This window comes from Perna viridis, chromosome 14 (genome assembly GCF_037379345.1).
Source record: "Perna viridis isolate PV_CMFRI_1.1 ecotype Kerala chromosome 14, ASM3737934v1, whole genome shotgun sequence".
Classification (NCBI taxonomy): domain Eukaryota; kingdom Metazoa; phylum Mollusca; class Bivalvia; order Mytilida; family Mytilidae; genus Perna; species Perna viridis.
This window is the reverse complement of record NC_142458.1, coordinates 28,842,079-28,914,167: the sequence shown is the minus strand read 5'-3', so window position 1 is coordinate 28,914,167 and position 72,089 is coordinate 28,842,079. Positions and strand designations below refer to the sequence as shown.

The 72,089-nt window shown below is 33.6% G+C and overlaps 3 protein-coding genes across 16 annotated transcripts; 2 read left to right on the top strand and 1 right to left on the bottom strand.

Moving 5' to 3' along the window:
- Window positions 1-13,021: 13,021 nt before the first annotated feature.
- LOC148598907 (uncharacterized) lies at window positions 13,022-25,289 on the top strand. Its single transcript, XM_088561962.1, has 4 exons — window positions 13,022-13,206; window positions 16,540-16,654; window positions 21,764-22,045; window positions 24,302-25,289. The coding sequence occupies exons 2-4, from the start codon at window positions 16,591-16,593 to the stop codon at window positions 24,709-24,711; spliced, it is 756 nt and encodes a 251-aa protein (XP_088418088.1). The 5' UTR covers window positions 13,022-13,206; window positions 16,540-16,590; the 3' UTR covers window positions 24,712-25,289.
- A 4,814-nt stretch (window positions 25,290-30,103) lies between these two features.
- Window positions 30,104-50,706, top strand: LOC148598906 (uncharacterized). Of its 3 annotated transcripts, none has more exons than XM_088562194.1 (12): window positions 30,104-30,258; window positions 34,540-34,695; window positions 35,134-35,287; window positions 35,899-36,087; window positions 37,062-37,232; window positions 37,483-37,988; window positions 40,452-40,484; window positions 45,485-45,640; window positions 46,041-46,194; window positions 46,647-46,823; window positions 47,505-47,675; window positions 48,983-50,706. In XM_088562194.1, exons 2-12 carry the CDS (start codon window positions 34,540-34,542, stop codon window positions 49,882-49,884), a joined length of 2,769 nt encoding a protein of 922 aa, XP_088418320.1. In that variant the 5' UTR covers window positions 30,104-30,258; the 3' UTR covers window positions 49,885-50,706. The 3 variants fall into 3 exon arrangements, with proteins under 3 accessions (XP_088418320.1, XP_088418322.1, XP_088418321.1); XM_088562195.1 differs by having other exon boundaries at window positions 30,211-30,301; XM_088562196.1 differs by lacking the exon at window positions 40,452-40,484.
- A 584-nt stretch (window positions 50,707-51,290) lies between these two features.
- On the bottom strand, window positions 51,291-68,700 carry LOC148598905 (MFS-type transporter SLC18B1-like). 12 transcript variants are annotated; one of them, XM_088562201.1, is made up of 15 exons: window positions 68,616-68,654; window positions 68,283-68,391; window positions 64,197-64,759; window positions 63,103-63,198; window positions 62,430-62,503; window positions 61,617-61,773; window positions 60,420-60,488; window positions 59,617-59,707; window positions 59,094-59,239; window positions 58,221-58,319; window positions 57,712-57,815; window positions 56,753-56,848; window positions 55,678-55,752; window positions 53,678-53,771; window positions 51,291-52,530 (listed from the first exon to the last, which is right to left on the bottom strand). In XM_088562201.1, exons 3-15 carry the CDS (start codon window positions 64,722-64,724, stop codon window positions 52,354-52,356), a joined length of 1,806 nt encoding a protein of 601 aa, XP_088418327.1. In that variant the 5' UTR covers window positions 64,725-64,759; window positions 68,283-68,391; window positions 68,616-68,654; the 3' UTR covers window positions 51,291-52,353. The 12 variants fall into 12 exon arrangements, with proteins under 12 accessions (XP_088418327.1, XP_088418324.1, XP_088418325.1 ...); XM_088562198.1 differs by lacking the exon at window positions 68,283-68,391 and having other exon boundaries at window positions 68,616-68,700; XM_088562199.1 differs by lacking the exon at window positions 68,283-68,391 and having other exon boundaries at window positions 68,576-68,687.
- Between the last annotated feature and the right edge of the window lie 3,389 nt (window positions 68,701-72,089).

Below are 72,089 nucleotides of genomic sequence, written 5' to 3'. Positions count from 1 at the left end.
TTTAACCGTTGATGCCCTTTGTTGGCACAATAAAGGCTTCCTGTATTGAAATTTAGTCCTGTACAGAAAGGCGTTTTTTTACTTAAAATGAAACTGTTTGATTTATTTGAATGATCTGCACATTTTGAAATTCGATTTTAAACAAAAACAATCATTATTAAGTACTACAGAATTTTACCGAAGTCATTGGGTAACTTTATGATTAACTGCAATTTTAACAGAAACAGTATAAAACATATTTACATACGATACTTATAACACATATCAGTCTTGTGGTTTGACTAAATAAGATGTAATAATAATTGTCAACTATACAGATTGTTGAACGGATATATAGCGTAGTGCGCTGGTATTTCGAACATCAGTAAGGAGACATTGAAGCCAAATGACTTAAAATAAGCCGTAAATAACAGAGTATCATAAATTTTAATAGCAAAATTACATTTCTATTCAGTAATCTGATAAACTATATGAAGCTGCACACTTTTCCATCATAACAAGGGTAAATGTATACAAAATTTCAATTGCATGGTTACATGTATTTTAAATTGTGTGGTATCTTGAAATCTGGATATGGCAACTAATAGTCAAAACCAATCGACGCTTTTTGTTGACTACCTTCTAAAGGGAGGAAATGATGAGGAACATGAGTAAAACTACAAGACTTACCAATCCTCGTTAAAAGTCACATAAAAACTAGCAACAACGTTGAATTTTATTTTCAGGGCCTTTAACATGATAGGATGTACCTGGTACTTGAGATTTACACGAAGATGATTTTGTTTAAAACAATAGATCCAATCATTGTACTTGCTCTGCTTGATTTGTACTTGCTCTGCTTGAGTTATTACAGATCTGTAGAAGCGAAGGTTGGTAAAGTAATTATTTGAATGTCATTTGACATATTTTTACAGTAATTTAATTTTGCGTTAACCAAAAGGTCGTAGAAATAAATATTGTTAAAAACTCAATTTATCTCTTTCCCGTGATTATATACCTGTTTCTAAATAGTGCTAAGGACAGCAAATTAAGATTCACCTAGATAGGAATACTTGTTATAACTTAATCTCCAGATAGCGTCATGCGATATCTGTGCTTGATTGATTTTTGTATGAAGGGATTTGTTCATTGTTTTTATCTCTTGTTTTCAATTCATCTTTTTTAAGAAGTTTTAATTCTGTCCGTACAAATACTGTTGCAACAAAGTCGAGTCATGTTCGGCTTTTGTTTGTCGTGGTTTAAAATGGTTTGATGGCATCCTCCGTGGAAAAAATCCATCATCCAGAAATATTTTCTAAGTGGTACTAAACATCGGCAAAGAAAACATGTCTAAGCATAAAAAAAAATAGAAAGATAATTCAAGGACATTTTTTTCTCGTAGCGCAGTTTATAATTTCTTTACTGTATAACTCATTGAGTATATTACTGGTCAAATAGTTGTCAGTGATCAAAGTTCGTCAGATTTTATAATATTTAAATATTGTATTTTGAATTTATATTTGAAACTAGTTGCCTTCAAATCTTGAAACGTAGTCCAATAATAAATAACATGGTCGAATATTTTCATATACACGTAACAGAAGACTCATGCCCTAAATTGTTACCTTATTTAAGGAGGTAGGCATAAGGTAAAAGGCACAAATTTGCAAATTATTTCGACCTTTCTATTCAATCTCTTATCAATCTCGTGTAAGCAACAAAGTAACTTTGATTGATTTTATTTTGTTTCAAATGAAAGGCTTTGGTAAAATTGAACATGATTCAAACATACCACTGATTTCGTGAAATGTCTTTTTCCCTATGTCTACCTCCTTAAAAAACAAAATCAAACAAAACAAACAAACAAACAAACAAAAAACAAACAAAAAAAAAAACAAACAAAAATTCTCGTCCATTGGTCTTTACTGTTGAATATGTGTTGCATAGGGCAAATCCATATCCGCAGATTTTCATGTTCGGATCAATCCTGGAGACGTCTAAACTAAGATAATATTGATGAATCGTATATAAACATATCATCAATACCTTTACGATCCATGCCCTCAAATCACAAATATTTGCCATATCTACATACTTATTGGAGTAATAACAACTTATCGATGAATACGTACCAATCGATATAAACAAAAAATATAAACTGCCAATCTTCGAGATGATTTATTGCGTGCAGAAAAAAAGTCAAAAAAGTAACTAAAGGAACCAAGACTCCAGCAGTAATCTAAAGAATATTTTCAAAACATTAAGGACAAGACCAAGAAATTAGATACACACAACAAATAACATGAAATAAATGACATACTGCGTAAAAGGCAACAAAGAAAAATGTTTGTTTGTTTGTTGGGGTAATGTCCGAGCTGCTAATCAAACCGTCAAGATACGGTACAAACCCTAACCAATGCAAAACAATTTACTTTAGTTTTAGACATCATAATCTCAATACAACTTTGTGTTGCCCTAGCAGATATAAAATTGTAATAATGTATGCAAAATTTGGACGAACAAATCATTGGGATCCTATTTGCAAACCTCGGTATAGAAGAACTGTCCCATGTTGTTTGAATGTTGTCAAATTTAGCGATATTGGATGTCAGTCACAGACATTGTGTACACTTAAACCTTCCATTGAAGGACCTTGTTATTGTAACAATTACAGTTTTTGACGCACTGAATATCAGTTTCTTGCTCATTAAAACCATTTCTGATCGGGTTTTCAAATATAATACAAATCATTATTAATTAATTTAATAATTTCAACTTTCTCATTCTTTAGTGACATTCATTAATCCCTTTTTCTATTTCTCACCTCCTCACCTTTTTCCACTCCCATTCTCACCTTCATCACTCTTCTGGTCCGCTGCTCACCTTTATCATTCCCCTGTTACCTCTATCACCGCGACTGTCACTTTTATCACCCCGATTGTCGTTTTTATCACTTCTTTGGTCACATATATCACTCCATTGGTCACCTTTATGACTCATCTTCATCACTCCCCTGGTCAACTTTATTCCTCCCCTAGTCACATTAATTACTCCCCTTGTTACCTAATCAGTCCTCTGGTCACCTTAATTGCTCCCTTGTCACCTTTATTCCTCCCTTGGTCGTCTTTATCATTCCCCTGGTCACATTTATCGCTCCGCTTGTAACCTTTTATCAATAATCTGTTCACCCTAATGCAACTTTATATCTTATTTATCATTACATTTTCTCCATCAACATTCTGCTAATCACCCGAAGTAACCTTGATAAACTTCCCCAATCCTTTTTTCAACCTAATGTCTTGATTACGTCTATCAAAATTTTGCCCATCAAAAGTAATCTTATGAAAAACTTTTCCGATCTTGTTTACCTATTCCCTTCATCACATCTAATAATCCCTTGTTCATGCGTGATCAAGGGAACCAAGATTCTAGCGGAATTTAAAAGAATGCAATTCATGGTCGAAGACCAGACAGGCAAAACAGACACAAAGAACATATAATAACCAAAATAGTGTGAAATGAGCAACTCTGACTCTAGTAACAACTGGAAGCATGGACCGGGGCGCCGGTAGGGTAAGCATCCTCTGCTGTATCATGCATTTTCTAGAAACATCCGCCGAGTTGCATTAAGGACAAGACCAAGAAATTAGACACACACAACAAATAACATGAAATAAATGACATACTGCGTAAAAGGCAACAAAGGAAAATGTTTGTTTGTTTGTTGGGGTAATGTCCGAGCTGCTAATCAAACCGTCAAGATACGGTACAAACCCTAACCAATGCAAAACAATTTACTTTAGTTTTAGACATCATAATCTCAATACAACTTTGTGTTGCCCTAGCGGATATAAAATTGTAATAATGTATGCAAAATTTGGACGAACAAATCATTGGGATCCTATTTGCAAACCTCGGTATAGAAGAACTGTCCCATGTTGTTTGAATGTTGTCAAATTTAGCGATATTGGATGTCAGTCACAGCCAATGTGTACACTTAAACCTTCCATTGAAGGACCTTGTAATTGTAACACAGTTTTTGACGCACTGAATATCAGTTTCTTGCTCATTAAAACCATTTCTGATCGGGTTTTCAAATATAATACAAATCATTATTAATTAATTTAATAATTTCAACTTTCTCATTCTTTAGTGACATTCATTAATCCCTTTTTCTATTTCTCACCTCCTCACCTTTTTCCACTCCCATTCTCACCTTCATCACTCTTCTGGTCCGCTGCTCACTTTATCATTCCCCTGTTACCTCTATCACCGCGACTGTCACTTTTATCACCCCGATTGTCGTTTTTATCACTTCTTTGGTCACATATATCACTCCATTGGTCACCTTTATGACTCATCTTCATCACTCCCCTGGTCAACTTTATTCCTCCCCTAGTCACATTAATTACTCCCCTTGTTACCTAATCAGTCCTCTGGTCACCTTAATTGCTCCCTTGTCACCTTTATTCCTCCCTTGGTCGTCTTTATCATTCCCCTGGTCACATTTATCGCTCCGCTTGTAACCTTTTATCAATAATCTGTTCACCCTAATGCAACTTTATATCTTATTTATCATTACATTTTCTCCATCAACATTCTGCTCATCACCCGAAGTAACCTTGATAAACTTCCCCAATCCTTTTTTCAACCTAATTTCTTGATTACGTCTATCAAAATTTTGCCCATCAAAAGTAATCTTATGAAAAACTTTTCCGATCTTGTTTACCTATTCCCTTCATCACATCTAATAATCCCTTGTTCATGCGGGATCAAGGGAACCAAGATTCTAGCGGAATTTAAAAGAATGCAATTCATGGTCGAAGACCAGACAGGCAAAACAGACACAAAGAACATATACTAACTAAAATAGTGTGAAATGAGCAACTCTGACTCTATTAACAACTAGAAGCATGGACAGGGGCGCCGGTAGGGTAAGCATCCTCTGCTGTATCATGCATTTTCTAGAAACATCCGCCGAGCTGCTCATAAAAAGTCAGGTCAGTGATAAAACAGCTGGGCGCATTGATCATGTGCACTTGTAGGGTAGGAGTAATTAAGGGAACCAAGGTTATAGCGGTAATCAAAAGAATGTAATCCAGGGACATGGACCAGACATGGAAAACAGACATTCACAACAAAGAACATAAAGCAACTAAAAATCATACATACAAAGTAACAAAAGTAAATGAGCAACTCGGACTCCACTAAAAACTGGGAGCATGGACCAGGTGCACCGGTAGGGTAAGCGTCCTCTGCTTTTTTAGAAACACCCGCCGAGTTGCTCAAGTGCGGGGTAGACAAACGAGGAAAGGAAAACCATGACCCGTTGAATACATCAGTTGTCATGGTGCTGATGGATACACCATAATGATCCACGAGTTCATGATGACGACCATAAAACTTCTGTAGTGATGACTTGTAGCAACATAACCCTGTTCCAGAAGCCTATTTGTTAGAGTTCTAGCGCGATACAAAAAGTCTGCGTAGTTTCGGCAAGCTCTGGCATAACGTATGAGTTGTGATATGAACACTCCATACGCAGGAGCCGAAGGGATGTTGCCACAGATGAAAGGAAAGTTAACAATTCTGAATGAAAAGTCATCACGTTTGTCGTAATGTTTGGTCGATAGTTTTCCTTTACCATCGATTTCTAAGTGTAGGTCAAGATATGAGGCTGACTTTACAGTGTCTGTAGTATCCTTTATCTCAAGTTCTTTTGGGTAGATGCAATGTATCAAATCCTCAAAATTAGGATTGTTTAAAGATAATACGTCATCTATATAGCGGAAACTGAGATTGAAGGATCTAGCCAAAGGATATTCTTTCTTCCTGATCAGATCAGCTATAAAGTCAGCCTCATAAGAGTGAAGGAATAGGTCAGCAAGTAAAGGAGCACAATTTATTCCCATTGGAATGCCGACCGTTTGTTGAAAAACACGTCCACCACACTGGACAAATATGTTATCGATTAAACATTCCAGCATTTTGTAAACATCTTCCTCTGTATATTTGGAAGATGATTTGGAATTATTTCTTACAAAGTATGAGTAATCTCTACCAAGAGCTTTATATATGTATCTAGGTGTACCATCTTTTTTGGAAAAAACAACGATGTATAATGTTTTTAAGTCGGGATTTTAACTGAGTATGGGGAATAGAAGTATACAGTGTTGAAAAACCATAGGTTTTAATGCTATTATATTCAGATAATAGTCTTGAACTGATTGTCTCCAAAAGATCTTTCGAATTGTTCAGGATCCACATTGAATTAATACCACTACGGGAGTAACAAGTGTTGTGGTAGGACTGTAGACCCTCTTTGACAGTTGTGAGTATAGAAGTTTAAAGTTTTGAAAGAGGTTTGGTGATACATTTTGCAGATCCAGCTATGAAACGTTGTTTGTATGGATTCTTGTGAAGTTTAGGAATCCAGTACATAGACGGTAAATCACAATCATCGTCCTTGGTAGAGAGACCAAAAGACGATAGCACAGATTTATGGTTTTCCACAATCTCTTCTTTGGACAGAGTGGTAGCAGTGTAGGTCCTATAACTGCTATTATTTTCTACGTCTACCTCTGATAATAAACATTGGATATAAAACGTTTTGCAGACAAAAACAATGTTGTTTTGGGCTTTGTCTGCTGGTACGACACCATACTTGTCATGTATAGTAGACAATGTTTTTGCTACATCGGGATCTTTGAAAACTGATGTAGCCTTGGCACTCATTCACCTACTTAAAACTTTCATTCGTTTCAAAATTAAAGACCTCACGGCCTTTAACCAGTCTGACAGAGAATCAATTGGTAAGCGTTCTCTGTTTTATCGTGCTTATCAACCTTTGTCTTCCCTAACTTATGTATTGCTCATCCTTTTTAATTTCTAACTTTAATTTATTAACCACTAACTTTCGGCATCTAGAAAATACCGATATAAATATGTGATAATCTTTAGTTTTAAAAAATATCAGCGTATACTTTTTGGTATTAAGCTATTAAGCTTACATCTTTTGATCAATTTTCAAACAAGGGTTTCTTTGAAAACACCTTTTCTTGACAAATAAACAATACTGACGATCATGCTATCGACGATTGATATCAAGACAAATCTAAGTAAAAAAATAAAAAAATAACGTGACACTTTAAAATCTTTTTATTGTTTCTTTTATCCAAATGAACCATTTGTACACAGAAAATAACTCCAATTAACAAAGGTTTATTTTTCAATTGTAATAAAAAGAAAACATATATTTTACCACCCTTTAGTATCCATACACAGTATGTTACTCTATTTAAAATGAAAAAACAAACTGATTAAAAAAACCTAAAACAACTATGAGAGATGTTCTGAAATAACAAAGTAGGAAGTAATATGTTTTAATCTTACTATTACTACAGGTACAACTTCTGTAAAGGTACTAGTGGATAGGCAATGTGGGACAATAAAAAGAACGACAGTGACAACAACAACGACGACAACCACAAGAATATCAACCACGATTCCGACAACGACAACTACACCGCAAATAAAGACAAAAAGGAGAAGAAAACTAGACATGTCACAACAAACACTGGACTTTACAACTTTTCCAGGGACGAATAAAAAAGTTGACGGAAAGGCAACAAATAAGTAAAACGTATGAAAATGTCTGCTTCTGCAAAGTCGATTGGATGTATTGTTGTTGCAATCGTCTTATTAATTACAGATGTTTTGAATATATACAGCTTTGAAACAAATCACACCTACTAAAGATCATCCGTTTGAAAGGAACAGAAAAAAAATATAATTACTTATCATTAGGAATCCAATATAGTACAATTATTTCTAATTCAGATTTTCAATTTTTCTGTTGATAAATTGATAAAAGTATTATATATAAAATGTATGTGATATTGTTTATGCTTCAATTTGATTTTTTAAGAACAGTCTTAACAATGATGCATTCCATCTCGAAATATTCCCACCAATAATTTCAAGTTTGCATTCAACGTTTCAGAAAAGTAAATGAGCAACGCAGACTCCACTAAACATTGGAGTATGGACCAGGTGCAACGGTAGGTTAAGCGCCCTCTGCGTTACCAGAAACATCTGTCATTTTCGTAAATTTTTGTTTATGTTGAAATATTCCATATCTTTTAATCATTTTCACTAAATTGTACTTTTCCTGTATAATTTCATTAAATACACAAAAAGGTGACTATATATTTCTTGTCTTTCAAGACAAAATAAAATCGACCTAGATAAATTCGTATGCATGTGACTTCTGGTGACCTTAATCCGCACGTGCTGTAAGAGTCGCTTCTTTAATAACAAATATTATTGCAAACCGCAAGTTGTTCTTCTTTGGCAATAAAAACCAATGGACTGAAGCCGTAAAAGAAAAAAGTTCGAATATAACGCAATGATCCTTTTTGAAATTTACGCATTGTGATATAATGTGCCTCAAACATGGTCATTATTTATTTGAAAACTAATCAAGAAATAGATAAAACGAAAACAAGAAACGTGCTTACGTTTTATATCAGTTATTATTTTTAACCATTTTAAAATATTTTTGACCTAGGTGAATGGTCTGTCGGCAATCTTCGAAAATTGTGGCGAAAAATAATGGAATTAGAGCTATCGATCTTATCTGATAAAAAAAAACAACAAAACGTTGTTTCCACAATATTCTGAAGGTATTACTGACATTTATTGCTTCCATTGCATTATTACAAACTTATTTCATTGAATCAGCAAAAATCAGTAGAATCAAAACTGTACAAATTTTGCAGCTAATGCAGCTTTAAATAAATTCGTACCAATCTTTTTGTTCCTAATTTATACTTCGATTTTTTTTAATTACGAACATAAAGCATTGGAAATATCGATTGTTAAGCACTATATTGAGTTAAATACAATACACAATTAAACAAACAGAATGATGTATGATTACAAATAAAAGGCTGAAATATAGAACTCAAGTTGCAGTAATTTGTTCAACCTTTTCAATTTTTAAAAACATGGCTACATGGTGAATACATTTTGATGTAAGTCTGGATGGTCACGTACGTACGTAGGGCATCGGAATGCGTATTGATTAAAAGAAATAGCTTCCATGTTTTTTTTACTTAATGCCAACTCTTAAGTGAGTACTAAATGTTACACTGCGCATACTAAATGTTCGTTTGACTTGTTGGCCTTAGAAATGACAGGCTAAAACTGAGAGTTGATTTTAATATTATGTTCTATCCTGATATCAGACAGTTTGTTTTAAATATTTCTCTTCCATATATATATTTTATTATATTCCAACGATGGTAGAACTGTCAATTTTTGCGAAGCAAATTTTTCTCGTTCCCTCCGCGGGACTCGAACTCGTACAGCTGTGACATCTATGGCAACACCGCCTCCACTAAATCCAGCGCCCTGGACAACTCATCCAGCTAGGCTATATAAAAATATAGCTTTCGCTGGCCGGGTCATTCCTCCTCGAAGGATTAATCTAGGGTTGTAACTTAGTACACAATGTATGATAGTACGGGACAGTTCATCCAGATGTTATTATGTAGGATAGAGGATCAAATTAATGATGCATGTCACAACAAATCAATATTATACAACGTCTCAGAATGTGACGATTCTATTCGCTACACTGCTCCATCGGATCAAATTATTAGAGGGAAGATAACGTAAACTTATAGAAGGCTCTGAAAAACTCCCAAAGATGTTAGAACTGTTAAAATAAATATATATAAATAAACGTCTAAATATGTTTAGCATCACTAGAAGATGATAAAACTTACATTAAATATTTCGGATAACTGATATCCTTCTTCAGCATAAAACCTCTCATAAAACCTTATGAGCATAAAGTTTGCAAAACCTTATGAGCATAAAACTCACAAAGTTCAAGATCAAAACAGATTCAGAAGCTGCATCACGTTTGTGATTGTACTTGTATCTTTGTTTTTTGTTTGTTGGGGTTTAACGTCAATATTTCAGCTATATTCAGACGATGAACATGAAATGATGATGAAATGAAAAAGAGATGGAACACAAGGACAATGGGGTCGACAAATTTTGATTGCCACAAGATAAAAGGGAGGAATGGGTAGGGTCGGACAATTTAGCCTCCTGTGGCGGAGCCCTATGGTTCCTACTCCGGGAGAATACCACAGTAGAGTTCTTTAACGTGCAAGAAACGTGGCATTTTTCCCAACACGGTGCACCACTATGGTTTTCGGTCAGGTTTTCCGTATTATAGCCTGACAACCCCAGCATATAACACGCCAGGGGTACCCTATTCCACCACCTAGGGCACACATCCCAGTTGCTCTGTGGGCAGAGCGCCCTAGCCCCCGGCTAGGGTTCTGAGCACTATTTAGTCGCCTTTTACGACAAGCTTAGCGCTGCTGCAGGCCTATTCTTGTAACATCCAGAGCTGCACGGGTAAAAAAGGCACACATAAGCAAATGATAAGGAGCCTGAATGAAAAAAGGAGGTCTTTTTATCAAAAATAACTGTGGAAAACAATTAAAAAAAGTCAAAATATAGTAGTACGGCGTATTGGTGTATAGCATGTAGTGCTGTACCAGCCTAAGGCTTTCCCGAGACACTCTTTTACATTTTGACCAGTTTTATCATTTTCTATGAACGTACCAACAATGTTGTGGAGGTACTCCTGGGTGTGTCCGGCGGATCTAAGATGGCGGTTTAAGGGGAAGTCTGGTTTACATTTTTTTTTGTAATTCTCACAAGTTGGAATCCAAATCCGAAGTTTACCATCTGAAGTCGCTTTTATGTTTCTTATATTCACATGCTTGAATCAATATCAATGTAATATATACATAGAACATTTCTATCAAAGCCGAATAATTAAGGTGCATGTTTGATGTTTCCACGCAAATATTTTCTTAATCATTTAATGCAATTTCCTGAATGTTGGTATCCTATTTTGATTCAAAGTTTACCAACTAAAGGCAAATTTATGTTTCTTATATATAGAATACAGAGACTGTTTCAATCAAAACTGAATAATTTAGATACATGTTTGCCGTTTTCACGAACGTACTTTCTTTGTCGTTTTTTTTTAAAATTAGACTTGCAATTGTAAATGCAGTTGACATTTGATATGGCTGTGATTTCCCTTTCTTGTTTAATATTTTCAAAGCATTAACTCTTTAGGTGTATATTTCCTGTAGTAATTACAAATCAGCTTTTGACATACTTTAAAATGAAAACATTAAAGAGACCGTTAAAAGTTTCAATGCACAATATTCATAGACTTAACTGTACATTTGTGTGACATGGAATCAGGTGTATTTAATAGAATTGTCAAAATGTATAATTCTTTGATTTTGAGTGGGTACGCAACAATGTCAAGAAAATTTATATAGGTCATGCATGTGCTTTGCGTTAGTTACTGATGTGACCGTAAACGTATAAATTTTCGCGGTTATGGTTTTCGAGAATTCTGTCAGGTGAACCTATTCGCGGGTATCATCTTTTGCGGTTTCAAAATATGATTATCGTTTTATAGTGTTAAAATCTATTTTGCAGGTACCAGTTTTCGTACATATCTGTCCAGCACGAGACAAAAAGCAAAAAATAATACGTTTACAGTAATCATAATAAGTATATATTATAATAAATTAGTATGTTGTGATATATCATGATACTCACAAAGACGGGAGTATTGTTATCAATTGGATTTCAATACTCTTACTTTAAACAAACAAAAAAAAAACGGCCAAATTTCAGACTTAAACTATTAATGCTGGCCTCTTATGCACAACAAAGTGGTGTATTATCATCCCAAAGTACTTAAACAAGAAAAGAACAAACAAAAACGGTACATTAATTCATAAGAAATAATTATATCGCCAGGATCTAGAGTGAGTTTGCAACGGGAGGCATTCGTAAATTACTACATCATTCTTCTATATATTAACTACGGACTTGGACGGCACAGTTAAGACAAACAAGTTTAGCTAGTATATACATGAAGAACCATGAAAAAGTTATTTTATCATAAAGTGTTAGCTGCGACACTGTCTCGGTGCTTGTCATTTTGCATGTGTTTACATGAAATAGCACTAACGATAGGAATAAAGCAAAATGTGATTCATGGTTGGAAAACCTACATATTGTAATTTTTCATATCTTGTTTAAAATGTTTTAATTATACATGTAATGTACTGTAGAATTCACAATTAAATGAAATTAAAATACTATAGAAACTATTTTCAATATGGATTATTTCCTAAAAGCAGACAGATTGGAATGAATGATAATACATTCGTGACATTCTATCATAAAGATCCACTAAACAAGTTGATAACAAAAGTAAAAATGTGTAGCTTTTTTAGGTATATCACATATTACAGAATTAGCTTGATTCTTAAAAAGACTGCAACTTAATTTTTCAACTGTGCATTATTATGATGATGTCCTCCTTCTGTCGACTGACTCTATTATTAACAACTGTCTACGTCTTCTATCTATGCTTCTTTTCTCCAGTTAAGATTTCATGTTTAACAGAGACGTAGACATGTGGACCTTCATTTTGATTCGGCATGTTTTAAAACATCATATAAACATAGCGTTTAAACCAATATGAATACTAACATATACATGACACTAAAAAAGAATCAACAAAAATAAGTTACCGCAAAAATTATTACGTTAATACTGAAGAGTTTTTTAATTGGTTATGACCTTATACTTAATACTCTTTACCATTTTTGTTCTCATTCTTAAACCGTTTAATTGTTTGATTATTTCTTCTCAGATATTTTATAGAAGTCGCGAATGGTTTATACATTGTTAACACTTGAAATTAAATTATAAATTCAAACACCGTTGTTTGTAACTGCTGTTTTTTAACATGTACACCAATACAGTTTCGTAGAATATTTTCATATACATATAGTTTCAGCCAATTATAATTGTAAGTATATTGTTAGAAATATGTAATGAATGGGCGTTAGAATCAATCGATGAGTGATACACTCCATTTGTCATGACTTCATTATAAATTTTTAATTCGTGAGTTGTAAACAAATTATTTTTTCAGAACAACGAAATTAATTAATTAATTTTTACAAACGACGCAAGACAACCTTTCAAAACAATTGCGTAATTCATTGTGGTATAATGGAATCTACAAGTTAAGGATAAAGCGTGGAATGTAAACGGACAGAGATATATTTAGATTGATAAATTACTTTTATTTTCAAGGTAAGTTTTCAATATATAATCAAGTAGTAGTTGTTCTTTTAAACAAGATGTACAATGGCATTCCATGACGTTGAACCATCTGGAATAATTAGGTAATAGAAAAATGCGTTTTTGAGCATCACACATATAACAGAAAATCGAACGAATTCTTTTCTGTGACGTTCAGAGTATTTGGAAATTTGTTTTAAAATGAACAGACAAGAAAAAACTACACGTCAGAACAAATTTTTGTTTTACATATATATTGTAATAAGTGAAGTCGGACTAATACATTCATTCCCAATAGTATATTTACAAATATATAACAGGACCATTTTTTTAATATGACAAAATTGTTCATCTTACTTGGTTTCACCAGTCTTTTTTATATTCATATGCATATTTCAGTACTATTTGAAACCGTTCTATGTATGGTTAACAATATCACATGCATAGCTTATTTCATACTTTGCCAAATGTAATAGTAATCAAAAGAGTAATCAAGGGAACCACGATTCTCGCAAAAAAAAAATCAGAAGATGTAACCCAGGGATAAGGACCAGACATGGAAAAACAGGCAAGCATAATCTTAGTTCTCTTGACTCCTCTTTCTAGCCCCTGTTTTATATTAAAAGAGAAAATAACCTAAATTCTAAATATCTTTATATGCATTGATACATGGTTCATTGTCACTTAAACTCCGTCAACATTTGACAAAATGTTCAATATCACAAAGTACTTGGGAATGTACAATGTACAAGATATATAGTTTTTTTTTCAGATTAAAAAGGATTAATTAAATACAAATGCAATGAGGTGGTATTGAAGAAAAAAGCGTGATTCTATTTAGATTTCGAAAATTTGCATTCAAAGATAAATTAATTGATTTCATACCAACTGAGAATGGAACTCTGAATAAAAAAAAAACAAACAAAAAAACAAAACAAAAAAACAATGTAGAATGTACAAAATTCACAGCTACCCAATATCATTGTTGTTTTACCTCGGGCTTGCAAAATGTGTTGCCTTATTTTCTCTCAATCGACAGCGCAAGACTGCAAAAAATAACTTAAGAAATGACCAGCCTGTAATTAATAGATAGAATGAGTCTCCGTGAAATAAGCCCAGTAACCAAGACAACATTTCATAAAAATTAGTCGTTATGAACAACATATGACTATTTCATACATTATTCGATTCCGGAATTTATAGAAAATTCCCACCACTAGTTGACCACCAAGCTTGAATAAAAGAATGATCATATGACAAACTACAAGCGCATTTTAAGCTGTATGTTATGAAGTGAAATCAAACTCCGTAAATATGCGGCTTTTTGTAGGTTTGTCACCAGACCACATAGGAATCTATGTTTTGTTCAATGTTTGTACATTGTATGTCGCTGGAAAAAGAAAACAGAAAATAATACGCCACGTCGCTGATGTTTTTTTGAGAATATAGATTTTCCCTGGAATACATGCACATTGAATTGTGAAACATTTTTCTCGCTCAAGATCCTCGGATGAACGACTTTCAGATCCAATATTTTATTCAAGGCTAGAACCATCTACTTCATTTATAATTTATATTTTTATAAAGAAAACTTTGTAATTGCAGTTTTAATCAGGCACACAATTACATTCCTGATCACTTTAGGTTTTGTTTTAGAAATATTGTTTTTGTGTCTATGCGTACAATTGCCAAACAAAATGATTTCATTGAATAATATGCCAAAGAAAATGACTTTACATTGTGACATTCTTGTGTATATAATATGAAGACTAAGGTCACCATGTCAAAATAAAAACGGAGACTAAGTTGTTAAAGAGACAATTCTTATGAAACCGTTAGGTAAATTGAAAAAAAAAGTTCAAAAACTTGATATAAACAGGAGCTTAATCGTGTATAAGGATAAGGCACACCTTTGTAGATTCCCTGCCAAAATCAATCTATTTGACGAGTAATTTTATGAGTATTACATCAAAACTATCGGAATAAATTATAAACACAATTGATAAACGAACATGAATCTCTGGAACATCTTTCGATCTCTTGTAATGGGTCGCTACGAAAAAGCGTGTGACAATATCTATTAAAGACAGATAGAACACAAGGTGACGAATTAAGTGTCAATCCTTGTAAGAATCAGGCAGTAGGTTAAACATGGTTTGAACAAAGCATCATTTTGATAAAGTAATTTGACTACTTGAACCGTCTGAATAAAGGAAAAGAGACAAAATTTTCCATATCCATTGAGTTATAATTTCATTTAATTGCACTGAAAATGCACATTTCAAGGGCAGATAACTCTGTTGAAAACCTCTAAAGATTGAAAGATTCTATTGAAAAAAAGCTTAGCAAAAATCAAATAATGGTCTTTTTTGATTTTTCCTATTTTGCCTGATTCTTACAAATACTTACATTTAATATATCCACTTCTCGGTCGCAGCCGGCTATGATAAACGCATGTGTTATGACACAAATAGTCGTATTTTGATTACATTACAAAAGAATTGTCAATGCTATTGTAACAACTCAATTGTCAATCATTACTAGGTCTGAATGGTCCGATTTGATAAGTAGATATTTACTCTTCACTACATTTACATCCACTTTAAATCCGGATAATGGATGGTTATTTGCATTCGAAAACAGTTTTGATTCGAACAATGCCTAGTAATACACCAGGCAATGAATAACATGCATACGTTAACGATTTTAAAAAAAATAAATTATGTTTCAGTTACAAAATAGTATCTATCTAACATTGAATATCAAGGGTAAGGATTTTAAAATATGTGTTCCTGCGTATTGTGATGAAAACAAAATTACCCTAAAATATAAAGACGCAACACGTCAAGTAAAACAATTCATGGATAAGCGAAAAATAAATCAGATTAATCAATTAGCTCTATTGTATGTTGCCAAGGTCTATAAAGAGTTATGGGATATTTTTGAAAATTATATGACTTGCAGTTAACTTAAAACATATCGCTTACTCGTTTGCTTTGATCTTTATTTATTGATGACAAATATAACATTAAATTCACTGTAAATGAGGCAAAAAGGAAATAAATAAAAGAAGTCGGTTTTCAGGTTCCAGGATAAGTCTATTGATAATTTTACATTATATTTTTACATCATTCATTTATATATATATGGACGTTTCGTTCACTTTCTTGTTATTAGGTAATGTATCTATCATAATATAGCGAATGACATACGAGATGTTGCATCTGTAATTCATTATCAGTTTGAAGCATCAAATATAGTAAAAAGACTAGAAAACACCTTTAAACAACATCATGTTTGTATCTTAGTGATGCAATGATACTTTTATTTTATTTTTATTTTCAGGACTGTTTGACAAAAGGGAACGGTTGCACTTTCGAAACAGTTAATCTGAGGATGGTTTCTTTGATCATTTCTTTGTTTATGCTGTCTTATTTTCTACTTACATGTAGAAGTATAGGTAAGACTTGACTGTAACTGTTATGTAATATTATAAGGATTTGTTCCGTTTAGAAATAAACCTACTGTAAAACACTTGTGTAAGAAATAACCCTCGCCGCTGTGTATTACGTTTATTTTGAGGTTTGCTTTTTTTAGAATGAATTTTTACCGGTTGAAAACAATTTCATGAATGTCGATTTCTTTCGAAACTATCAAATTTCATATTTACAACTATCAAAAAAAAAGGCTTCAGTTTTACCACAGCACTTGTTGTTCCCGTAATTCAATGTTGATGCGACCCGTGCAGGTCCGGATGTCAAACAAATAGGCCTGCAGCAGCGCTAAACTTGTCGTAAAAGGCGACTAAATAGTGCTCAGAACCCTAGCCGGGGCTAAGGCGCTCTGCCCACAGGGCAACTGGGTTGTGTACCCCTGGTGTATTACATACTGGGGTTGTGAGGCTATAATACGGAAAACCTGACCGAAAACCATAGTGGTGCACCGTGTTGGGAAAAATGCCACGTTCCTCGCACATTAAAGAACGCTACAGTGGTATTCTTCCGGAGTAGGAACCATAGGGCTCCGCCACAGGAGGCTATATTGCCCGACCCTACCCATCTCTCCCTATTTACAGTGGCAATCAAAATTTGTCGACCCCATGGTCCTTGTGTCCCATCCCATTTTCATTCCATCATCATTTCATGTTCATTTTATCATCCATTTCATGTTCATCGTCTGAATATAGCTGAAATATTGCTTCTCGGATGTTAAACCCCAACAAACAAACAAACAAACAATGGTTCCTTTGATATTTCTGCCACTAAAACTTTTTCTTGTTCACCTTTGGTGCAGCAGATAATCTATACCCGTTAATTTTAAATTTCTTATGAAAGAGTAATCAAAGTAATCAAGGGAACCAAGGTTATAGCGGTAATCAAAAGAATGTAATCCAGGGACAAAGACCAGATATGGAAAACAGACATACACAACACAGAACATACAGCAACTAAAATCATACATACAAAGTAACAAAAGTAAATGAGCAACTCGGACTCCACTAAAAACTGGGAGCATGGACCAGGTGCACCGGTAGGGTAAGTGTCCTTTACCTTTTCTAGAAACACCCGACGAGTTCCTCATAAAACGTCAAGTCCGGGGTAGACAAACGAGGAAAGAAAAATAAATCAGTTTTCATGATGACGACCATAAAACTTCTGTGGTGATGACTTCAATCTTGTAGCAACATAACCCTGTTCCAGAAGCCTATTTGTTAGAGTTCTAGCGCAATACAAAAGGTCTGCGTAGTTTCGGCAAGCTCTGGCATAACGTATGAGTTGTGATATGAACACTCCATACGCAGGTGCTGAAGGGATATTGCCACTGATGAAAGGAAAGTTAACAATTCTGAATGAAAAGTCATCACGTTTGTCGTAAAGTTTGGTCTATTTTTCCTATTTTTCCTTTACCATCGATTTCTATGTGTAAGTCAAGATATGAGGCTGACTTCACAGTGTCTGTAGTATCCTTTATCTCAAGTTCTTTTGGGTTGATGCGATGTATCAAATTTTCTTTCTGATCAGATCAGCTATAAAGTCATCCTCATAAGAATAAAGGAATAGGTCAGCAAGTAAAGGAGCACAATTTGTTCCCATTGGAATGCTGACCGTTTGTTGAAAAACACGTCAACCACACTGGACAAATATGTTGTGGATTAAAAATTTCAGCATTTTGTAAACGTCTTCCTCTGTATATTTGGAAGATGATTTGGAATTATTTCTTACAAAGTATGAGGAATCTCTACCAAGAACTATATATTTGTATCTACTTTTTTGGAGAAACAACGATGTATAATGTTTTTAAGTCGGGATTTTAACTGAGTATGGGGAATAGCTGTATACAGTGTTGAAAAATCATAGGTTTTAATGCTATTATATTTAGATAATAGTCTTGAACTGATTGTCTCCAAAAGATCTTTCGAATTTTTCAGGATCCACATTGAATTAATACCACTACGGGAGTAACAAGTGTTGTGGTAGGACTGCAGACCCTCTTTGACAGTTGTGAGTATAGAAGTTAAAAGTTTTGAAAGAGGTTTGGTGGTACATTTTGCAGATCCAGCTATGAAACGTTGTTTATATGGATTCTTGTGAAGTTTAGGAATCCAGTACAAATACGGTAAATTACAATCATCGTCCTTGGTAGAGAGACCAAAAGAGGATAGCACAGATTTATGATTTTCCACAATCACGTCTTTGGAGAGTATGGTAGCAGTATAGGTCTTATCACTGCTATTATTTTCTACGTCTACCTCTGATAATATAAAACGTTTTGCAGACAAAAACAATGTTGTTTTGGGGCTTTGTCTGCTGGTACGACAACATATTTGTAATGTATAATAGACAATGTTTTTGCTACATCGGGGTCTTTGAAAACTGATATAGCCTTGGCATTCATTGACCTACTTAAAACTTTCATTCGTTTCAAAATTAAAGACCTCACGACCTTTAACAGCTCTGACAGAGAATCAATGTCTTCTTGTTCTCGTTTTATCCATTTTCTTGCATAGTCCTCGACAGCATCCATAAGAACTTTAAAGTTATAATTCCAATTGATGGAGCGTGGTTCACGGTACTTGGGACCTTTAGAAAGAATATTACGCAGAGATTCGTTTTCGATAATGGTTAAATCTCCCGTAACGACGTGACCAGAAGGACCATATTTAAATGGAGAGGTTTTGCAAGAACAGTCAGGTTGTTTAGCCTTGAAGTCCTCAATCTCCAGGTTCTGCAATAGCCTTTTATAATTGAAAATTTTGGATGCGATCCATGAAGTATAGGAATATGAAATAATTGGTATGGATTTGTCTTTGAGATATGGGGGAATTTTGTTGGTAACGTTTTCGTGATGGAGAATGTTAGCCAAATTAATTGCATCTATACCTTTGTTGACAAACGGTAGTGGAAGAAACGATCGTTTTTCTTCATCTTGACTTTTCACACAAACTAGTTTAAAGAGTCTGTGGAAACCAATATCCAAAATGATGGCAACAAGTCTGTATAATGATGAGGTGGGGTCAGAACCAGAAGTGTCAAGACTTGTTTTGTAAAGGGAGTGTAGTACAGTGAGAGGTATAGAATAAATTTTAGTTCTAATGTCATGAAGTCCAGGACGTTTTTGTATGAAAGGAAAGAGACCATCTATGGAGACATCATGTAACTTAGGTGACGTATAGTGGCGATGGCCATGACTCCTTTCCCGTCTTGCATTTTTGTCAAATAAATTCATCACATTTATGCTATTGTTGTATTGGCTTGAAAGGTTTCCTATACATATGTTGATGTTGTCATTGCATCAGTAAGGTATTGCAGTACCTAGTCTGCGTATCCAATACTCCTCTTTTTCCCTACGATAGTTTTTACTTAGAACGGGACTGATCGTAGGATGGTAATTTTTTTCTATAATGCAAACTTTCATGGAGAGGAGAGGGTTGAATGATCTTGTTGATTAAAGTGTTGATAAACTGTCGGGAATTTGGTGATATTAATTCCGGAACGATGACCGCACACTCTCTTATTTAATCGTTCTTGCGTTCTCGACATATATTAAACCACATAATTTGCATTCTAATCCATATATTAAGTTTGTTGATTTGCATCTTAAGTCATCGTAACTTCTTGTATGGAAGGTTTTGTTTGTAAGGGAACTGGGGAAGTAAGGGTCGGTTGTAAGAATGTTGCATGTTTTGCAATTTTTAATACCACATTTTGATATGGTACAATGTGGTTCGTCATCGTTGTAGTCAAATACATCGTTTAAAGTGATGGAACATGATTTGATAATTTTAAAATAGTCAGAACTTTGGTACTGGAAAAGATGGTCTACAGACTGAACATGTGATTGGGTACTTTTAGTTGAATTTGTCGGGGCACTTTCTATACCAGATGTGAGTGTGCTAAGATTCCCATCTTGGGACATCACATACTTACAAGACAACAGAGTGTCCGATCTGCTGTCAGGTTCGGACCTTTTTATACTGGGCGACGTCCGAGCCAGTTTTTCTTTCAAACCTCTTGTTTAAACCATTGGTTGATGATACCCTCCTGGACAAAATCTACCAGCAGAGGTATCGTCCCAGTGGTGTGAAAGCTGGCTAATGAATAATGTTAAAAAGAATAAGTGTTTTTCTTTTTTTTTTTTTTTTTTAATAAAAATGTAGCATTTTTGTATACAAATATTTGTGTTCGTTACAATTATAAAAATATTAAGGGTATAGATTGCGTATGTGCTTATACTGAACATTAGAATTTCGTCTCCATAAAATGGGCAACTTAGCAAGTGTTCATAGAGAGACGGAGAACTTCCATTTTTTTTTTTTTTTTTTTTTTTTGGTGTCCGTGTTGCTCATTTACTTTTTGTTTCGTGGCGGCGATTTTTCCATGTTCTTTTCTTTATTATATATTCTTTTAATTTAATTACTCCAGAATCAAATAGACACTTATCCTGCATTGTTTAATTTTACTTAAAAATGCATTTATTGCTGGCTAATGTATAATGTTCTATTTAGAATGAAATTTAATATAAAAGCGTGAATCCAATATGCATGCAATGCTACCAAACACTTATTTTATTTAATAAATGAATGATTACAGTAGAAATATCGAGATGAAAAACTGTAGCCGATAATCAAAAGGAATACTTAAAATGAATATAGTAAAATAAATTATACTTAGTGATAAAATTTAAACTTTTTAAAATATATTTGTTTAAATTTTAGATGGCTTGTTTCAAAGAAATTGCAATCGATGGTATATACTTATTTTAATATGTTTTGCTAATTTTTTAGATGTTACGAGTATTGATCCTACTGAATTCTGAAATGTGTACAAATACATATGCATAATTCTTAAAAATGTTTATCATTTAAATTGTTTGGAACAAGAATAAAAGAAAACAGTGCAATTTAACAAGACTGTCATGGAAACTGCATGAAACTCTGCTGTTTGTTTCTCTAGACTGGCATGTATTTTTAGCTCGTTTTGGTTTAAATGTATGGTCGTCAAACAGCATTTTATTTCCATTAAGCCGTGGTGATTAATGACATTGAAGTTTGAATCATTTTATTTTTCAGAGATCATTATTTGTGAAAACCAAATGCGTTCTATTGAATGTTCTTCTGGAATGTTGATAAACATAGTAGAGGCAATGTACGGGCGAAGGGCATCGGCGTACTCCAACTGTAATTCTAATTACGCTATAAGTCAATCGTGTTTTAATTATGTTGATGTCAGTAGCACGGGATGTCAGCTGCAGCGAAACTGTTCACTGACCCCTAAAAATAATGGACCGTATGGCTTGGACCCTTGCCCAAACAATGCAAAGTATTTCAACATGACATATAATTGTATACAGGGTAAGTGATTTCGTAGCGGAAAAGACAGCTTTTCTTCATTCTCGTCCTATTTCAATGTTTGATTCTTTTAATTAACTAATCGCTCTTCTTCTAAACTTAAATCAATATGAAGTCACTTTAAGCACTACGTGATTAATATCGCTGACATTCATCCACCACTTCAATCAGTTACTCATAATATCATATCTCTTCCCTATAACACTATAGTCTTTAATTTTATATGTACTATATGTTGTAAACACCATCATACGTTATTTCACTTTTGCTCTTTATTACATATAATATTATCGCAATTACCTAGATTGATAACCAGTTTCTTATTCACTGATACCAGTTACTGCTGTTATCTTTAACTCACAAAAATAAACCATTTACTCACACATTTTACCCATCTACATTTTATGGAATACAAATGAACAGTGTTTAGAAATATTATTTAGTAAATCCAGTTGCTTCTGTATTTACATGACAAGAGGCTGTTGCAGTAAAAATATCACCAGAAAAAAGGACTATTAATACGAGTGAAACCTGTAAGATTACAAAAACATAATAAATTTATATATTATGAACGATAAGTAAGCTTTTTGCAGTTTTACTTTAACTGGGATTTTTTATTCACATAACTTTAATATGTAAGCTACAAACATTTTTTTTGTTTTTTGTTTTTGTTTTTGTTTTTGTTTTTTTTGTTTTTTTTTTTGTTCTTTTGTTTTTTGTTTTTGTTTGTTTTTGTTTTTGGTTTTTTTTTTTTGTATTAAAGATACAAAACTTGTAATGATCCTTATTCAGTATTATACATGAAGGTTAACTTTTATCAGACTGAAACCGGATCACAGTCCCCCTAAGGTCACAGGTAAAATTCGCATGGATTACCATCATAACAACTTCGTTTTCTATTAATATAATAATTTTCCATAAATATTTTGACATTCATAAGTGCGTCTGAACAGTTGATTTTTTTTTTACTTTTACTCTATTTCCGTTAATTTTTTATTTAGGAAAAAATCTTCTTGACGCTCTTTCCCCTTCATGTCGTTTTGTCTACACTTCGTATTTGATAACGGAATTTATCCTTAAGCATTTATTTTTTTATGAAAATGAATTTGTGTGTACTATTTTTAGCTGTACATTGACATCCCCAATACAATGTCGCGTTCAATAATTTAAATTTGACAACTTTAATAGGTCGATAGATTACTTTAATTTCAATGCTTTGTTAATATGCATTTTTAAATATTGAAATGAGTTACTAAGGACCAGTATTTACAATGAGTTACTAAGGACCAGTATTTAAAATGAATTACTAAGGACCAGTATTCAACCTTCTTCAAAAATAATATTTATGAGGACACTTTGTATAAATTTATCAGCCAATCGATCAGTAATGCGTTCAATTCACTCATAGTAGGTTGGTCGTATAGAGACTTATCGTATTTGAACATACAATATAACCACATGATTATTTTATATCGGTAACGAATCAAAAGCAACATTGCAAGGATCTTCTCCCTCAGTTTGGTAAAACTAACTATTTATTTTTCTCAATCCTTTGTTGATACAAAAATACCAATCATATAAACATTGCAAACTTCAGTATGCCGTACAAGCATGTCAAAAAACAGATTAAAAAAACGTATCTAAAATTATGGAGCTTACATAGAAAGGAGTACTTTCCAAACCACACTATTGTTAAAAATTAATGCGCGTGCATGCAAGTCCATATGCTATTTCAAAGAGTACTTCATGCTTTGTTAAAAGTGTCTCATTATTAACTTCAATACAAACTTGCTTGAAAAAATAAATTCATAGTTAAAATGAAAACACACTTGCAAATTACAAGCATATTTTATATTTTCAATCAAATGTATTATGTCTTCGTGGAACGGATGTAATTAAGTTGGAGGTATAATCCTGTATTTTTGGTTACACTTTCTTCCCCCTCCCAAAATATCAGGTCTAAATACTCTTTCTTACCCATGTCTCCACTATGGGGTACAAGCAATTTTATTGGCACAATGGTACTTCGTATACTACTGATCGATTTCAGATTGAGATAAGAATTTAAATTTATTTAAGTGCCAAGTCGGCCATTTTAAACGTACAGTAAAAAAGTTTTATTATGAATAGGCCACCTATCTGATTGAAATGGTTGTTCTAGAATTGTCTTTGTGATACGTTTTACACTACTTCGGTGGATAATTTGTTTTTAAATTAGATCAATTTGATTGTTAAATTACTAATTACTTATTTACGCAGATACAACGTCTCCGCAGACGACAGCTTTAGACGTGACGACACAACAAACTTCACCAGAAGAAACTACAGCAACACCTGAGACATCAACGTTGTCGATGAAGTCAGATCTGGATGGTTGTCAATGCCCGTGTACTAAGGTCGGCACAAACCAATGGAATTACCTCTACGAACTTAATGTCACACGAGCTGAAATGAAAGAAGCAATGAACTACTATCTAGATTCACTTGTACAGAATGTGACAATAGACAAAAAAGCTACAAACAGAGCGTACCGAATGAAAACATCTGCTCCTGACAGTCGGAAGTCTGCTAAGTCAATGGGTGGTGTAGGTGTCGCTGTTATCGCAAGTATGACAGTTCTGTTGGTTGCTACTGATGCATTGAATATTTACAATTATGCAAAAAATTAGTTGCATCTGCTAATGGAAACTGAAGGATATCTAGGCATTACTGTTACAAACTTTCGACTTTTATTTATTTAGTTTTTGTTAGACTCAAACTGTGTGGTAATCCTATCAATTTTTCTACTCATGCAAGTATTCTCACTCCAGAAATAACATTTTCTGCTTTGCACAAGCATTGATTGTAATTATTATAGTTTCAACAAATTTATTCGCTCTTACGGGGATTGGACTCGAGTTATTTCAAATAATAGAGGTTTTCCCCTAGTGCAATCGGAGGGAGAGTTGTTTTATGGAAAGAAAAAGGATTTTGTTTTGCCCGACATTTTAATCAACATGCAAAATAATAGTTCACGCTTCCTTTATATTCATAGATCGTCCTTGCTAAATTAGTAAAGTAGTTTTAGTATTTTTGCAGGTATCATAAGAATATGGAAATGTGTTATATCAGCACCAGTTATATGATCGATAACACACAAATATACCCATGTGGTTCAATATGAATACTAATTTTTTTCATGGGATGGATCTGTATTACTAAACAAAAACTAGCAATAACGAGATGGTTTTTGTGCTTTAATGTTGCTCAAAGCTTGCCAGTGTATTATGAACTCGTAGTATGATACTTTTTACGAAGACCTGTTTATGTTCATTCCTCTCTTTCTTTCCTTGGTACATGTAATTGACATATTTGTGTTTAATGCGTAAATTGTCATCATGAAGAGGAATGGAGAAAATCATTCAACAAAATTTATATCTGACGCAGAACACAATAATGAGCCTCCGAAAATGCAAGATATTGCAAAGAAGGAAAGCATTAACAAAGGTATGAATTATAGACAAAATGGCGCGTTACATGTTGGGGTTGTCAGACTATAATACGGAAAACCTGACCGCAAACCATAGTGGTGCATCGTGTTGGGAAAGATGTCACGTTCCTCGCACATTAAAGAACCCTACTGTGGTATTCTTCCGGAGTAGGAATCATTTGGCTCCGCCACAGGAGGCAAACTTGCCCGACCCTACCCAAATCTCCCTATTTCCAGTTGCAATCAAAATTTCCCGACCCCCATTTTCCTTGTGTCCCATCCCATTTTTTATTTCATGTTCATTTTATCATCCACTTCATGTTCATCGCCTGAACATAGCTGAAATACTGCTGCTTGGGCGTTAAACCCCAACAATCAATCAATCAATCAACAGCCATATTTGGATAAACCTCTTGCATAAGCATAAACGGGGCTCATAATATCATTTCCCAAAATTTACTTAGTATGAACTTAAAATTAATCAATCATTCAAATATTTTATATATCTAAAGATGAAGCAAAAAGGCAAACTTTACAATTAATGGTTTTAAAAAGAGAAATGAAAGAAAAACTGGCTCGGACGTCCCCCAGTATAAAAAGGTCCGAACCTGACAGCACAATCGGACACTCTTGTAAGAATGTGGTGTCCCCAGATTGGAATCTTAGCACACTCGCATCTTGTATGGAAAGTGCTCCGACCAATTCAACTAAAAGTACCCCATCACACGTTCAGTCTGCAGACCATCTACTCCAGTACAAAAATTCTGACTATTTCAAAATTATCAAACCATGTTCATCACTTTAAATAATATATTTGACTACAACGATGACGAACCACATTGTACCATATCAAAATGTGGTATTAAAATTGTAAAACATGCAACATTCTTATAACCGACCCTTACTTCTCCAGTTCCCTTACAAACAAAACCTTCCATACAAGAAGTCACGATGCCTTAAGTTGCAAATCAACAGATTGAATATATGGATTAGAATGCAACTTATGTGATTTAGTATATGTCGAAAAAACTCAAGAACGATTAAATAAGAGAATGTGCGGTCATTGTTCGGGAATTAATACCACCAAATTCCCGACCGTTTATCAACACTTTAATCAACAAGATCATTCAACCCTGTCTATGACAGTTCGTATTTTAGAAAAAAAATACCAGCCTACGAACAGTCCCGTTCTAAGTAAAAACTATCGTAGGGAAAGAGAGGAGTACTGGAAACGCAGACTAGGCACTGCATTACCTTGCAAATGCAATGACAACATCAAAGTATAAGAAACCTTTCAAGCTAATATAACCACAGCATAAATGTGATGAACTTATTTGACAAAAATCCATAACGGGAAAGGAGGCATGGCCATCGCCACTATACGTCACCTAAGTTACATGATGTCTCCATAGATGGTCTCCTTCCTTCCATACAAAAACCTCTTGGACTTCATCACATTAAAACCAAATTTTATTCTATACCTCTCACTTTCCTACACTTCCTTTACAAAACAAGCCTTTGACACTCCTGTTTCTAACCCAACCTCATTATTATACAGACTTGTTGCATCATTTTGGATATTGGTTTCCACACTCTTTAAACCAGTTTGTGTCAAAAGTCAAGATGAAGAAAAACGATCATTTGTTTGTCAACGAAGATGCAATTAATTTGGTTAACATCCGCCATCACAAAAACGTTACCAACATAATTCCCCCCCCCCCATATTTCAAAGACAAATCCATACCAATTATTTCATATTCCTGTACTTTACCCATTGCATCCAAAATTTTCAGTTATAAAAGGCTATTGCAGAACCTCGAGATTGAGGATTTCAAGGCTAGACCACCTGACTGTTCTTGCAAAAACTCTGCGTAACATCCTTTCTAAAGGTCCCAAGTACCGTGAACCACGCTTTATACTTATGGATGTCGTCGAGGACTATGCAAGAAAAAATGCATAAAACGAGAACAAGAAGACATTGATCTGCCAGAGTGGTTAAAGGCCATGAGTCTTTAATTTTGAAACGAATAAAAGTTTTAAATAGGTCAATGAGTGTCAAGGCTACATAGGTTTTGAAAGGCCCCGATGTAGCAAAAACATTGTCTACTATACATGACAAATATGTTGTACCAGCAGACAAAGCACAAAACAACATTGTCTTACGTTTTACATCCAGTGTTCATTATCAGAGTTAGACGTAGAAAATAATAGCAGTGATAAGACCTATACTGCTACCATTCTCTCCAAAGAAGAGATTGTGGAAAACCAAAAATCTGTGCCATCCTCTTTTGGTCTCTCTACCAAGGACGATGATTGTGATATACCGTCTATGTACTGGATTCCTAAATTCCACAGGAATCCATGCAAACAACGTTTCATAGCTGGATCTGCAAAATGTACCACCAAACCTCTTTCAAATCTTTTAATTTCTATACTCACAACTGTCAAAGAGGATCTAGAGTCTTACCACAATACTTGTTACTCCCGTAGTGGTATTAATTCAATGTGGATCCTGAAAAATTCAAAAGATCTTTTGGACACAATCAGTTAAAGACCATTATCTGAATATAATAGCATTAAAACCTATGATTTTTCAACACTGTGTACTTCTATTCCCCATACTCAGTTAAAATCCCGACTTTAAACATTACACGTCGTTGTTTTTTTTCCAAAAAAGATGGTACACCTAGATGCAAAGATATAGTTCTTGGTAGAGATTCTTCATACTTTGTAAAAAATAGTTCCAAGTCGTCTTCCAAATATACAGAAGAAGATGTTAACAAAATGCTGAAATTTTTAACCCTGTTGTGGTATTCGATAGGAGTAGGAACCTTTGCGCTCCGCCACAGGAGGCTAAATTGCCCGACCTTACCCGTCCCTCCCTTTTTCTAGTGACAATCAAAATTTGTCGACCCTACTGTCCTTGTGTCTCATCCTGTTTTTCATTTCATCATCATTTCATGTTCATTTTATCATCCGTTTCATGTTCATCGTCTGAATATAGCTGAAATATTGCTGCTCGGACGTTAAACCCCAACAATCAATCAATCAATCAATCAATCTTCCTAATATACAGAGGAAGATGTTAACAAAATGCTGAAATTTTTAATCGACAATATATTTGTCCAGTGTGGTGGACGTGTTTTTCAACAAACGGTCAGCATTCCAATGGGAACAAATCGTGCTCCTTTACTTGCTGACCTTTTCTTTCACTCTTATGAGGTTGACTTTATAGATGATCTGATCCGAAAGAAAGACAGAATATCGTTTAACTAGATCCTTTAATCTCAGTTCCCGCTATAGAGATGACGTGTTATCTTTAAACAATCGTAATTTCGGGGATTTGATACATCGCATCTACCCCAAAGAACTTGAGATAAAGGATACTACAGGCACTGTGAAGTCATTCTAATATCTTGACCTACACTTAGAAATCGATGGTTAAGGATAACTATTGACCAAACTTTACGACAAACTTGATGTCTCTTCATTCAAACTTTCCTTTCATCTATGGCAACATCCCTTCAGCACCTGCGTATGGAGTGTTCATATCACAACTCATACGTTATGCCAGAGCTTGCCGAAACTACGCAGACTTTCCGTGTCGCGCTAGAACTCTAACAAATAGTCTTCTGGAACAGGGTCATATTGCTACAAGATTGAAGTCATCACCACAGAAGTTTTATGGTGGTCATCATGAACTCGAGGATCGTTATTGTGTATCCATCTGCACCATGAAAACTGATTTATTCAACGGGTCATAGTTTTCCTTTCCTCGTTTGTGTACCAAGGACTTCAATTTTTATGAGCAACTCGGCGGGTGTTTCTAGAAAAGCAGAGGACGCTTACCCTACCGGTGCACCTGGTCCATGCTCCCAGTTTTTTAGTGGAGTCCGAGTTGCTCATTTGCTTTTGTTACTTTGTATGTATGATTTTAGTTTTTTTATGTTCTTTGTTGTGTATGTCTGTTTTCCATGTCTGGTCTTTGTCCCTGGATTACATTATTTTGATTACCGCTATAACCTTGGTTCCCATGATTACTCTTTCATTAACTCCAGATAATGATCAATTGAAATTGCTTAAAATAGGTCTTTGTGATTCCAATCATGAGATTCTTCATGCATATAGTCGTTTTTGATTGATCGAGAACGTCTTTTCCGAAAAGTTCATACTTGCATTAACTTCGCCAGATCCTTCTTTCATGCATGAACGCCAGTCAACTTGGAACCAATATGGCCGCCGTGTAGTTAAAGAGTGTGGCAACGAACTAATCGACATAATATAGCCGTTACTTAAAGAATATTTCATTACATCCACATCGATTTTGATTTGACCGGTCATGTTTGTTTAAAGAGAATAATTTTCAGTACGGGGAAAGAAATGCTTAAAATCTAACTACCCGTAAATTCGCCTCAAAATTAAATTGTCCCAGAATAGATTTTATTTATACATTTTCAACACATATAAAATAAAATGATTCCCATATGTCGGGATACAATTATAAGGATTAAACAGCTATTTTCGGTCGTTCATGCATGTATTACATCTATATAAATATTTAAATTTTTCAACACTGTCATGAAAGCTCCATTGTAAGATTTAAAAAGACGTTAAAGGAGGAAGACATTGTGGATATTATACAAAAATGTACCTTCAAAGTTATTTAAAGAAATATAATCCAATACACTCCATTCATACATCTAAATAAACTTCCTTGTTGGGTTATACATGAAGGAAAAGAGACAAAGTAAGTTATCTTTACTTCAGATACATGAGAAAAAGAGACAATAGTGAGTTACTTTAGAAACATGTATTTTTGTTCTGTTATCTACATGTAGGTATTTATAATTATGTTTTACTCTGGGAAGGGTACAAATTTACCTAGTTTTGTCAACACAAGCTGTCATTCAATCCAAATATATAGTATGATACAATGTATTCTAGTAATGTCCTGTAATTAGATAAGTCTCATGTCCACATTGCGCATAATGGAATGAAGACTAACACCAAAACTAACACGTCTCCAGAAAGAAATATGTCAACCCGACATGTAAAAAAATCAAATATTAAAAAAATGATAAAAACTGATATTCACATGACTAGTATTTAGTATGTCTAATATGTAACCTATTCCATGAAAACTGTCGTATATAGCATATGACATGTAAACATGTTTTATTTATTAAACAGATTGAAGAAGAAACCATTTGATTTTTATGGGGCTATGATCGAATTTTTCGTCCTGGATATTTTTTATTTGTGATTCCAGCGTGTCCTAATATTTTTTCATGATTTATACAAATATAAAAAAAATAATTCAAACAGTAATCAGCATTTTGTAACATTAAAGTGTTTACAAAAACATATTCTGATTTTCAACAGATACATCCTGGCTTTTTACCCGAATAGTCATCCTGTATTTTTGTTACCATTCGCTACCATCCTGCCTTTTATACGTAGCTCCCACCCTCCCCCTTTTGCCCCAACAAATCAAATGGTTGCTTCCGTGGGTAAAACTGAAAAAATATATATGCCTATGTACAATGTATAGATAGATAGATAGATAAGATAGATAGATAGATAGATAGATATAGATATAGATATAAGGCTGACATTCTCAGCCTGGTGGGGGTTGTTTGTTGTCATATACACCATACCTATTTAAAGTAATGTATTGGTTGTTCCCTCCGATGGACTTTAATTCGTACCGCTTTGACAATGGCAATACCGCTATACATACACATAGTCTGGCGCCCTAAACTAGGAATACAGCTTTAGCTGGCCGGGACATTCCTTCTCAATATAATACATAATACAGCTTTAGCTGGCCGGGACATTCCTTCTCAATATAATACATAATACAGCTTTAGCTGGCCGGGACATTCCTTCTCAATATAATACATTCGTCTCAATTTTGATTCGATGAAGCAGTGTAGAGAATTGAGTCGTCACATTCTGAGAGGTAATATTGATTCGTTGTGACATGTATCGATAATTTGATCCTCATTCCTACATAATAACATCTAGATGATCTGTCCCTTTATACAACATGGCGTGAACTTCAATGTGATATTTATAGCCTAGCCGGTCGAGTGGTCTTGGGCGTTGGACTTTGTGCAGGCGGTGTTGCAATAGTTTTTTTGCAAATGACGTTATCCGATATAGTAGAGAATCTGCAGCGATATACAAATAGAGCCACATCAAGTTAAGAAGTATAATGGGTTGTGGGAATTATACCATCTAACTTATTATGTACAAGCTAATTCTTTTTTATTAATTCTATAAGGATTTAAGACACGGACTTCCTTTATCCAAATTTACATCCGTTTCACTCTCTATCAATCGCTCCACATTTTGTTCTCTACCACGATTAGGATTGCATTTGGCTGAAATCCTAACGGTAATCTGAAGTGCTGACTTACAGGAAGTAAAAACTTTTTTGTTATGTTGCTCCTGTGTCCGTACACTAGTCTGTGCTGTTTTGATTCAACAAAAGATTGGAGGCAACAGATGGGACAGCGAAATTAATATATACAAGCATATGGCTGAGTGGGCACTGGACTTTGTCCTGGCGATGTTGCCATAGATGTCACAACGGTACGAGTTCAACTACAAATAAATTTGAAATTCTGAAATATACAAAGAAGTTCATGCATCAAGACTTTGACATATATTTTCACGAGCATATCATAGTCAATAAGAAAACAAACTTTATTTTTCCTAATACGATAGTAATGGTAATTATTCACAAATAACATATCCAGGGAATTTTACTGTTGTATGTTATGTAAGAGATACTGGAATCCCCAACATATTATACTGTGAGCATTTTATTGTTGTTATGAAAATACGGAAGTGTTATATATATGTTAAATAGAAACAAGGAAGACATTTGGTTACTGAGTTATCGTGCCAAAGACTGCAACATGTTTCATCGGTAACATTCTTTGTTGTAATATTTTTTTATCTTTTTATTGCTATACAAAAGTTGATAAATACCCATGATATTAACTACATGCATTTCAAGATTAAACAAGCAGGCTATCGTTCGTACCATTAAATCTAAGCGTTACCTAGGATACATAGCTTGGATAATTATTACATGGAAGCACTTCATCGTTAGAAAAAAGGATCAAAGTTTGCATGTTCTTTGTCCGATGACTGTGGTGTGTGCGTGTTGTTAAATTATATTATTGTTTTATGTTAGCAACAGTTTGCTTCGTACAGTGTCCAAATCAGCCACGTACACACGGTCATTATCAATTATAACCTTACTGCAAGATATATTTAGAATAAGTTTATTCGTTTTCCCATTCAATTTTCATTTATTTCGCTGTACCTGTGTATATTTATTGTTTTGAGACCAGCTGAAGTCTGTCCTACGGTGTGATGGTTTTTTCGTCGTTCATTGAAGAACAGGTGACCTTAAGCTGACATTTTTCATCTCGGTGGAATTGTTGTCTCTTTCAAATATTTATCGTGTCCATTCTCGTTCATGGGAAATAAATATGCAATCAAAAAATCTTCACTGAACGATTTAGTATCATATAAGAAGTGTGAGTGGACAGAAATAGAGTATTATATTTCATTAACACAAATAATACGTTTTTGTATGTGTTATCAAATGTGAGTTCATGTACATATAATTATTTTATCAGATGTACAATGTTTTAATTTCACACTTCATTTATGTATAAACGTAGCTTATACTGCATGTCTGGCGTGGTCAGTTACAGGTCAGTGTAGTTAATGCATCTTTCTGAAGGTGTTAAACATGTGTTATTTTACACTTAGAGTCCCGTTATTGCATCCGTCGATGTCACCATAAAATGAAGAATATACGATCCGATATGGATAAGAGATTAGATCTCGGACAAATCCGTTGTATAGAAATATCGAAACATTGAAATGATCAATATTACTAATATCCCCAATATATTAATCTATGTTTATCTTAAATTTATTTAGCTTTTGCCGAATTTTTCGCTGATCACCAATTTGACACTAAGTCTGACTAATGATTGCATTATGCTACTGAATTGAATTGAATATATATTGATTTTGATAAATATACAGTTCATGCTCCCAAGAATGAAATATACATGTAAAATCTTTAGTATGTTGTTGATTAATTTAACAAAGAACTGAAACATTTATTAAGCTTTATGTTATATTTACATAGCTAATAAAAAATCCTCTCAAACACATTCACATTTTAAAAAATAAAATACTTGTTTGTTTCTTCAGTGCTTCCGTGTTAAACATTACACTTAAATGCTTCTTTTCGCAAAACGATAATTTAATATTAACGAGTTGTTCGAGTTGTTGATATATAGCTCATTAGACCGCAGTTAAAATGAAACATATCGTAATCATATTTTCCGTTGTATTAATATTTCATTGAAAGGTTATTGTGTCGGGTTTTTATTTGCACTTTTAAAACTGTGATGTTACGTTGCTTAATGAGATAATTAAACGTCAAGTGTGTCATAAACACTGAATTCGCTTCCATTCATTTCAATATTTTTCAATATCTTTTTTTTTTTTTTTTGTTCAAATACATATGTTAATTAATCGACAAAATGTAGGTCATACAAATATTTTATTTGAAGACAGGGCAATTCTCACACCACACATACAGTCTAACGTTGATAAGATATCAAGCGTTGTATAGATATCACGCGTTGTATAAATATCATGCGTTGTATAGACTCTTGAATTTATCTTGTTATTAGGTTGTGAAACTTTTTCCTTTGCACGAAGAACGATACACCTACAAAAATTTTCAATATGTAAAACTGATAATTTTTATATTTTACAATATTGTTAGCCTTCAATATATATTGGCTTCCTTTAATTTTCAATTCCTTTTTTTCTCCTATTTTATATTAACTTTCAAAAAATACGTCTGTATACTTAAATCGAGTTTGAGACATTAGAATTTCACTGAAATATTACAAATATGATTGAGTCGTTCCTTTGTAATGAAATCCGCTTTTGCTTTATACTTTATTCTCGATTTGAATAGATGGACACCAAGAAAGATATAGAATTCGAAACATTACCAGAGGATTACAGCGTACGACATTTCTACGAGCGGTACCGAGACAAACTTCCACAACTTGTCATGGTAACCCAAGGGTACATGGGTGAGGGCATCTTTGAAACCTTTGACAGGGGTCAGGTAAGAAATACGTATAAAAAATAATTCAGAAACCAATATGATAAACAGAATCGTAACATACACGTATATACAGAAACATACATACAATGTACAAAATTAAATCCCACTGAACTAACACGTACATGTACCAGCAAACCAATCATACTTTAAGAAAGTCATAGTTGCAAATCTAAAGAGCTTGGAAAGGGATTGCTCCAAAACAAAGACTTCAAGACAATTACCCGTCGTTTTTGCTAAAAAATAAATGCGCACAGTTAAGAAATATTTTAAAATAAAAGGTTTGGTTTCGATCACGACCACCAATGAAACTGCTTTTCATTATAGTTTTAATGTACAGTAATTACATGTATTAAGCTGGCAAAAGAAGCAATACACTTCAGTGCAGCTAATGTTTTAAAGGACGGTCAAATAATCTTCCAAAAAATCTGTTTTGTAAAGGTCTTCAGAATTGAAACATATTCTACACAACGTCGAGTGGTGGCCGAGGTGGTATCCGGAGAGAAGGGAATGTACGGACTTCAGGGACGACAAATCAGTATTCCGTCTGATTATGACGTCAAGTTTCATTTACTGCGAGCCGGACGATTTAAAGGTTTGTCATTGTAGTGTAGATTAAGAAACCTTATCAAAATAAGTCCTACTAGTATGAAACAGATAAAATTTAAGAGTTATGAGTTAAAAAAAAATGTGACAACCGTGACTTGCATGGCGGACAAAACAAAATTTGTTCAAGAATTTGATATTAAATTAAACTTTTAGTATATTGTTTCTGAATCCTGTAATAAATTTGCTACAGTATTTTTCTTCTGCTGTTTTGATATGACGTTCAAATATGTAAATCACTTAAAAATATATGTTTAAATCTAAGTTTTGTTTTACGGTATGGAGAAAGTCAAACTATAAGCACCTATTAAATATGGAGTGCTTTTTTTTGTCATGTTTTTCGTTGTGTGTTGTGTGTTGTTTTTGTTTTTGTTTTTTTGTTGTGTTATGTTATGTTTTGTTTTGTTTGTTGTTTTGTTTTGTTTGATTATTTTGTTTTTGTCTTTCGTTTGTTGCACATTATATTTTGGCGCTTTTGAAAACAAAACTCTGATCAATTTACACATGTGTGGCTGAAAAATGAACAACGAAATATATAGAATGACCTTTTAAATACTACAATTTGTTCAAAATACTAAAATTATCATAAACTTATTGCAGTTGGAAAACCGTCGAGCCTCAGTGAGATAATAAACCAAAAAGAATTACCCGTCGATGTACAATTCGACGAGAGCGAAGACAAAACCGTAAAAATTGGCCAATCAGAACGGTCGACTTATATATCGTTCACTCTCAAACTTCTGAACGATTATGATGATTTCTACCTGCTGGGGAATGCTATCAGTGATGGTATGTAAATTTTAAAATTCCAATAATGCAACATTTGGTATGATGTGCACGTGTATCAAAGAGTAATCTATCATCAGCAGCATTTCTAACAAAATACACATGAAGGTCCAGATCAGATAAATCATTGTTTTTATAAGGCCTATTTGTGTACGCTTTAATGATGGATTGGCAAGTCCGACTGATAGAAGGAAGTTCGAGCACAAAACAAGGAGAAACAGAAGAAAAAAATAACAAAGTACAAAACTCTTAGAAAAAGAAACAAACATCACGGGCCCAACTTCATGTATACGCGGGGCTGCAACTCTCTGGCGGGGTGACAGATTTTTGATATTTCTACTCAGTAACTAAGCATATCTATATCCGCTCAATTATAATTGAATTATCAACACAGATTCCTCATTGCAGTGACTATATATACTGATACATGTTAGATCAGTTCTAATTATAACATCTTACAAAACTGTCCTAGTAGTGTCACTAGAACAGTTCTAAAACCAGAGTTGGCTTTACTAAAACTGTCAGAAGAACTGGTTTTAGTAACAGAAATGTTCTCGTAGAGCCGGTACTGCTAGTAGAACTGTTCTATGACACTTTTAGAGCTGTCATAGATTCGGCTTTCTGACAGTTCCCTTGGGAAGTTAGAACTGTCCTAGAGTCGGCTCTCTTGACAGTTCCCCTGAGAGATTAGAACTGTCCTAGAGTCGGCTTTCTGGCATTTCCCTTGGGAGGTTAGAACTGTCCTAGAGTCGGCTTTCTGACAGTTCCCTTGGGAGGTTAGAGCTGTCATAGAGTCGGCTTTCTGACAGTTCCCTTGGGAGGTTAGAACTGATCTCATCTGTACTTGTCAAACTGATGGTGTCGACTTGAGATTTTCAAAGGTTTTTTTTTATTTTTTTTTGTAGAAACAGAATACTATAAAAGTATTGTTCAATTGGTAACATTCTGAATTTATGCCTTAAGTTTGAACTTTTCAGGAAACCTTTATGGCAGTGTAACGGCAGTGCCAGCTTATCTACCAGATCTTAAGTTTTCACTCGTTAAATCCATAAAAGGTTACACAGATGAACAATACCAGAACTTTCTAACAACGACGGAACTGTTTGTACAGAAGCATATCACATTTGATAGGACTTTTGGAAATACAGGTAGTGATTAAATCATGCAAAATGAAAATGATAAACTTTAAAAATTATGTTTTATTGGTCTATCTTTAAATTAAAGTTGTAAGAGATATTGAATTCTTGATTTTTTGTTTGTTTTTTGTTGTATTCCTCCATCATTTATTTGTAAGTATTTCCTAAATTTTTTAGGAGGGGTGGTGTGGTACACAAATTGATAGCCGGGACCTCGTTTCCAAAATCTTTGATTCATTTCCTCCTGTTTATTTTGTTCCAGAGATCGCTTTATATTCTACGGACAATGTCACTGTGGAAGATAGCTATTCTTACATATCTCCATGCGAGTATTATAACATTGGAGACCTACTGAAACAGCCCAAGCCCAAACCGTCATCGAAAGCAAAGAAACCTAGCAAAGAGAACGAAGTTGTCTACGAACTAATTCAAAATCCCAGCCAAATTATCGGCGCGGTGTCAAACCCAACATATAGGAGATTGTCAGAAACTATCTCGACAAATACACCTCCTGTCATTCCCAAGAAACCGTCGTTTGAACAAACAAAGACACTTGACGAAGATTGCTCAGAAGAAAACGACAATCCACCACCTTTGATAAAACGAACATCGATCGTAGACTCACGTGGTTCCATAAACGTATCAACAGCTTTCATACAAGATAAAAACACAACTGTAGCATCTTCCACAAAAGACCAGAAAACAACAGATAGCACTATCAGCGATCCTAGTACACAGGAATTTCAAAAAATGGCATCGCGGGAAAAGGTAAGCCAATTATCATTGGAAATGCTGCTTTTGTAACCTAACATTGTGCTCTACTAATTACTTCTGATTTATGTTAAGTACAGGTTAAAACTGATCCTGTTTGGTGCCTACCGTAACAAGTCAGTTGATGTGGTTATTTTGCGTGCAGACATCATAGTTTCGGTATTGAGAAAGCCATAATAAAGATTTTTTCCTTCGAAATTCCTGAGCTCCCATTCTGCCAAATGCCGGTGTCAAACTTCCATGAATATGCGCACAATAGTATATACAATTTGCAGTCACATTTTTTTTTCGTAGATTTTCGAAACCATCTGCACCCCAACACATTATTTGCTTTTGTCTAAAATTCAATGTATTAATTTCCACTCGATGCTTAAACCAACACCGATCCAATCAGTCTGAATGTTGTATGAATCCAAATGTGTCGCAATCTATGTTCAAATCGTAGTAGAATGTTAAAATTGGGCAGACATAATTTGCAGGATGAATATTTATTACAAACAAAACATCCAATGCATTTGAGGTCACATTTTTTTAAGTCCATGCTATCACTACAGATGTTAGCTTAAATCTTAGGGTTATAACATTTCCATTTTTTTTCTAATGCATTATAAGAATAATTATGGCAAATGTGACAAGGTTGGATGATGGTCTTCTTAAGAATTACTCTACTCTAAAAATACTAGTACCCTTGGGTTTGTGTGCGTTGAGTGTCGCTCTACGTGATTGTGGCATGCAAGGTGCGGTCCTGGTGATCAAGAAAAAAAGCATGAACATCTTTCTTTAGATGTCCAAGTAGATGAATAAAAATCAAACAATTTGAATTGTTCACTGATAAAAGTACAGATGAAGTGCATACCGATCTGAATTCAGATATATCTAAACCAATAAATCGATTGATATAAAACAATAAGGTCAAAAATTATGTACATGTATTTTAATTCTTCTTTAGGTGCATCAAAAATTCTCATATTGATTGTGATTTTTTTAGATAACACGAACAGGAAATACTTTGTTTAGGTTTGTTCTGTGGTAAAATAAGTATTTATTTGTTGGATCTTTTCTCTTAAAGAAAATTAAATTTATTGGTGTTTTTACACCATCTACATGCATTTATCTGAACTGTCGGCTTTATTTAATCTAGCACTGAATTGACCACTGTCACAGTTTACACCAATATTAAAGCTGCATTAGCTGTCATTTTCGTAATTTTTTGTTTCTGTTGAAATATACCTTAACTTTGGATTATTTCTACTAAATTGTACTTCTCCAGTATAGCTACATTTGATATCCATGCACAAATAAAATCCATTAGATACCTGAAATAGGTGTCTATTTATGTATTGTCTTGCAAGACAAAAAAATCGTGTGCATGTGACTACTGGTGACCTTCAGCTGTAAGGTTCGCTTCTTTAATAACAAATCTGGTTGCAAAGCGAACGTGGTTATTCAACGGTAAGGGAGACCGATGGACTCAAGTCGTAAAAGAAAAAAAAAAGTTCAAATATAATGCAACAATCCTATGAAATTTACGTATCGTGGTATAATGTGGCTCAACAATGGTCATTATTTATTTGAAAATTAATCAAGAAATAGATGAAATGAAATGAAAACAAGACACGTTCTTACCTCTGTATCTCTTGTTATTTTTTGACAAAGGTTAAAGTATTTTTAACCCTGTTGGCAGTCTTTGGAAGTATGGCGAAAAATAATAAGATCAGAGTTATCGATCTTCTCTGATTCAGAAAAACGTTGTTCACAATATTCTGTAGGTATTATCGACATTTATTGCTTCAATAGCATTACTACATGTACTAACTCATTTCATTGAATCAGCAAAATTCAGTAGAATCAAAACTGAACAAACTTGGCAGCTAATGCAACTTTAACTATTGCTTACAATATAATGCTCTATACTGGAACTCATATGGCCACAATGCGTGGGCGTGGGATGGCTAGCCATGAATTTAAAGGTTTAACCCACTATATAACTTAGAAATGCCAGTACCATGCAAGGAACAGAGTGTCTCATTTTCCAGTTTATTTTTGTCTTTGCCAATTCGTGTATAATCATGTGAAGTTGTATGTCCCCCCGACTTGTCATAAGTTTATATCGCAGAGTAGAAAAGTTTTACTTCACACGCAGCTTTACACAGATCAATGCAAGTCGTACTTTGTGCAAAGAGTAGATGGTGTTATTTTGTTATTTTCAATTCTAAAGGTCAAGAGCGTAGCACCTCTGGTAGGACAGGTACTGCTGCATCAGTACCAGTAATTCTTATTTGTACGTCATTCTCGTCAAATTAAAAAAAAAACAGAGTGGTTTACATGGTAACTAATTAAAGCAACAACAAACGTGTGATCGTTACCATTGCCGTACCAATAGAAATTAGGGTGCTACGCCTCAGTACCTGACGTTCAATCTACTAATACCATAACATATTTTCTTCACAACTCTTTCAGTTCGTTTCGTCATTTCCTGTTAGCAATAGAAATGTAAGTTAGAAAACCAATAGTAGCTAAGATCTGTGGAATTTTCTTCCCCTAGATATATTATATATTGTATACCAGTAGCTTCAACATCTCTTACAAAATGTAATCAGTACGATGTTTTGATTTTCGTGTAAAAAGGTTATACTATTTTAGGAGGCCAGGATCAGGAACATTCAGTTAAACGCCTTGCAATAACAACTTTCAATAATAGACTTGCTTTCATGCTTATATTTTTGCAGCAGTTTATGCATGCTATTTATAGACCCCCAGATCAAGATTTTAAATTAGAAGATTATGCAAATGTTATTGATAAGGATAAAGACAATATTGTCATTGTTGGAGATTTTAATTCCAAATCCTCGTTATGGGGGTCAACATCAACCGATAAAAATGGTAACATTTTAGAAAATGTTATTGAACATAATAATTTTATAGTTTTGAATGACGGTACAGGCACACACCGCTGCCATGATGGTTCACTTTCACATATTGATTTAAGCTTAACATCTCCTCTTTTGGCGTACAATTCATCCTTGTATGGGGATTCTGATTCCTTAGGTTCAGATCATTTTTCTATTTTGACCACCTTATATGCCAAACCTATGAAGACAAATATCTGCACAGCCAAACGTTGGCAATTTCATAAAGCAGATTGGCAACTTTTTTTAACTTTATGTGAAGATGTCGATCCTAATGACTTCATTAGTCAACACATTGATTTCTTTAATCAAAACTTATGTCAAGCAATTACAAATATAGCAGATGTTGCAATACCAAAAACCAACGGCACTGTTCATGAAAGGGTAAACTGTCGGTGGTGGACTCGACAATTCACTGACGGTAAAAAAGAAAAACGTCATAAAGAACGTATTTTCAATAAGTCAAAATCCGAAAATGATCACCAAGAAGTCATTTAAAAAAATATAGAAAATGCTAGAAAAGACTATTGGCAAAACTTCTGTTCCAAATTGAACCACAAGTCTAACGTAAAACAAGTATGGACCGTGGTTAAGGGCCTAAAAGGTAACAGGGATAGCAATATTCCTTCACTTTCTGTTGATAACTTTCAAGCAGTTTCCAATAAGGACAAAGCAGATCTTTTGGCTCGCACATTTGCTATCGCATTAAGTGACCAAAACCTTGATCCACAATTTAAAGTTCACAAGAACAATTTTGAAACTTCAAATCCAATTCATAAGGATAACTGTCATGCTAACAATCAATCAAAATACAATCTACCCTTTACAATAGAGGATATGTTAAAATGATTAGAAAAAAAAAGCGTCAGCACCAGGTGACGACAGAATATCGTATGACATGTTTAAACATATGCCCGAAAATATGCTAAAATTGCTTTTAGATTTGATAAGTGAAATTTGGGAAAGTGGTAAATTACCAGATTCATGGAAGCAAACCAACATTATTTCTATTCCTAAGCCTAACAAAAATAAATCTGATCCAAAATCATACCGTCCTATTGCTTTAACCTCTAATCTTTGTAAACTTATGGAAGGTATGGTTAATGAAAGATTCAAATGTCTTCTCGAAGAGAAAAATATAATTAAAGATACGCAAAGCGGCTTTAGGCAGGGTCGGTCTACTCTAGACTATTTGTTAACGATTGAGGATGATATCATAAAGGCTAAAGTTAAAAAACATCTTTTAGCTGTTTACCTAGACATTAAAAAGGCATTTGACCTAGTTTGGAAACCAGGATTGTTATATAAATGCAAATCATATGGCATCAATGGGCATATGTTTAACTTCATAGCTGATTTTCTCCAAGATAGAAAAAAATAAAGTAAAAGTTAATCAAGAAGAATCAGATCAATTTGAGTTAGATAATGGTATTCCTCAAGGTAGCGTTATAAGACCTACACTTTTTAATATCATGATAGATGACTTGGCTTCCCAATCTCAAAACGCCACTTTATCACAATTTGCAGACGACAGTGCCATGTGGTTAAGGGGCTATGATCTTAAAGCTCTTATTCAAAAAATGCAGCTAACCCTTAACAGCATTAGTAAGTGGTAACAAAAATGGGGCTTTAAAATATCCCAAAGCAAAACAGTGGGAATTATTTTTGGCGATGAAAAGAGACCGCTGTCAGCTTATTTTTAGACAATAAACCAATCTCATTTCAAACACATATCAAATTTTTAAGTATCATTTTTGACAAACGTCGTACATGAAATAAGCATGTGCAATATTTAGAAAAAAAGATCAAAACCAATTTTGAACTTACTGACATATGTTAGAGCAAACAATTTTGGCATGGGAACAGAGTTCTTACTTTTACTTTACCGGTCTCTATTAAGGTCAATTTCAGACTATGGGTGTCTAGCATTTAATTCTGCCCTTCCAAATGTTAAAGAAAAACTAGATCGCATTCAATCTACGGGACTTAAAATTGATCTAGGGTTAATCAAATCAACGCCTTTAGAAAAAGTTCTAGCAGAAGCAGGTGACCTCCCTTTACAGCTCAGAAGAGATCAACTGAGTCTTAAATATTATGCTAGATGTAAACAAAATTCTTCAAATCCAGCCAATAAGATAATCGAACAATGCTCGGAATATACTAAAAGATATTCACATAAGTGGAAAAAAAATGACTGCTCATATGGTTTCAGAGTACGTCCATTTCTCTCAGAGAATGATTTAGACACAATAGATATCGTTCAAAACAAACAAACAAAACATGCCCCCTGGATAATTGGTACGGCTAACACATCCGAGTGTATTAAAAAAACAGGTGGACAGAAAAGACAATCCGATTTTGATTAAATCAGCTGTTATGCAAATTATAGATGAAAAATATAAAAACTTTTTAAAAATATATACAGATGGCTCCAAGGATCTTGCTTCTGGTAAAACATCAAGTGCATTCTTTATCCCTGGGAAAAGAGTATCATTATTTACTCGGTTGACTGATAATATTTCCGTTTATTCAACAGAAATGACTGCAATAACGCTTGCGTTAAAATGGATAATTGATCAAAATTATCAAGACAAAAACATTGTCATCCTCACGGATTCTTTTAGTTCTCTTCAATCTATTAAAAATAATAAATCTAGCAGACCAGACTTGTTAAATTCTATTCAACTATACGCAAAATGTCTACAACAAAAAAAATATAAGTGTAATTATAGAATGGATTCCGGCACATGTCGGTATTCCGGGTAATGAAATAAGCGACAGACTGGCAAATCAAGCTCTATCAGACCCTACTATTGGTGTCAAAATTAGGTTAAGTTCAAAAGAATTTATTTCTATTATTTCCAAAAATCTTTACACAAACATGGCAGACGAGCTGGGAAAATTCGAATCACATTTGGCATAAACAGCTAAAACCCAATGTTAAATGTAAAACCAGCATTTTACAGTGGCAAAAGGCATCACGCAAAAACAATTACTAGACTCAGACTGTATACAACCATGCTACCAGGTCAAATAGGATAGTATGTTAAAGATATATCGCCTTTATGCCAAAAATGTGGAGTTTCAGAGGACATTAAGCACGTCCTTATAGATTGTTTAGAACACCACCAAGCACGTTTGGAACCTAAAGAAAATATCCACAAATTGGGTCTCCACACTCTTTCGGAACTAAACCTTATTAACCCACCAAAATCAGTTCAGCATTAGCGCAATTTAATTCAGTCATTGGTTATCATAATAAAATATAGCATACTTTTGTTTAAATTACGGTAATTGTCATTAGATAACTTAAAGCCCTATATATATAACGCGTGCGTTCTTCTTTAAAAAAACTCCGGTTCAAACATAGTCATAAAGCTAAACTCCCAATTAAAAAAATAGTTTATTTTCCATATTTTACTATCTTTTATCTTACTACTTTGGCTTTATAAATACATTTTTTATTTGTATCTTTGGCTAAACTTTTGTCTGTTCTTAAGCCCACATGTAAATTTTGGATTTACATTTACACTTGTTAAATTCTAAACGTTGACCAATCTAACCAATGATAAACAATCCAGTTACCAAACTTATTAAAAAAATGGTCAGCCCATTCACCAGAAGCATGAGCTGGAACGGTCTCGTGTGGCGTTAGTAAAACTGCGTACTAACGTCGTGTGCTAGCACGGTAAAATCCAGGAACTACGCCCGGTTAGACAAGGCAGTCTAAATTACATACACTTTTTGGTTCGGCATAAACTTTTTGGCATTCAAAAAAAGCATACATCTTTCTTAACCAATTATTAAATTTGCACTTCACCTTTGGATATTCACCAAACCACACCCATTTGACTCTAAAACGCATACGCTATCTGCCAAACTAAATCATACAGGTCTTCCGCCTTCTGGGTCCGACTAGTTGTCATTGACTCTTTTTCATCCAACTTGGCATTTTCCTCCTTTACATGGTCCATTTTCAAATATCATTTTTACTATTTAATTTCAGCTATTCATAATTTACTAGTATATTACCCTCCCCCCTTTTTTAAATTTATTATTATTTCTTTTTTTTTTTTTTTTGTTAAAATACAATTTAAATAAATAGCAAAATTGTCACCACCTTTCTTTTTAATTCATAAGTATCACAATATTATCCAATGATAGTCAATTATTGATCAATTATACAACAAGTACATGTTGTGGACTGTATTGGCGTTAATAGTATTCCTATTCAGCTGTTTTTTTTTTTTTTTTCAAATTGAAATTATTGATGGGATCAATATAGAGTAGAAGTGAATCCTACCATTAATGGTAAGTTACTGGTCAAACTAAATGTATTTGATAATTTGCAGATACATTTGTACATAAATGTATCATTTTTAAAAATTATTTAATAGTTTCCCACATTTCCTGGAACTGATTTGCAAATTTAATGTGAAATAAAAGCATTTAATAAAAACAAACGAACAAACATGGTACATGGAAATGAACAAAACAAAGAGTAATGTGTAAAGATCAGTCTACTAGTTTTTCCTCTACTGGTCTCTCCTATTGAAGTTTTAGTCAATCCATACTATTTTGTAGACAGAAAACGAAATTGACGTAGAGTTTCTGACTCAGTCTGAGGAGTTTAGCGCCAGAAGTTTTTACGAGCATTATAAGGACAGTTTACCGCAAATGGTGATGGTCACACAAGGTTACATGGGTGAAGTCGGTTTTGAAACTTTTGATATGGGACAGGTATGTAACAGTTTTAAATACAAGTAACATACGAAAACTGCATTTAAATAGTTTGAAAATTATGTAACAACCGGGATACATGTACAATGTATGACGTGTACTTCTATAAAGCTAATACAAAACGTTTAGAATTTAACACATTAATCAGACTAGTTTTTTTTTCCAGTTTTTGATTTTGTTTCCTTTTCAAGGTTAAGCAAATCGATATTATAATTTTGTTGACTTTAAGCTTTGGTCGTTGTTAGGTTCCTGTTTCTTTTTCGTTTGTGTTTTATTTTGGTTATTTTATGTTTCTTGTTTGTGTATCTATTTTCCATATCTGGTCTTTGTCCTTGCATTACATTAGTTTGATTTCCTCTAGATAACTCTTTAACCGTTTTATTGCTTTGTAAATTCACAGGTATTTAGAATCCAGACTTATTCATCTCAGAGACGAGTCGTTGCAGTCGTTGTGTCAGGAGAGAAAGGGTTGTATGGTCTTCAAGGGAGACAAATCAGTATTCCAGTAGATTATGATGTCAAGTTTAACATCATGAAGGGTGGGAAAACAAAAGGTAGTAATATGTGTTTATATTAGTGAAGGCTGTAAAAATACGTAGATTAAATGAGTTATTATGAATGAAGTACGACATGAAGTTAAATAAGAATACATCATTATTAGAACGTTATAAAATACCGATCTCGATTTTTATGCAAACTTTTGTTTTACATTATAGCATGCATTATATCTATTCACAAAATGATTGCTTCTAGTATAGTCATTAAGAATTACATCTTCAGAGTAATAAATGAACATTTTTGGTCTATTCCTGCAATAGTTGTTGTATATAAATTGTCACTGATTTGTTTACAACTGAAAAAAAAACAAATGAGATTAACAAAATCGGAAGCAAAACAACTCAATCAACTCTTTAAAAGATGGAAAAACTGCTGTTTTGTAGTGGAGGATCAGACACTTTCGGAAAACAACCCATTGTCTCTTCTTTATCAGAATTATATTTTCCAGGAAAATCATCAACACTAAAAGAGATCATTACACAGAAAGACTTGCCCTTAGAGGTACAGTGTGCTGGCCACGCTGATGAAACTAAATTTGGCCCTCTTGAACGGACTAGTTTATTTACACTTAAGCTATTGAATGTATATGATGACTTCTATTTGTTGGGGAATGCAATTTGTTATGGTGAGTCATGAATTATTATGCAAACATATTAGAAGAAAATCGCGCACTTGTATATGCACATTAAATAGGAAGATTTGAAAGCGTCTTCGTAGACAAAAAATATGACAATCAGTCGAATTTAAACACTTACATATGCACTCACTACATTATGCAAACTACGCTAATTCGCCCTTGATTGAACAAAACGTTGATACATGTAGATTGTGAGTTTTGCTGACTGCAATGTATTTTTAACTTGACATTGTTATAATGACACAATTTCTAATAAATGTTTACTGATCTTAAAACTGAATAAAACCTGTCTAAAAGAAACCAATCATAATGTGCCTAGACATTCATTCATTCATAGTTAAAATTTACCGTTATATATAATAATGATGTATGACAAGGTACGTAATTTGTTATAGATTGAATTCTTGATTTTCATTCTACAAATCATTTTGCTTTGAGAATTTCAATAATTCATATCTTTAGGAATGTTATTTCACGCGTAAATTAATTAAAAGCACTTTCATACATGTACATGAAATTGTCTGGAGGCTCTTCAATGTAGTTCAGTACCATGGCGAACAAGCTTAATTTATATATTGGCTAGAACCCAAAGGATATCTTTAATCATGGATGTCACTAGGTTTATACAAGTGCGATTGAGATCTTGCATATACATGTATTTTGATTCAGGTAACTTGTACCAAAGTGTCACAGCAGTACCTGCCTACCTACCAGATTTGAAGTTTTCAATCGTAAAGTCTATTAAAGGTTACACTGAAGTCGAATACCACCACTTTCTTTCTGTCGCTGACCAGTTTGTTAGAGAGCATATTAAGTTTGATCATACATTTGGAAATACAGGTAAACAATGCATTTAGGTATATCTAAGTGCACAATTTATTCATTTAAAGCTGCATTAGCAGTCATTTTCTTAAAATAAATTCTGTTGAAATATGCCTTAATTATACTTAATTGCACTTTTCTTATATGATTTCATTCCATATCCACAAATAAAATGTGTTAAATGCATGAAATAGGTGTCTATATCTTTATTGTCTTGCAAGACAAAAAATCGACCTAGATAAATTCGTATGCATGTGACTTCTGGTGACCTTAATCCACGCATGTGCTGTTAGGGTCGCTTTTTAAAAAAAAAAACAAATCTGATTGCAAAGCGAAAGTGGCAAGGAAGACCGTCGGACTCAACCCTTAAAAATGTTTGAATATAATGCAAGGATCCTTTTGAAATTTACGTATTGTGATATAATGTAACTGTCATTATTTATTTGAAAACTAATCAAGAATTAGATGAAATGAAATGTAAACTAGACACGTGCTTACCTGTGTATCCGTTATTGTTATTTTTTTTAATACGGTTGAAGTATAATGCCCTGTCGGCAATCTTCGGAAGTAAGAGCGAAAAATAATTAGATCTGAGCTATCGATCTTCTTTGATTGAAAAAACGTTGTTTTTACAATATTCTGTAGGTATTATCGACATTTATTGCTTCAATTGCATTACTACAAACTTATTTCATTTTATCAGCAAAATTCAGTAGAATCAAAACTAATAAAATTTGGCAGCTAATGCAGCTTTAAGGCTTAGTCTTACATTTGTATTTACTTGCATATATTTATTTATGATAAACATGTACAAGATCTATACACCGAGTTTAAGAATTTGTTCCAAATTTCATATTAAATGTATATAGTTATATACTAAATTATACTACATACTAACTTCTATGTATTCCAGCAATTCCGTGAAACTCCTGTACTTAGAAAAAAAGGTTTAGCTTCATGTATCAAGACATCATGACAATATTTTTTTTTCTATTATAGTTATTCTCCTGTTTTTTTGTTTTTTTTCGTTTTCAAAAAAAAAAAACCAAAAAAAACTGGAAATTTCTAATGTGAATGTGAATTTCTTCTTTAATTTGAGTTGGCATAATTAGAGTTATCGCGCTTTAAACGAAAATGATAGTGAATTTCATTGACAAGACCTTAATTGAGCTAATACCTTATACCCAAATGAGATCAATCGCTTTTTGCATGATTCTTAGCTGGATTGTTACTAAGGTACATGTACTAATGAAAACTCTTCAAAGTTGACTCCTTCGCGAATAGCTTTATCTTTAACTTAGAATTTTTTTAATGATCACTTTCAGACATTGCCCTGTACTCATCAGAACAAGCCCACGCAAACGAGAGCTACTCGTATATCTCACCATGTGAGTACTACAACATTGGTGATCTGTTACGTCACAATAAACCTAAACCAACTGCGAGGCCCGATAGAAAGGACACTGATAAGGTTTACGAGGTGTTCCGAGCATCAACTATCTCTCTAGGAAAGGATCATATGTATTTGCATTTAGACAACCAACAGCCAAAAACGTTTGGACCAGTTGTTGATAGGAAAACATTGGGAGAATCAATAGCCAAACTAAGAACTACATCAACGATTGAAATGCCAAGGGAAGTTATAGATGATACGTCAAAGACTGATGGCACTTTGGAAAAAGTCGTGGATTCAGATAAAGATAAATCAACCAAAACAAACAAAGAGAAAACAGCATTGCGACCCCCATCCGTGCCGCCTAATAAACCTGTAACTGATCAATTACAAAAACCTGACTCAAAGAAAACACAGCAATCGTTGCTGCGAAGAAATGAGCAAGACAAGACACCTCCAGCCTCCTCTGGCGAAACATCCAATATCCCACCTCAAATTCCAAAACGCATTTCAAGTACATCACAGAGTGGTGTCGTGGAGAGAGCAACGCCAGTTAGACCACAGAAACAAAATGCCCAAGAGGTTCCGAAAGGTTCTGTTTCAACTTCTCCGGTAAATGTTGGGACGTTGACAATGGAGGATGTTTGTGATTGGTTAGATAAACTAAATCTTGGCCGGTATCGTGACACTTTCCTTGATAATATGGTCGATGGTGTAATTCTTCTAAGCATGGACGGGGAAATGCTTAGGGAAGAGTTTGAAATGACCCGTTTTGAAGCAATGAAACTTATGAAATTTGCAAAATCTGGACATGTCCCCAAACGGAGAGAATGAGGATAATTTGCTAAAAGCAGTCTTTTGTTAAGGACAAAATCAACTGTTTATACATGTAGTTCATATTTTTTCCCTTTGCCTTGTCTAATTATGTTACTGTTTAATGAATTTAAGGTAAACTAATACATTGTACATCAAAACTTGTAAAAAAATGCATTAAGATAGATACGCAAATTTAATATAACTTTGCTTAACAGTTATTTTGGGGTCTCTGTTGCAATATTAACTAGTCTTTCTAAAAACAATATTTCAATGATATTCATTTCAGCTTAGTAATCTTGGAGTATGCTTTCTACATTATAATATCCAAACCACATGCACTGCAGGTCTAGTCTTTCTCGTCACGATATATATACTTCTGTAGATGCTTACTTATGAAATCTCAGAATAAACAATTACAGCAGCCTAAATTGATTCTAATTGTAGATGTATTTGTTAGTAGATTCAAAGGAAAGTGTGGCTTCAAAAGAAACACGCTCTCTGATTGGATAAAAATTGGGTCCATTATCTTGTTCATAGACCAAATATTTAATGTGACTGTGACGTCATCAACCATTTTTTAATGTTAAGTCATAAGGAATGACTATACTATTGATTTCGTTCTACTTGCTTGTGGTAGCCTGCGTGCACCACTTGATTGAGGTTATCTTTTCATAATATTAGACAGGAGGAATATAATAGTCATTCCTTAAATAAGTTGTGAAGACGAATCATAACTTGAAAGTCATTCTATGCCAGTGCAAGTCTTTTATTTTGTATGCCACCCAATTAGCGGAGAGTTTGACTTTTGATTTCTATTGTTATTAAACAATTACACGCATATTTTAAGATTTTATCATAATATACATAACCAGAAAAGAAAACGTCAGATTAATTTTTACCCAATTGACGATATACAATGTACATGTACAAAATTCAACATCGTCCAAAACCCACATCAGCCAGGACTAGACTCCTATACATCTATTACATTTGTTATTGACTTTCAGTGGCGGATCCAAGGGAGGCGGATTTTCTTTGGAAAAAAATTGTTGAAAAATTGTGTGTGTTAAATCATGAACAAAACTCACTTTGTGATTCCTACCAGTGTTCCTGTCAAGAATGTTCTTTTTTTTTGGCCCCCATCCACCCCCTAAAACTCTGGATCCGCCACTTACTTTTAAACGTCGTAATAAAAAAAAAGCCGAGAACAGATAATGAGATACAAAACAAGAACTGCAATGTTCTGTAACTTTCCATATGTTTCAAATCGATTGCTTACGGACGACCAGATATAGGGTCTTGTAGAGGTGTTCGAAAAGTGAAGGACGACCAGGTATATGGTCATTGTAGGTGTTAGAAAAATGAAGGACGATCAGGTATCGGGTCATTGTAGATGTGTTAGAAAAGTGAATAATACGGCTGAATTTGAAAAAAATACTTTTTATTCATTATATAAATTGACATAAATGATAATTTTTATCATTAATAAAAATAAATGATCAGTCTCAACAATAACATATAAAATACATTTTTTTTTTCGCTGAATCGATGCGTTATCAATAAACTACATGTATTATATAAAACTAAAATGCATAGAACACACATTTGTACTCCAAGAATAAAATAATATTGTGTACCACAGTATAATTATCTTAATTTGATTTTCCAGTGGCCGCTTATTTTGACTTTCCTGTGACGGCTAATTTTAATTGTAGGATAATGTTTCTCGTACAAATTCTTGTATCCATGTTTTTTTCTAAATATGTTTTTTTATTCTCCATACACGTTCCTATGTATTAAACCACCGACACGTTTGTATTAAAGTTACACAACACATGATTTGTCATACAGTATGATAAACTCTCTCTCTGGAATACACGATCTTTGGACGATAAATGCAAGTTACACGTTTTCATCAGGTCTATAAACGAAAACGGGCATTTACCATGGAGATGGATTGTACCAAGGTCGTGAAAAAGCGACGATCAACAATGCGAATTTTTCTACTTTGATATACTGGTAAATTAAAATATCTTCATTAAAAAGCGTTATATAGTGTAGCGTAAATAAAACAGAATAGAACATCAATAAAATGTTCACATTTTTATCAAATGAATATAGAAGAACATTCACATTGTAAAATTATATGTCACAATTATGTGTATACACTAGTACTACAGCAAAACAGTGACAGAATCAAACATTTAAAATGAATTATATTTGTCGCACCATATTATCTACAATAAAAATATATTGACAATATTCAGGAAGAGTGTAGTCGTCTTGCACGATGAGTATAATGATTGCCTAGCCAAAATATTAAAAAAAACACTTAATATCTACTGAGTATGGCAATCTGTTCGTATAATTTGGAGAACCTGCTCATATCTTTTCATAACGAAAAATGTTATTATACAAACTGATCAAAGATTAGCCAAATAGTTTACAAAACAACTGCCCTACAATTTCAGGTGTTTTTATTTTTAATCACGTGACTGTTATGGTTGATGGTGGTGGAAACGTTGACATGACGTCATTGTCCTTGGTGTTTCCTAGTAATGGAGTGGTCTCACCTATACTTCTGGAACTTTCGATACCGGCATCCCAAGAACCATGTCTACAACATCTTGTGTCGTATAGCCATGAAATTGCTAACAATGGCACCTATTAAATATAGAGATGTTTCATATGAGGAAAGCTTCTCCCTAAAGTAAGCGAGCGCGAACCTGCAAAAGATATTTCAAATATTTATAATTTTATACAGTTCAAACAGTTCAGGGATCGGCAATGAATGCCTTGTTTTATATTAGCCGAAAGTAGTTGTTGTTTTCCGGAAATGTCCAAAGAGTTCCTATCAAATAACATGCACTTCTTTGAAACGTTTTGTCTCGCATGTGTTATGACTAAATTTCAAAGCTTCAACAGATAGAGATGAAGAGTTTTCCTTTGAAAAAAAGTTTCTGAAATGGTCAATATGATAAATAGTTAGACAAATTTTTATACACTTAAGAGCATGTTTACATGTATATTAAACGAGAAAAAAGTATGAGGAAGGCAATGGCCTTAAGTGCGAGCGAAGTCCAAAGCGAAAATATAAGGCTCCCTTTTCAACAAAGTAGACTTCATGCCATTTATCATTTTGCCAAGTTTTTTTTTAATTTGTAATCAGTAATGAGTGTGAGACGACGAAAGGCTTTCCAAATATTCGTAAAATTATCGGAAGAATTGTTCAGAGTTCGGCGTAAATTGCAGGGTTTTATCATGATCGTTCCAACCGGAAGTAGCTTTTGAAAAATAACATAGACGACTCTTAAACGTTTTGCCTAGCCTGCACTTTTACTATTTCTGAAGCTTTAGTGTATCCCAATGTAGTGTTTTGCTTGACGAAAGATTCTCAAGTGTCCGTATGATGAATTTTTAGACTAATTTCTATACATTTAAAAGCGAACTTAGGTCACTTAAAAAAAAGAAAAAAACATCATAAAATAAACATTATATATAATAAGTCTTTATAGCATCCACGTTTTGTTTGCCTTTTCGCATTCAATTCGTAACCGTAATATACCCCCCCCCAACAAAAAAACAAAACAAAACATACAAAAAACAAAAACAAAACGAAACGAAAAAAAACAAAAACAAAAACAAAAACAAAAACAAAAAACAAAAACAAAACAAAGGAAGGGAAAAAGAAAAGAAACCAAGAATGTGATCTTAACAGCCATTGCAATGACACATATTTCAAATAAACATTCCCTTTGAACAAATAGAAAGCCTTAAGTATGTTAGCATGCATTTAACAATTTTTCCTTACCATAAATAGACAGCCAGCAGCAGTCAAAGAACAACAGAAAGAAAACCCATAGATATCCAGTAATACACCACCAATGCTAGGACCAAGAAAATCACTGAAATGATGAAACATGTACATATCTGATTCAATCAATTATCATATATTTATCGAAAATTGATCCCCGGATTGCCTCAGTCGTGTGGTATGACATTGTTATATCACAGGTTTCCGGTTGATATCACACCCCTAATTCCGTAATCGCGCCTCGTACTGTTCCGTTATCGATTCGAAATCTATTATCGCCTAGAATCAAAACATGGTAGACGACAGTGGAGACGAAACGCAGAACTATATAAATTCACTTAAAAATGCCAATGCCAACAGAAAAACTTTGGGTGATATGAACATTTTGACAAAATGCATGAGAAGGAGCAACGTAATATAGAAGATATACCCGCTGTGGAGGACAAAGTTGTTCAGATGTTTTCAGGGGCAACAGTTACTGGAAATGTAACAAGTAATTTCCCTCTTAACAGCTTCAGCTAGATCAATTTGATTCACATCATTGACCAGAATATATAAACCATTGTTATGTTAACATAAAATAAATTGTTAAACTGCATATTGTCCATAATTACAGAACTATTTATCAAGATGACAGAAACAAAAATAAATGGTTATGGAGTGAATGTGTGTGTAGTACATTTTGAAAAAGAAACAACACTTTTCAGTTAAATTGATATCACATACCTCCGTTTGATAAAGAGAGTCCAAAGGGATCTATATGAAACACCAATAATGAAGTATATGTCGAAAAGATCATAATGTGTCATTTTTCAGATCACACCCATATCAGCCCACGGTCAGTATCATCCCTCGAGCCTACGGCTCTCGGGCTGGTATCATGACCTAGGGCTGATAGTAGGTGTGATATGAAAAATGCCATGTTATAATCTATAATTATTCAAACTGAAGCAATCATATTGTATTGCAATGAATAATTCAAAATGCTATAAAAGTAATGGGACAACCTTCCATGCAAAGTCACTTTACAACCAGATTTATGTAGGTAAGTGTATTTAAGAAATAAGTCACCGAAACTAGTGGATCATTGTTTTACCACGGGCTGATTATTTATGCCACATTATTTTACTCCGAGGGATAACGAGGGGTAAAAATCGGCACAAATGTCAGCTTGCGGAAAAACAATGATAAACTGGAGTTTCAGGGATTTATTTTGATTCTAATAGGAAAAGTACGGTACTTTTATACATTTTCCTGAAACTATTACGGTAACCATAAACCCGTCATATTTATCGATATTTGGCTGTACACTTTACGCTATTTCAGTTGAAATAAATGGTCGCTAGTGAAACTTTGTGCAGTGTATTATTTGTAAAGAAGGAAAGGGCGAATTAAATAGAACAATGTTAGATATGGCAATAGTTGTTTGCATTTTAAGGTCACAGTGTTTACATATGGACAAGTACAACGTTCATTCATTGACGATTGTTATTGTTAGTTTTGGTGAGTGCTACGGCGTACGTGCGTAGGCGATTTTTTGGAAATAAAATATAACTTTTCTATAACATAACGTTAAATATTATTATTAAATATGAATTCATGTTCATTCACGATACTGAAATAAATGAAAACAGCTGATACACACCGGAATGTTACTGTGTTTGTTTACATGATTTAAGGTGGGCAGTAATTTACACGGACAAGCCACACCAAATACGTTGCGTGCTGCTCGTACAGCGATCGAAAATCAATGGCAGTTGTGGTCTCAAAGCCTTTTAAGGATATCATATTAGATTGTGTAACAATATAGGGACTAGATAGGTACATATCTTTATCAATTAAAACAAGACTTAATCAATATTTATTACCAAATATTAGAGTACATTTTCCCAAGCTTACATATAAATTGATACAAACCATTTAACGAACCCAAGCAGTGTCTTGCATGCTACAATCAATTAACGACAATTTCAAATGGACAGTAAAAGCATTCATACCCAAAAGCATAAAATGATCCCCAAACACCAGCAACTATTCCATATACTCCAATGTCATCCTCATATCCAAGCTCGCTGAAGTAATAAGAAGCAATATGAATGACGCATAAAAAGTTAAATCGTTAGAGGAAACAAGCAAAGCCTTTGCAATTTTGAAATGATATCATATATCCAAAAGGACAAAGTATGAATTCAAAGCAAATACTCCATGCAAAAAGATGTGTATGCATAAATCAAATAGATCGAATAAAACGCTGAAAAGTGCATGTACATTGTACATGTAGGCATATTTCGACAAATAAGCCACAGAAATATGTTATTAGGAAACGCTTTTGCATGACATATAGAAAGAGGCTAAGTGCAGTCATGCATGTACTTTAAATTTATGTAGTACAATTGTGAACGTGTCGTAAGACAGAATGGTATTACAATACTAGTATCACACACTTATATGCATGCAACAACTAGGTTTCGTTTTTATTTATCGTAAACTCCACTGTCTCGTGATTTTAAAAAGACAAACCTCAAATTCGTCCGATACTTTCATTAAAAACTGGAAAAATATTCAATAATATAACCCTTACTCTCCGATTGTCCTAATAGTCATTCCCCAACTCTATCTCAACAATACGAGTTCAATTATTCCTAAATAAGATAAATCGCTTTTAACTCCCAAATTCACCATTCCAAGATATGTAGTCTTCTGCATTCCTGCCAATGTTTACGATGAATATTTCCCGGTTTTATTCAGTGGCTTTATTTGTGAATATCAGACAGTGAATCTCGATTCATGCATATCAAAAACCCACAGTACTTACTTCAAAACTTACAGATAATACTTGAAACACTTTACACGATTGATTGTTCCGATTTGATTGATTTAAGTGGGAGATGAATGTATGACTTTTTACCTAATACAAATCTGTAATCAGAAAGGTAAAGCTACGAAAAAAAATAGCGTATGTACATGTAGATAAAAACATGTTTTATTCGGTTGGGTTTCTGAACAAAGACCTCTTATGAATTGTATATGAACTGGTACTTAAAAACAAAACACAGTATAAATAGTATTTACCCCGCAACATCAATGAAGACATCAAAGGTTGGTATCAGTGCTAAACTGGCACCTATCCCAAGGACAATCAGACAAACAATATTCAACCACAACTGGCTGAAATGGACATCAAATTCATAAACAGAAGGTCATAATACTTACAATTAGTCATATAAAGATAAGATGAACTTAGAAATGTAATAAAAAGTATCAAGACACAGATTTCCTATTAATTCAGGTTTCTGTTTAGCTAGATTTTACTTTATAGAAACGCATTACATTTTTTTTCATCTTGAAAAAAAAACCAGTTTTTTATAAATCATACATGTAAATATTGACATATATACATGTACGAACACACAATTCGTCTTCAACAAACTGATATGAATAAATAATTGCTCCTTGTTAACTGACATGTTAAATGCAAACTCCGCTTCATCTGCCATAACAAACATTTTTCTTCCTTCATAATGATTAGTTAACAATTACTTCTCTATGATTTGAAATACAAAATGATCCCTCCATTATGAACAGAAAAGTTCAACATGTATTCCCCTGTGGTCCACATGCACCCATTACTGATAAACTTGCATGAAATATCTTATCTATGACACCACTCTTCTATGTATTCCACCTGATAAACACTTTCTGCTACATACACTGTCATGATAAACACTTTCCCCCATGAACTGGTTAGATAAACACTTTCTGCCACATACACTGTCATGATAAACACTTTTTCCAAAGTAGCTGTAGTGGCATAATAAACACTTTCTCCCCCAACATGATCTGACATGATAAACACTTCCCCCTACTTGAACTGGCATGATAAACACGTTCTCTCACATGACCTGGCATGATAAACCCTTCACCCCACATAAACTGGCATTATAAACACTTTTCCCCCATGAACTGGTTTGATAAACATTTTCTCACCCATTAACATGATAAACACCCCCATGAAAATGATTAACACTTACTCCCCTACAAGAACATCCAGTCCTATCAAGCTTGATGGACCAATAAACAGCATACCAACTACTGATATAAGAAAACCAGGTATCAAAACAGCTCGGTTGTCTCCCTGAAAAGAAGAGGTCCTGTCAATACTTAAATTAAGCTGTTTTTTTTGTCAACTGTTTTATTGTTTTGACTCGAGTTTCAAGTTTTAATGAGATGCCATGACAGTAATAACAATGTGACAAGAGGCAATTGGGTTAACAATAATTACTGACCAAGTTTAGCAACTCTACACCTGTCAAATTAAGGAGTACATGGCACAAGAACCATAACTCTGAGAATGCCATTTTTACATTGATCATAAAGTGTGATACGTGCATAGGCATGTATTTTTTGTTAGTTGGTTCTTTCTACGTTCGTTTCACTCTACCCCTTTCCCCTCATTATACACGTATTTTAATTTTGCTTATCAGTCTAACCTTATATTTCAAAGTAAATAAATCATTAGATTTTTATGTTATTAACTTACAACTCTATCGCAGATTGTCCCAGCGATCGGTGAAGTTATAGCATAAAACGCTGACATGACCAAAAATAGTAACCCGATAATATCTGCATCCAATCCGAACTAAAATGTACATCATAATTTTTATCATATAACATGTATGTAGAACTAACAGATACAGATCCAAAGGATGTGTACCAGCCGGGGGTTCCTCAGAAAAAAGGAGGTTGCAAGGATATAATTTGCCATTTTTTGTCAATTCTACACAGATAATTGACACATTGTCCTATACGAGAGGGAATGTCAACCCCCTGCAGTAACTCTCTGGATCCGCCACTGGGGTTCAAGAGGTGGGAACCCAGTCCTTTTGTTAGAAAAGTTACATGCAATTGATGCTGTGCAAAATAAGAGCAAAAGTATGCAAATGATAGCCCCATTTTTTTAAATTTTTGCCTCAAAACTATACCCCGTACCTCCTTCTAAACATTTCTTGATCCGCCCGCATGTGCATGTTTTAAAAATCTATAATACATATATATTGTCAGTAATACAGAGGGTTTGATGAAGGTGCACATACAATGCAATCCATTTTTAAAATATTTATTCTATTTAATATTAAGTACACATCCCGTTACCTGTATTCATAACTTAAAACTCCTTCCATTACAACTGTAGTACATGTATGCGATCGTCTGTTTTATCTGATATCTGCTCTGAACTATAAAGATTATGGTATTTGTCTGAGATGTTCCCACACGTAAACTAGAATGAGCCAAGTCCAATAGTTTATTCAGTATTGTGTTTCATATTTGTTTTCCATTATAAATATACAGGGATACAGGTTCGATGAAAGTATTAAGAAATGCAAGCAAAGTAGCATTTGTTTTTTCTACTTACAGTATTATTAAGATGAGGTTCCAATATAGGATCCAGTATTGAGAATATCATGGCGGCTATAACTGTAGCTAGACTGTTAATAATAGATTTGTGTGATTTCATCAAGGTCCAGATTGTCAACTTCGACTGGGTTTGATCTTCATCAGCTGCAACAAATATGTTGACAATCAAGGTTAGTGTACTGTGCTTGAAAGAAGGAATTTTTTCTGTTTTTTGTTTTTAGTACACTATGTAATGGTTCTGTACCAAAGAATTCTTAGTGATATTTGTACTTCGGTGAAATATGAAACAATTTCTTGGACATTTCATTCCAGATCAATTTCCGATGCATAACATTATATAAACCTTAACATATATGTACATTAACATCAAACATCTTAATACATGTACTGTATATGTAGTTCAGAAAATCAACCGTTCAACATGTATTAGTAACAAATTATTTATTTGCGCTATAAGATACCATAAAGATAGATAAAAATGTGACAGCATCTAAAAATGTATTAAAATAAATAAAAGATACCTTTCAAAACCGGAATGAGCCAAAAGTTGAATGGAACACATAAAGCCATAAATGCACCAATAACTGCAAAGGGCAACACGAAACCACCACTCTGAAATAAATAACAACCAAACATACAAAAAGTCATGTAAATGGACTGACAAAGGACCAAAATCTTGCTTTGATTAGTGAGACATTCTAGACCCCAGTTATAGGCATCGCATTAATTCCTTAATAAAATTAGTCCCCTAATTCAGTAAATACATTCGCATACTGGAGGAGTAAATGCAAATCAATGGCACACATAAGTTCCAGGATTATCATATAACGTACATTTTATACAAATTTTGAAATAATATCAGAAGGAAGCATTTTAAATATAATATTATGCATATAACACAAAATAATTTTTATATTTTTGTTTTAATGACGGCATCATTCGCATGTGTATAAACAATATATTTTATAATTCTGCGATTGTGTCTTTTCTACAAAGAAACTTAGTACAATTGTAAGCCCGATTTTTTTTATATATATGATAATTTGTTTTGCAGTCTTTTTAAAGACTATTATTGCAAATAAAACATTCTGATAAATCACACCATTTTTCCAAGAAGTACCAGATAAAACTGGTTCTTTGTCCATGTCAGTTGCGGAAATGATTTAAAGGGGGATCCGTTTTCCTGTTTACTCATTATCCTTGGATTATAATCTTTTGAATACAATTCCATTTTGTTTGCCAACATTTTGTATACAAATAATTCTTTTTCACCAACAAAGGGGGAATTTCAACCCTCGGAACCCTCCTGCTGCATTTGCCTCACCCCATAAAGGAACCCTCCAATAGCTGGTCCTGACATAAACCCGATACCAACAAAAACTTCTGTGATACCCTGTAAAATACGGAATAATGCAACATGACAATATCATAATAACAAAAGTCATACACTTAATTTATAAGAAAGATTTTTTTAATAGCTCTTTTTAAGTCGCTAATGTTGTTAGCGACTTCTTGCAATCATAATTTCAGTACTTAATATTCGCATATGATTTGCATAAATATGTAGTTATATCCCATATAATGCTGCAGATCTTGGCCGTGTTTACCGTCATAGCGTCATGCATCGTTCTAGCTTTAGCGAGATAAAAATTGTACCACTTAAGTATCATACATGTGTGTTCTTCTTGTGTTTCTTGCTTGTCCGAGAACGCGAAGTTTATATGAAATGATCAGTAAGCTTTGAACATTACCCGGTTTCCGATTCAGGCACTGAGGCTCGTTACAAGACTATATAGGTCATATACATTAGCAAGCCCCAATATTTATGAATATTCTTTGAAAGCTGCTTAATCTAGTTCCTAAACTGGTTCCTTGGTCAATATCATAAGCGATCCAAAGATCGCTACAACGTACCTTTTTTTCAAACATATCATACACATGTTTATGCGTGTTTTTTGCTTGTACACACGTATTAGAACGGGAAGTTTACATTAAAAGATGATCGGTTAGCATTGAATTTATGTAATGTTACCTAGTTTCCGATTCAAATACAGACGTTCGTTACAATTGATTATATAAAGGTCATATATATATCATCAGGACACTGATATCTTTATATACCCATTGCCAGTTCTTTAATCTTGTTCTGGATATTAATTGAAAACATTTGGGTCATAACGGTTACGAAAGAGTATGCAATGACTACATGTATATCAAGGGAACCAAGAGTTTTGCAGAAGTTACCCGATTTTAGAGCATATGGCATTTGTATAATTTTGGATGTTGAAAGTAAGCCAAAATCGGTGACAGTGAGTATTTCACCTTTAACGACTATGAAGACTTCAGTCTTTGATTCTAAAAATTTTAAAAATTAAGTTTATGACACATATGTTTTGTAACAATGCTGACAAAATGAAATCTGTAACGAAGAAATTCCAAACCTACATGTTTCTGTTAAATTGTAATAGAAGTTACAACGCACATGTATATTCGATGTATACATGTATATGTGAGTACTTACAAACACTGTAGAAAATGCATTGGGAAATTCTTTGGCACATAAAGCACTACTGGCCGTCTGTAAACTGGTACAGCCCAGAGCAAGGAATACCCGTAATACAAAACAATAAATGATGAAAGTGACGTTACTGTTCGTTGTATCGATGTAGGTGAGAACCCTGGAAGGAATAAGAAAAAAAATCTGAATTATATTGATAAATGTACTATGCTATTACATGTCTATAAATTTCTAGTACAGAGCCCTCTTGCACAAAAAGGTATTTATATTTATTTTTATTTTTGGCGTAATTAAATCAAATCTGTTTTTCGCAAAAATGGTCGTGGACGCAAAGTAATGGGTTATTGACTACATTTTACTGAGTGCGATAATTACATTTTGCAAAAACTGGAGATAACAGAAGAGTGACCTTAATATTTGTGTAACCTTAGAAACAAAAGTGATGTTTCATTGAGTAACATTAGTTCAAACTAGCTCTGCCTAATCCTCTTTAAATTTACTTTTACCTCTTTACTAAAATTTTTCTATTTACACAAGCACACATTTGCAAGCATCTGAAAGTTATAACCAAATGTGAGACTCTTACACGTCTGAACATTGGTGCAAAAACCGCTTTAGTTGAAATAAGTTTCAGTGAAATAAACCGAAAATCAGAACTTTCAATTAGGCAGACCAGCACACAGACAAACCGAAAGACCTATTAACAGACAGATGTACACAATGTACTAACATACATGTGCATGCACGTACCAACAAACAGACGTACATGTACTAAGAGAAATTGTCGGACTTATAAGTATACCAAATATATCTTACCCAAATAATACTGTGCATCCAGAGGCTAGGAACAATCCGCCTATGTACATAAACTTGAGACCAAGTATTGGAATCTGTACAATGAGACAAACATGTAATATCTGAGGATTTTGAACATTCATATACAATCATACATTTTTAGAGTATAAGCAGTTCATCTTTAATTTTTACATATGAAGAAAATGATCATTGAAAATATCAACAAATACATGTACTATACAAAGTTGACTCATATTTCTATAAATGAACAGATTTGTAACATACTTGGTATAATACTGTAATAAGAGGGTTATCACTATACGTGTTTTATTTATAAAACAAAATAATTGTACGCTGTATTTTCTCTGTGGAAACACATATGTGCTATGGATGTCCGACGGACATGAACTTATATTTCGTGTGGCCTTGTCAGTATTTTGAAAAGCAATCAACATAAAAAATGAACGTACGATCACCTCTGTGCATTTCACATTTTTCAATTTTCTGCTTAGCTACATGTACGTGCTTATAAGTTTTTTGGAAAATAAAAGTAAGCTTCAGCGACGAATGTCATATCTGCGCATGCATTAACAGCAACATTCGTTCTTTTATCAACGTTTTTTTAAAAGACGCCCTAAAACACCGGTCCAAAGTCCAAGTTTAGGATTAGTAATTGTGTTTCTTGTATACGTACCAGATGACCTGCCAATGGTGATGAAACAAACTGCGTGAAAGCAAAAACACCAAAAATCCATCCAGAAATGGAATCACTTACATTCTTTGATGCAGCCTGAAAAGTTACCATTGTCAGAATTAAACAGTTGCCCGATATAAACCCCCAAACCACCGACCCCTGAAAAAAATAGATGATATGCGGTAGCTAATTTCATTTCAACTAATACTGCTTTATACATGTAGTTAGTTCAGAGGCAAAGACTAAATCTTCAGCCTCTCTATACCATCAAATTAAAATTGAGTCTCTAAAGTCGTTCGTGGTTTCTAAGCTTTTACTTACACAATGTATGGATAATGGGATAGGATCAATTAGATGTAAACGAATGACCACCCTCAAATGCAAGGGGGGAGGGTGGCTCAATGGATTTGAAAAGAGGGTTAAGAGAAAGGTAGTCCCATACTATTATTTTCTCTTGTCTGTCCACATTGTAATAATATTAACAAAATTTCCAAACAAAATAGGGGTGTCAAACTTGGATCCACCGCTGCAATGTTACATAATTAAAAAACATTGTTATTCTCAAACTGAGTAATGCAAATATGAAAAATACGAGCCAATCCATTGGCAAGACTTTCATGTATCAAAGGTTGACCGTGTACAAGCCGTTAAAATGTACATGCACGTCTGTTAGTGTGTATGAAGGTACAGGTACATGCAGAATGTATATGGCTTGTGAAAGAATTCCCTTGTGTGGATGTAACGTTTAATAAACACGCAATAAGCACGCTTAAACCACCAATGTTTCTTTATCAAAGATATTTAGTAAGGTTGAATAACACATTATACAAACAGAAGATAACAATAACTAAACTTAGATGCTTACAATCATGTTATCAAATTTATAACTTAATAACTGTGCATGGTATGTGTTAATCCTTAAAAAATAATGTCACGCGGATGTTGATACTTTTTGACAGCATCGTCGAATAGCTGTTTAAGAGATGACGTATTTTTATTTATTTACAGTAATAATCTGAATTAATGATCTCAACCACATCATCTCATTTAACGGAACCACATGTATTATATTTCATCGTTAAAAATAAACATACCTCTTCCGGAAAAAATGGTGCAATCAAGGACAAACACAAGAAAGCAAGAAAATTTGACAAACACACACTGATTAAGATCAACTTGTGCGTGTTTGTCAGAATCCTAAAAGAAAAAGATGGTGTCGATTCCTCCGATGATTGTTTTTCGTCCCGTTCAACAACATTGGAATCGGTGCTATTCCCTTCGACATCTCCTTTAGATATACACTTTTCGTCGTTTTTTTCTGAATATTTTAAGTCTGAATTTGACGTTAACTTATCTTGCGCGATAGCAACGTCTACTATCCGACGGTCCGCGTCGGGGTCATTTAATGACAACGCCGACGATGGCCCACAATTTTTAACCCCATTTAACGTGCTATAATCGACTGGGTCTTGATTCAATCTCCTTAATTTGTCAACACCATTTTGTGTTAATCTGTCAATTGATACACCGTGCACACTCTGTGTGTTTGTGAACTTGATTCTAAAATCATCAGTTGATTCATCTTCTTTTCCATTTTCATTGTTTGTTTCATCATTAAACATGCTGTCATCTTCAACTTCATCAGATAGTCTTTATGCTGCAATAAAGTTTGTACACTGTGTTAAATAAATACATGTACATGTAATACCAAAAAAAGTGTTATACCATGTATATATCCCAAAATAGTGATTTCAGCAAAGTCATACATTTGTAGCATAACAGAAAAAAAACAAAACAAACAAACAAACACAAAACAAAATTTGTTAATTTTATCAAATTCAAAAAAAATCTATTACTCACAATATCTCCTAAAGAATTTTTACTTAATCTGACACTGTGTGTAAAAGACACACAGAAAAATAATTAAACTGACAATGCTAAACATATTAAAAAAAAACAAACGGACATCAAAGGATCAAATAAAACATAGCAGTCCCCTGTCTCCAATGTACATGTATACCTACCGGCTGTGGTCCTTCTAAAGCTATTTATACATGTATCATACTTAACGTATTCACCAAACAATAACAGAGATATGTAGACGATCCACATCTTGCCCTCAGATAAAAAAACTATGTAACGGAAAAGCTGAAAACATCAAATACTGCTCCTAACTCCTTTAGACGTTTCCAGATTTTCAAATACTTTTCTAACAGAAAGTCACCCGTCTTTAAATTGTCTTGTATGCGAATGTAATACATAGTCTACCAATCTGATTAAATATTTAATTTTAATCACTGTCCTTTTGTTTGGCATTTTGGTGAGGAGGGTAATACCAAAAAGATGAAAAAAATAATAATAACTTGCCTTGCGCTTCATTTATGAAAACTACCGCTGTACATACGAAGAGTTGCTAGTGAAATCTGGTCTTCCTTCACTACAATTAAGACGTTTACGTACCATGGCGATAGCAGAGTTCAAAATTATTCATAAGAAATCCCCACTGTATCTTCAAGATGTTAATATTTCATTAAAAAAAACTCTAATTATTCTTTTAGAAAAAACAGTATAGCAGAAGTTCCAAGAGTAAGAACAACCAATTATGGATTATAATCAGTAAGATATGCTGAGGTCACACCCTGACATTCAGTAAGGTATGCTGAGGTCACACCCTGACATTCAGTAAGGTATGCTGAGGTCACACCCTGACATTCTGTAAGATATGCTGAGGTCACACCCTGACATTCTGTAAGGTATGCTGAGGTCACACCCTGACATTCTGTAAGGTATGCTGAGGTCACACCCTGACATTCAGTAAGGTATGCTGAGGTCACACCCTGACATTCTGTAAGATATGCTGAGGTCACACCCTGACATTCTGTAAAGTATGCTGAGGTCACACCCTGACATTCAGTAAGATATGCTGAGGTCACACCCTGACATTCTGTAAGGTATGCTGAGGTCACACCCTGGAATATGTTGCCTAAAGAGATTCGTGTGCAGTCCGACCTAAGCCAGTTCAAAAGTTTAATTAACACTGGAATGGTAACTTATGCAGATGTGGCTCCTGCAGATCTTAAAACTTTTTTTTCTTAAAAATTAATGATTCACTTCGATCAGTTCAGTTTTTATTAGTATTAGTATTTTATGTTGGCTTATTTAACATTTAATTATTGCTTGAATATATCTTGATCCCTTTGTGCTGTAAGTATGTTAGGTTCAGATGTATTTAATATCTTATAAGTGTGTGGCGTATATATTGTTTTTTTGTGTGTGTCCTATTGCATGCACATGTGGTGTATCATCTGTTTCATGTGTATAAATGTGTATAATATGTGTTGTTTTATTGTTATTATTTGTGTCGGTTAATAGCTCTACAAACCGTGTTTGACATTGCATGTTTACTAAAATCCGACTTAAAATAAAGTTTCTTAGTGTCAGATATAAAGTGACCATATATAATGTTTTTTCCTTTGATGGTGGAATTATAATGCATATATATTTATACCTCGAATTACTGACACTTGAAAAGAAGTAAATTTTATTTCTGCATATCAGATACCATTTTGAATAAGTTTCATGGAAAGACTTGTGTGATTTTCTTACCAGCAGTAAAAGCAGAATTAACAAGGTACACAGGAAAATTGCAACATATGTTTTTATATGCTTTAAAACATATGGATACATATGTTTAAGACTAGTATGGTGGACATAATTATGTTTTTGTGCTTTTAAAGAAATCATATAAACACAAGTACCATATATACTATTTTTATATATGAAATCCTATTGAAAACATATAAATACCATATGATTATTTTTGATAGTTTTTCGTTATTTAACTCGTCAACCAGAAATATATGTTTTTTCAGGAGTTTTCAAAACTTATGAAAAACATCCATGGCAGTTTTACATAAACATGTACGTGTTTCAGCAGTTTAAGAGTAATCAAGGGAACCAAGGTTAAAGCGGTAATCAAAAGAATGTAATCCTGGGACAAAGACCAGACATGGAAAACAGACATACACAACAAAGAACATAAAGTAACTAAAATCATGCACACAGGGCAACAAAAGCAAATGAGCAACCCGGACTCCACTAAAAACTGGAAGCATGGACTAGGTGTACCGGTAGGGTAAGGGTAAGCGTCCTCTGCTTTTCTAGAAACACCCACCGATTTGCTTATAAAAAGGCAAGTCCGGGGTAGGCGAAAGAGGAAAGGAAAACTATGGCACATTGAACAAATCAGTTTTCATGGAGCAGACGGATACATAAACAGTGTTTTAGTTAATTAAAGGCTCTGTAAGCACTGAGGTTTTGGAATTTTTTAGGAACATAGATATTAAGTTCGTTCAATTTCCCGATGACCAATTGCGTTTTTAAGCATAAATCATTTTCTTTTCGAGGGTGGGGTCTGGGATTTGATGCTGGGTTAGATTTTTTTTTTCACTAAATCCCTAAAATAATTTTTCTTCCGCGGCAGGCGGAGTTATAAACTTTTATTTGAAAATCTACATTGTTAAATAATGGGGAATACATTGAATTAATTTTTTTTTCATAGCTGAGTAAATAAAAACACTCAAATTTGGAGTAATTTAATTTTTTTCAAAATAATCCCTGCAGCCCCCTTTTTTTAGTCTAAAAATATTCGGTGTCTCACCGGAACTTCACTTGAAACGCTTAGTATCAAAAGGTTGTTCTTAAGTTTAATTTTAACATGCAAATGAATTGGACAAAAGTAAATCATACATATTTAGTCCTTTCCAAAATTTAAATATACAAATATACACAAAAGTAGAATGAGACAGCATGCTTTAACAATATACGAACTACATGTATACAAAAAATTACATTACTTTAATGCCTGCAACTAAAAGTTAAGTGGAGAGAAAAAAACAGTTTGCTCTTTAATGATATTTAACTTCTTCAAATCATATATATGTAGTATCTATCCTTCAGTGATAAACTGTCTATTTGGTATATTTTCTGTTTAGTATTATCATAATTAACACTTCTGGGTTTTTTCGTTTTGTAGAAAGAATTTCGAAGAATACAAAAACGTAAAAAATGGATTTTTGCCTCAACGAGGTATAAAAAGGAGCCAAAAAAATACAAAAGAAAAAGGATTCAGTTTAATTTTTGGCCACAAAAAGATTCGAAAATAAGAGGTGTAAGAGTACCTGAAATACATGTTTTGGTTGGCCGGGTAGGGGGGTGGGTGGGGTGCACGGGTTATCTCAGTCCACGTTCCACATAACTGTAATGCCACCAACACCGCACACAAAGTCTCTGCAAACGTCATGATTATATAGATTTGGAAAAGGTTCGTCAGAATACAATATATTAAAGATTATTACAGCTGCTGCTCATTCAAGTGAGCTTAGTTTCTAATGTGAATCAAGCCTTACAGTTACAGTATAAACTGAATGTACGAATCAAAATGAATGTTTCTAAAATACATTACATGACTCACGTGTCGGATAAAGAAGTTTGCAAACATACAAATCACATACCTGTGCTTCTTAAGTGAATACCAAAATTATCTTTATTTGTTCTTAGATTATGACCTTTAATGTGTCACGTTTTGTTTGTTTGTCGTATGATATCACATGACTATCACATGGTCATATTTTGGTTTGGCGGTTACATTATAAGTCTGATTGTCACACGTTATCAACACTAAAAAGTTTTAATTATTACCTTATAAGTTAAAATGTGGCAAAAGTGTCGTCTTTTTATTTTCGATATGATATTGAAATGATTAAGAAAAGGTAGCTGAATAAAACGGGTCACTTATGAAACGAGATTGATGTTACCCCATTAATAGCTCTCTTGAGGAGGGGACACTTCCTATATATATGTATATGGTAATAGGACGTGCCGCTGGAATAGGTGTCATTTTCCAGTTTGCAAATATGCTAGTGAATAAGTGGTAAAAACGAATATAAGTATATGATAAGTCAATAAACTTTAAACTACGAAATATATGGATAGTCAAAAACATCGTTGTCCTGTAATCTGCTCCTTCATATTTGTACAATAAGCGCATTAATAATATTTTTATTATATGTCATAGTTTATCATTATCAGGGATCCACTCCTTATATATTTATGGGATTACGTCTCTTTTTTCTGACAAAATAAATGAAAAGGTCTAAATTTTTTTTCAAAAGTAAAATATATAAATAGGGTGGGCTAACCGAATCCCAGGGGCACCCCTATCAAAGAAAGGGACCTCGAGTTAAGTTATAACTATGTAGAGTATTAGTAAATTAGTTAAGATTTTTTTATGTAATTAAGTCAGTGAACGTTTAAAGTCGAATGTTGAAATTTGTAAGTGTCACGAAAAGGAAAGGAAATTTTGAAAGTCATCATATTCACCACGTTCACACCTTAGAACCCCTTATCAGAATTCGAGGACAAATATGTTTATGCCCATAAAGGTATATGTTATTGATAGGAGGGCTCCATCAAACAATTACTAAATATTTCCGATTGTTTACACAAACTAACCGAAAATGCATTGGTTTTTGTACAGGATTAACAATTATTTATGGAGACTATCAGGTTAGAAATGTTTTAGTTATTGAAATGCATACAATATTGATGAATAATGAACTCACTTCAGCGATGATTCTACTTCCGTTTTACTATTAAGCCCACTAGAAAAGTGTTTATTCAGTAAAAGGCTACATGTACTTGACTGTGATGATTGAATAGTTAAAAGAAGTTTTTGTCTTTCTTTCCATAAACACATTCTAGGAATTAGAATTTTGCACCAACAATAACTCGAATGACAAAAAGATCAGCTCGATACGTTATATTATCTTTAATATACTTATCTAAGAAATCGCGCCAACCTACGGTGGTACATTAAGGATACATATGCCCTTGATTTATTATCTGGAGCGCTCGACTTATTATATCGTGCGCTCGACTTACATGTAATATTTCGAGCGCTTGATTTATTATGTCGTGCACTGGACTTATTATCTGGAGCGCTCGACTTAATATCTGGAGGGCTCGACTTATTATCTCGTACGCTGGACTTATTATGTCGTGCGTTGACTTAATTTGAAGTTCTTCATTTCTGTTTTGGACGTCGTGGTTATCAGTCGAATACAATAGCAACCTATGACAGAACTTATTAATAAAGGACATTTTTTTCTCACTGCAATAATTAAAAGCAGATACATAATCATCAGAAGACCTAATTCAGAAGAAAACCAAAGGAAAAGAAGCCATGATCTCAACTGAGAAAAAAAATAAATCAAAATTTAAAAAATTGGAAAAGAAAATGGTGTCATTCTTAACTCTGAAAATTAAATAAAATAATAAAGATAAACCTTGAACATGATAAAAGACAGGTATAGGTTTTCATATAGTACAGTGATAAGGCATTTCAGAAATCATTTCATAAATTTATCAATTTTTGAACACCATCTTGGTTTTAGGTTTCAAAACATATAATGTATAAATGTATGTGGCTCTCTCACACTTCCAAATGGACAAAATAGGGACGTTGTCAGAGTGCAGCATGATCTGACTGCAACACAGTGGGGGACAATATGGATATTGAATTGCTTTGGACACATGCAGAGGCTGGTGGATTGTCTTAGCATCTTTTGGCCCCATTTTTTAAACAGTAGGCACCACAAACCCCGAATTAATACACCAGCCTTCCTTTAAAGGCAAGTAACATAATATCAAAATTTAAAAAATAATCGGTCGGTTAAAACTAACGCAATCCAAATAATATAATGCTTATCCTGTATCAGGTTTAAGCTAATTGCAATGTCCAATGCCTTTTGAGTTATTAGCAAAAATCTGCAATTTTACCCTTTGTTCTATTTTTAGCATCAGGGGCATGCTTTTCGTCTGATAAAAAATCCCCACAATAATTTTGTTCATAATACCAGGTACTTAGATAACAGGGATTGGAATCTATTTATTGGAATCTAATATTATCTTGATCGAGTAACGAGAGTTTGAATCATGTTTTTAAAACTGTTAAAATCAATACTTTCAATTAAAAAACAAGCATAAAATTTCTTATATACATCAACAATGGTGTATATTTTATGACAAATATTATTTCATGGAATTTCATTGAGTATTTTTAAAGCCTTTAGATTTTCTTAATGCTGTATTTTATTATTATTATTATTATTATTATTATTATTATTATTATTATTATTTGTTATAATAAGTCGAGTGCACAACATAATAAATTTTTACGGGAAATTTAAAATATTGTTTGTCCTAAATGTACCACAGTGTCAAACTTATCTGTGCACATATTATCCGTACTAATCCAAAAACAATGTAAAAAGTTTTTTTTAAACTGATTTACATCATGTGTCTATTTTTTTTTAAAAGTCTCAAATTAGATGCTTTATATACACATATATATACCACAAATTCTATTTTTTACAACTGAAAAAAAAATCAAGAACAACAGTCGTTTAAAAGGGACAGTTTCTCCAAAGTTATTGATGAAACGAGGTCTATGACGCATTGAATTAAAATATAAATAACCCCGTCCTGTTACCAGGTTACGATTATGAGATTACATGTATGTCTTGAGATTATATTCATTGCATGAACCACGATTCTTGATGAAATTAGACGAAAATTACTAGCTGCATTGTACAATTTAACTTACTATTTCACTTCGCACGTACTGAATATCTAGTGTAGAGGTACTGAAATTTACCAGTGGCGAACCAAGACATTCCAATAAATGTTGAGGAGATTAACCGGTCTCAAAAAAGGTTTTTCTATAAAATCAACCAAAATTTTCCGTTTTCGGTGAAACGGCGGCAACAGCTTTGACAGCAATAATTTTCATTACTACAGGTACATTTAGTTATGAGAACAATATCATGAACTTCAAAACACCAAAAGGTACTATGGAAACATATGGGGTACTACAGAAATGATATCGGTCGTAGAATACATAACTAACATTAATTCAATGCCAATGT

Coding starts and splice junctions, on each gene's coding strand:
- LOC148598907 (XM_088561962.1), top strand. CDS start 16,591: ATGGTTTCTTTGATCATTTCTTTGTTTATGCTGTCTTATTTTCTACTT. Junction 16,655..21,763: donor ACTTACATGTAGAAGTATAG/GTAAGACTTGAC, acceptor TTTATTTTTCAG/AGATCATTATTTGTGAAAAC. Junction 22,046..24,301: donor GACATATAATTGTATACAGG/GTAAGTGATTTC, acceptor TTATTTACGCAG/ATACAACGTCTCCGCAGACG.
- LOC148598906 (XM_088562194.1), top strand. CDS start 34,540: ATGGACACCAAGAAAGATATAGAATTCGAAACATTACCAGAGGATTAC. Junction 34,696..35,133: donor AAACCTTTGACAGGGGTCAG/GTAAGAAATACG, acceptor TGTTTTGTAAAG/GTCTTCAGAATTGAAACATA. Junction 37,233..37,482: donor TAGGACTTTTGGAAATACAG/GTAGTGATTAAA, acceptor ATTTTGTTCCAG/AGATCGCTTTATATTCTACG.
- LOC148598905 (XM_088562198.1), bottom strand. CDS start 64,724: ATGTTTAATGATGAAACAAACAATGAAAATGGAAAAGAAGATGAATCA. Junction 61,774..62,429: donor GGATGCACAGTATTATTTGG/GTAAGATATATT, acceptor TATTCCTTCCAG/GGTTCTCACCTACATCGATA. Junction 55,753..56,752: donor GTCTTCATTGATGTTGCGGG/GTAAATACTATT, acceptor TTATTACTTCAG/CGAGCTTGGATATGAGGATG.